Source organism: Dama dama, chromosome 7, assembly GCF_033118175.1.
Source record: "Dama dama isolate Ldn47 chromosome 7, ASM3311817v1, whole genome shotgun sequence".
In the NCBI taxonomy this organism is placed as follows: Eukaryota; Metazoa; Chordata; class Mammalia; order Artiodactyla; family Cervidae; genus Dama; species Dama dama.
Window position 1 is genome coordinate 27,245,346 of NC_083687.1, and position 69,838 is coordinate 27,315,183.

Sequence of the window (69,838 nt, forward strand, 5' to 3'; positions counted from 1 at the left end):
GGTCCCTTGCAAATCTATATGAATTTTAGAGTCAGTTTGTCAACCTCTGCAAACAGGTCAGCTGGGCTTCTGATAGAGATTGTCTTGAATCTGTAGATTAGTTTGGGGAGTAAGTTTATCTTAACAATGTTCAGGCTGCGTATCAATGAATGTGGAAGGTTTTCTATTTATTTAGATCTTTTAGCATTTATTTCAATAATATTTTGTAGTTTTTAGTATTTATGAATTGTATTCCTCTTGTTAAATTTAGTTTGCTCATCTTGATGATGCTGAGAATGGAATTGCTTTCTTAATTTTATTTTTGGATTGTTCATTATAAGTGTATAGAAATGTAATTGATATATACTGGTCCTGTATCTTGAAACCTTGCTGAACTCATTTATCAATTCTAGCAGTTTTTTAGAGGGTTCTTTTGGATTTTCCATATACGAGAAATGTATATGTATATGTCATCTGCAAATAGGGATAATTTTACTTCTTTCTTTTCAATTTAGATACCTTTTTATTTCTTTTTCTTGACTAATTTTTCTGGCTAGAACATCTAGTATAATGATGAATGGGAATGGTTTAGAGTCGCAAAGAGTTGGACATGACTGAGCGACTTTCACTTCACACTAATTGATTTTCAGATATTAAACCAACCTTTCATCCCTGGGTAAATGTCACTTGGTCATAGTATCTGTTCCAGGACTCCACATGGATACCAAAATCCATGAATGCTCATATCCCTTGTATAAGATTGTGTAGTATAGTTGGTGTTCTGTATCTGTGGTTTCCCCAAGTGTGAGTATGGAGGGTCAACTGTAATTCTTAAATATTGTGAATTTGGTTGGACAGTAGTTTTTTTTTTCTGAGAATTTTTTTAGGTCCTTGTTCATAAGAGATACTGACCTATGAGTTTCCTTTCTTATGGCTCTTTGTCTTGTTTTGTCTTGTTTATCAAAGTAATTCTGCTGTTTTAGGACTATTACTAGTGGCTTTAAGTAGTCAATTTTTAACAATAATTTTCACCAGTGAGTAGATCAGCAAGGCTGTTCACAGTGTCATGCCAGAGAGTATTTAAGTTTTAAGAAAAAATAAGATGCAATACAAAAGTTAAAAAGTAGCAAGAGACATAAAAAGTGACCAGCAAATTTGCAAAGAAACCAAATGGAGTATTTAGAAAAATCTTACTGCTTTTTAAAAATACAATAGATGAGTTAAATAACAGATTAAATATAACTGAAGTATTTGTGAACTGAAAGCAGAGACAAAGAATTGTGAAACATGAAGGGGAGGTTAAACTTTTGGAGGACAGATGGAGATGCTCAATATACATTCAACTGGTCTTCACTGTTTGAAGGGATAATAATGGCTAAGAAAGATTGTCCAGAAATGGTGTAAGACTTGAATACAAGGCCACAAAAAGCCTACACCTAGTTAATTGTAGTGAATCTTCAGAAGACCAAATTGAAAAGGAAGGTTTAAAAAAAAAAGAAAAGGAAGGTTTAAAAAATGGTCAGAGAAAAAAGACAGATCACCTACAAGAACAATAATTACACTAACATAAGACTTCTCAGCAACAGAAGCCAGAGGACAATGAAATAATATTATCAATGTAAGAAGAATATGAGAAGAATTAATAATTGTCTAATAAAATGCTCTTTCAGAAATGAGGACAAAATTTAAACTATCAGATGAGCAGTTTGTCGCAAGCAGACTTTAACTAAAGAAACTTTATGTATATACTTCAGAATGAAGAAAAATAATTCCAAAAAGCCTCAGGTACAAAAATGGTGAGCAAAGAAAATAGTAAACATCTAAGTCTTATCATATTGTCTTTATATAATAATTATAATAATAATTCTATTTTGTGGGATTAGATAAAAGGACATAACTGATCTCTTGTTTCAATAGCAGGCACGTTGTGAGTGGGGAAGTGATAGAGTTAAAGTGTTCTAAGATCAGGATGAAAATATATTCTGCTCTCCCCAGGAGAGTCCATATGAATGCCTGTTGTCTCAGAGTAATTATTAATATCACTACTCTCCTCACTGTGAAAAACATCTTGACCTGAATAATATATTTTTTTTGCTCACTCAGGGAATATAGGACTTAGTGACCAGTTAGAAGGAGAGTGAGGGGGCACCAGTGATTTCAGGGGGATAGACTTAAAATAATGATCTTCTCTTTACTCAGTATTGCATATTGTTATCCCACATTCCTTTTAATTGCATATCTCACCAGGTGCAGGACATGTGTGTTAGAAGATGCTGTCTTTCAACTTAATCTTTGCTTTTCATGATTTTATCATCCTCTCTTTCCCACCAAAAAAATATTTCAGAGTTGATTCTGACTCATGTAACTAGTCTTTCTCATACTATTTCTGTACATATCTTCATCAAATATGAGTTTAAAATCATGAACCATTGACTAATCTATTTCCTAATTCATTTGGATCCAGAATTTGGCAGTATCTTTATTTTTAGTGTTGTTATCTGGTTTTGTATTTTTTCATTTAGCTTGCTCACTTTCCCTCAATATAAAAGCATAAAAACTCTCCCTTAGTATAAGTTGCTTATTTAAATCAGCTAATATACCTCCAAATGGAAAAAAAAAACCTTCATGTGTAAATAATAAAATAGCATTTCTAAGTTTAGCTAAAAATTTATTATTGAATTATGCAGGGAATTGATTGAACTAACCCCAAAGGCCATCCTTTTTTTTTTTTTTGACAAGTCTGTATGAACAGTTATAAATAGTGCAGTGAACTCTGTCTGTAAGGCTACCAGCCAAAAATCTTTGTGCCATAAAGAGACTGTTGTTCTGTGTGAATAGGCAATTATTAAATGGAATTTCTGAAACTGGAAGCTGAGTAAAGCAGTTTGTCAGCAGACAGCCTAATAAAAAAGAAATCGATCTGATAAAAGTTCCATTCAAAAATGGTTTAGGTAATATATACACTATGTATATATCTATTTACACATGTAAAAATTATTTCTATATACAAGTGACATTGATAAGGTATTTAAAAATGTATTCACTAGAGCAACATTTATTATGTGTATTAAATGACCCCAATTTTGTTTAAAATGCATAGAAAAATTAAAAGAAAATAAAGTATTAACATCTATTCTTTTTGGAAAATAAGATTGAAAGTAATACCTTTGTTTTTTTGTTCTTTTTTATATTATTTAATTTCTTAGCAATGAATGTGTATTAGTATTCTCAGTGAGAAAAAAGGTTCGATACTTAATAGTATATATAGGAGGATATGGGAATATGTGTCATCTCCAGCATGTGAGGGTATTCACCCCATATACTCCAAACTCTTCCAGGAACTTGAGGGTGTTCGTGCGTGCTCAGTCGCTCAGTCTTGTCCGACTCTTTGCGACCCCTTGGACTGGAGCCCACCAGGCTCCTCTGTCCATGGGATTTTCCCAACAAGAATATGGAGTGAGTTGCCATTTCCGTTTCCAGGGCATCTCCCCAGCCCAGGGATCAAACCCTCATCTCTTGTGTCTCCTGCATTGGCAGGCAGATTCTTTACTACTGAGCCACCTGGGAAGCCCAGCCTGTAGTGACTGAGTTAAATGATTCCAGGATGGTCAGAGCTGCCAGAGAGTCTTCTTCTAATGCGTGATCAGTTCCAGAAAATGCTGGGAATGAAATGCCGTCTGAGGCTAAGAAAGAGCATAATTATGTTTAAAAGATTAAAAAAATAGTTGAGATAGCCAAAATGCCGAGAGAGTTAGTAGTCAACTTCTGACATTCAGAATAGGGTTTTACCACAAGAAATAGAGGTATCAGGAGAAGGAATTGGAGGCAGATAGAGCATTTTCACCTTGGTGAGGTCTCAGAAGGAGAATCAGGGAAACCTCACCCTGTTCAGTCCTGGGGGATTTGGGGAAGAGGAACTGACAATGTGGCAGGCAGAGCAGATAATTAGACACATATCCTAAGAGAGGAGGTCATGTCGGATCAACTGAGGGAAACATCAAGGGCAGAAGGGCTGGTTTCACCTTCCATGTGGGTCTTAGAGGAGACAGCTGTGCAAAGGTCTCATGTTAACCTAGTCTAGTAAGTTTAGGAGAGGGAAAGAGGAAGGTAGAAGGTATTGCATTTCTGAATTCCTGTGATTCTTCAAGTGGATATACTGAGTTAAGAACAATGGAGCCCAGTATAAAGATGGTGAGTTTGCCCCACATCAAACCCCGAGCCAGTGGGCGGGATAAATATGAGACAGATGCTCAGGGGGTCTGCAACTCAGCAAGGACTGGAGGAGGGCAAGGCAGCGGTGGTGGTGGGTGAGGAGGGATCACTGCTATGGCTCTCACCTAGCTGGGAATAAATCAATGTTGTTGTCACCAGTGGCAGGAGATGCTTACAGAACATGTGTGGCTTGGATGGGATCAGCTGTAACCCTATGGGCACCAAACCAGCCATTTTGTAGATGGCCCTAAGGAGGCTCTGAAGCACTGTTCACCTTCCTGGGGACCCTGTACTGTCTTCTGAGCTCACGCCCATCTCCTCCTATATATCAAATCCCATTTGGCAAGAGTAGCAGTACGAGCGAAAATAGTGATGGTGGGGTGCAAACAATGAGACTGACTAAACAGTTAGTCTCCCAAAATGAACATTAACTGAAAGGACTGTTTAAATGGTTTAATCAGACTAAGAGGTACATTGATTTAGCATTTTGCTAATTTTGCCTTCTCTTTAGCAAGTGGGCTCTTTTGGGGTGATGGATTGTTGTTGTTGTTTAGTCGCATGCATGGACTGCAGCACGCCAGGCTTCCCTGTCCTTCACCATCTCCCATGATGGATAATGGACAAAATAAACTACATTCTGTGTGTGCACCAAAGGTTGCAATCCTTTTATATCAGCAATAGTGTAGAAAGAAAGCTTTTTAAGAAATATATGGCTGTGAATTCTTGTCCTTAATAAGAAAAAGATATAAGAGTAGAGAAACAGGCAAAAGATTAGAAAAGTCAGTCATAGAAGATAATAAAATGATCTATACATATACGAAAAGATGCTCAGAATCTTTTAAGGAACTATGGAATAAAACAACAATGAGATTTTTCTTTCTTTTTTTTTTTCACGCAGTATATTGGCATAAAAGAAAAAGATGGATAATACCTTGACATGTTTTAACATAAGTGTTTGCTAAGGTTTTTGATACTTTGGTTGGCCAGATGGCTCCTGATCGAAAATCCATGTACATTCTCCTAATTAAGGTCATCAGTGAAATTGAACAGAAAGTCCTCTGGAAGAGGTCTTAGGAGGCCCAGAAGCTAGTGGCAGCTCTGAAACAGATTTCTTCAGTGACCTTAAGTGTAGACTTTCAGTGCCGTATCCTCCTTCTAAGATTTAAGGAGGACGAGACCTACTTTTTCCATGTATCACTGAAATGTGATCAAGATTAATGGCCTACCACAGAAACTGCTTCTAGCACCTTGGAAGACCAGGCACATTATTCAACATCTGAATCTATAAATCTGACAAAACCAGTCTAATTACTTAATTTGGGAAAAAGTGCTCACTTAGAACCTTACAATTTTACAACGTGGCATTTAAAGCTGATCAAACTCAATATTTTTCAAAATGTTCCTCAGATTGACAGTGCTAACTCAGACTGGTTATTAACTGGTTGACTCTCAGAGGGTATAGATTTAAAAGCCACACACAATATCAACCAAACACACACAGCTATTGTCTTTGTTCACATGTGAAGTACCCTTTACCCCACCCTGGGCTACACTATGGTTATAGCATTTGTGTAAACTGGCTTTGAAACAGTACAAAAATGCTTTGTTGCATTGTATAAAAAAATGTTTTCTTAAATGATGTAATGTTATTTTTCTGAAGTAAACTAAAATCCAGTTTCTCATAGTTCATGCCGCCTTCTTTAGTAGCATTTGGGGCAGAATCTTCTGTACATTTGTAATAAGTGAAAAATAATACAGATTGTAAGTGCTGTTTTATTTTTTTCCTTTAAAAAATTTAAACCATGTAAAACTTTGCTCCAAATTATGCTAAGTTAAACTAAATTACACTGTATTAATCAATATAAATGTATTCCTGTAAACATATTTAAGTTAAAATACACTATATTTAAATGAAAAACTCCAGCTCACCTAGAATTCACCCTGGGGGTGGGAGCTTTGCCCTACCCCTCCTCAACAATATGCTAAACATACAAATGTCTTCTCTGTAGTGAGTGTTGCTCTATGCCACGTGTTATACTTTTCTCAGCTTATTCTACCCTCAAGCTTCTATTCTCACTTTATGGATGAGAGAGCTGAGCCTGGGAGGGGTTCAGTAACTTACTCAAGGTTCCACAGGTGCTAGAGCCCACAAACTTAAAAACCAAAAAGTACTTGCCACTTTCTTCTTAAAACTAAGCAGCAACATTTTTATTGATTTTGAATATTGAGGGTTTTCCCCCTGATACTGTTGAATGCTTTCCATGGAGACTTTAGGTAACGAAAATGCAACTCTAACAGTATTATTTCTTGGCTTGAAACCCTTGAGTAGCTTCTCATTACCTAGAGCAATGATTCTCAAAGTGTGGTCCCTGGGAGCATCACCTGGGAGCAGACCAGCAGCATTACCTGGGAATTGCCAGAAATGCAAATTCTCAGACCCCACCTCAGACATACTGAGTCAGAAACTGAGGGCAAGCCTCAGAAACCTGGGCACAGACAAGCCCGCTGGGTATTTCTGATGCTGCACGCCCACGTCGGATCTCTGCATGACACTGGAGATGGCTGTATGGAATGGATTACCTACTATAGCCTTATCTTGCTGTTCACGAGTTCACTCCTCAAAGTGCATTTGTGTCTGCTAAACATACTTCAGCTACTTCCCATCCAAGGACAGTGTCCCTTGGTGGTTGAGCACAAGTGTTCTGGAGCCAGACTGCCTGGCCTTGAATGTCATACTGGTAGTGTGAACACCATCAAGTGACTAAATTGTCTGAATCTTAGTTTTCCCACATATAAAATGGGGATGAAGATATAGATTGTATCTATTATCTACAAAATAGGTAACAGTATCTACTTGATTTGTTGTTATGAGGATTAAATGAATCACTACATGTGGACACCTAGAATAATGTCTGGAACACAGTGTTACTCTACAAATACATTATTGTACAGATGGTCCCCAACTTAGGATGCGATTGATTTATGATGGCTCAGCTTATGATTGTTTTGACACTATGATGATGTGAAAGTGATATGCTTCCAGTAGAAACCATGTTTTCACAGTTTGAATTTTGATCTCTGGGGCTAGTGATGTGGGGTAAGACGCTCTCTGGTGATGCTGGGGAGCAAGCCCCAGCTCCCCATAAGCCACACAGTCACGAGGGTGAACAACTGGTACGCCCATGTCCATTGGTGCCCAGATAACCACTCTGTTTTTTCACTTTCACGAGATTGTTCAGTTAAATTATATGAGATAGTCAACACTATGATGAAATAGGCTTTGTGTTAGGTGATTTTACCCAATGTAGGCTCCTGGAAGTGTTCTGAGCACGTTGAAGGCAGCCTGGGCTAAGCTATGATGTTGGGAAGTTAAGTGTATTAAATGCATTTTTTACTTTTGCTATTTTGAAATTAATGATGGATTTAACTGGGACATAACCCCATAATAAGCTAAAGAAGACCTGAATTTGCTTGTTGTGCTAATTTCCCGTGGCTTTCATAACAAAGTACCACAAGCATGGTGCCTTATACACGATACGCGATACGCGTTGATCTTTCAAAGTTCTGGAGGCTGGAAATTCAACACAGTCTCACAGGGCTGAAGTTAAGGTTGTCGGTAGGTCAGCACTCCCTCTAGAGGCTTTAGGGGAGACTACATCCCTGTCTCTTTTCAACTCTTGGTAGCAGCCTGATTCCTCCACTTGCGGACCTGTCATGCTAATCTCTGCCTGAATTTTCACATTGCCTTTTTCTCTTCTGTCTGTGTAGTCTCTTTCTACTTCTCTCCTAAGGACACTTGTGACTGAGTTTAGAGCCCAGTCGGATAATTCAGGATAACCTCCCCAAGGCAAGATTCTTAATCACATCTGCAAAGGCCGCCTTTCCTTACAACATTTGCAGGTTCCAGGAATCAGGGCTTGACATCTTTGGGTGGCCATCATTCAGCTTACAACACACGTGCTATCCTGTCTACCCGTGGTACCCTTTCCTCTGTTTCTGCCTTCTCTTTGACTCAGAGTTTGCCTCCTTCAGGAAGCCTTCCCTCACTTCCACTGTGCCGGATTTAGTTTGGCTCCTCGGTGCTCCCATAACATCCCCAACACACCTTCTTACTATCATTTATTTTAAAAAAATAGACTTTATTATTATTTTTAATAGTTTTTTCGTCAAGTTTAAAAATTGTTAGTTTTATTCATTTGTTGGGCTGCACTGGGTCTTAGGTGCTGCATGCAGGATCTTTAGTTGTGGCATGTGGGATCTAGTTCCCTGACCAGGGGTCGAACCAGAGCCCTCTGCTTTGGGGGTGTGGGGTCTTAACCACTGGGACCATCTTCCGGTTTTATTGAGATATAATTGACACAGCACTGCATACGTTTAAGATGTACAGCATAATGATCTAGCTTACTTTATGAAATGATTACCATAGGCTTAGTGAACATCCATCATCTCATATAGACACAAAATTAAAGAAATAGAAAATAAATGTTTTTCTTTTGATGAGAACTTTTAGAATTTACTCTCTTAACCACTGTTATATACAACATGTGCATGTGTGTTAAGTCGCTTCAGTCATGTCTGACTCTTTGGGCCCCTTTGGCCTGCAGTCCGCCAGGCTCCTTTGTCCATGGGGATTCTCCAGGCAAGAATACTGGAGTGGTTGCCATGCCCTCTTTCAAGGGGATCTTCCCGAACCAGGGATCAAACCTGTATCTCCTGTGACTCCTGCATTGCAGGCGAATTCTTTATCGCTGAGCCACCGGGGAAGCCCCACATACAACCTACAACAGGGTAAGTTATATTTATGATGTTGTACATTATATTCCTAGTCCTTATTTTTCTTAAAACTGGAAATTTGTACCTTTGGACTACCTTCATTTTATAGAGCAGTTTTAGTTTTACACAAAAAATGTAGAAAGTACAAAGGGTTTCTATATACACCCTCTTCCTGACTCCTCTTTACAAGTTCCCTTATTATTAATATCTTGCACTAGTATGGTGCATTTGTTATAATCGATGAATCAGTATGGATTCATTATTAGTGAAAGTCCATAATTTACATTAGGGGTCACTCTTCCTGTTTCATTGTTCTATGGGTTTTGATACATAATGTTTTGTATCTACCTAAGAGGATAGTTTTATTGTCCTAGAAGTCGCTGGTGCTTCACTTGTCCATCCTGCTCCCATTCCCCTGAATTCTCGGCAGCCACTGATCTTCTTATTGTCTCTATACTTTTGCCTTTTCCAGAATGCCATGTAGTTGGAACAACACAGTACATGGCCTTTTCAGATTAATTTCTTTCACTTAGCCGCATGCACTTAAGTTTCCTCCAAGTTTTTTGTAGCTTGCAAGTTTATTTCTTTTCATTGCTGAACGATAGTCCATTGTTTGGATGTCCCACACTTTATCCATTCACCTATTGAAAGACAACTTGGTTGCTTTCAAGTTTTGATAATTTTGAATAAAGCTTCTATATAACATGCCTGTGCAGATTTTTCTGTGGATGTAAAGTTTCAACTCCTTTGTGTAAATACCAAGGAGTGCAATTGCTGAACTGTGTGGGAAGAGTACGTTTAGTGTTGTGAGAAACTGCCAAAATAATCTTCCCAAGTGGCCATACCATTTTGCATTCCCACCAGCTGTGAAGGAGAGTTCCTGTTGCTCCACTTCCTTGCCGGCATTTGGTGTTGTCAGAGTTTGTGGACTCTTACAATTTCAATATGTGATATATAATTGTTCTAATTTGCATTTCCCTGATGACATGTGATGCAGAGTGGATTTCATATGCTTATTTGCCATGCATATATCTTCTTTGATGAGGAGTCTGTTCAGAACTTTGGTCTATTTTTAAATTGGGTAGTTTGTTTTCTTATTGTTGAGTTTAATGTTTCTTTGTGTATTTTAGATACCTGTCTTTTATCAGATATGTGTTTTGCAACATATCAGAGAAGTCTCCCAGTCCATGGTTTGGTTTTTCATTCTCTTAACAGTCTTTTGCAGAGCAGTTACTTTAATTTAATGAAGTCCAACTTAATTTTTTTCCCCATGGATTGTGCTTCTGGTATCTAAAAAGCCATTGCTAAACCTAAAGTCCCTTAGTTCTATCCAGATTAAATACATCAATATTTATTTAGAAAAAATAAATATATTTAGACTTACCTTGTATCTTCTAGCAATTTTATCCTTTTGCATTTTATATTTAGATCTACCTTCCCTTTGAGTTATGTCAATGATTGTTCCTGCCTCCTGCTTTTTGTCACCCGTCTGTGAGTTTTCCTTGAGATTATGGACATCTTATGTATTCTAGTACTCTTACCACTAAGCAGGCCTCAAAAAATAATTGAGGGTGTTGACAAAAATAATCAACAAACAATCTGTAATAGGAATAGAAATGAGTTTTATTTGAACTAAACTGAGGACTATAGCCCAGAAGTCAGCCTCTCAGGTAACTCTGAGGCACTGCTCTGTGGAAGCAGGGTTTTCAGCACAGTTTTATGTCTTATTACAACAAAGAACAGCAAATAAGTCAGGGGTACTTTCCCTCAGGATTTCAGGAGACCAGATCAGCATATACACAGCAAGTCAGCGTGGCCCTGGCACCTGGGAAGGGAGTCTTATGATCAAAATAGGCCCAGCACTGTCCACAAAGGGAGACATTTAATCTTTATTGTCAGCGTGGACATTCTTTACTTCTGGTCCATGTGCGCTTTTCTTTAAAAATTAAATCAGATGTACAATGTATGAGGGCTTTCTTGGTGGCTCAGTGGTGAGGAATCCACCTGTAAGGCAGGAGATGCGAATTCAATTCCTGGGTCAATAAGATCCCCTGGAAGAGGAAATTGCAACCCACTCCAGGATTCTTGCCTGGAAAATCCCATGGACAGAGGAGCCTGCTGGGCTACAGTCCATGGGGTCATAAAAGAGTTGGACATGACTCAGTGACTAACAGCAGCAACAAAATGTACAGTTGATAGGTCACAACCAGGCAGTTCTAATTAGCATCAAATTCGAGTTAACTCACGTATCTGCCCAAATGACTTCCCCACAGCTTTTATCTGAACATTTTTTCATTGCTATCAAAGGGAGTATCTTTATCTTGCTCAACAACCCAAATATTCTTTTTTTTTAGTTGAAGTATAGTTGATTTATAGTATTGTGTTAACTATAGTATAGTTAGTCAGACATACAGCAAAGTATATATACTGTATATATTCTTTTCCTATATAGGTTATTACAAAATATTGAATATAGTTCCTTGTGCTATAAGTAGGTGCTCGTTGTTTATCTATTTTATATATAGTAATGTGTATATGTTACTCTCATATTCCTAATTTTTCCCCACCCCTGACTGCTACCTTTTTCATTTGGTAACCGTAAGTGTGTTTTCTATGTCTGTGAGTCTATTTCTATTTTGTCAATAAGTTCATTTGTATCATTTTTTTAGATTGCATATATAAATGATATCATATGATACTTGCCTTTCTCTGTCTGACTTACTTCGTTTAGTATGATAATCTCTAGGCCCACCCACGTTGCTGTGAGTGGCATTGTTTCCTTAGCAGCTCAACCCTTCTTAAAGCAGCATGGCTGCTTGGGCTTGGCCTGCAGAACAGACTCGGGACCCTTGGGCTGGCCCTTGCTGCATAAGCATGAAGCAGCTGCTTCCTCAGGTCTCCAAGGACTCGCACGGTGATGCAGGAAGTCTCTGAGGGTCAACAACGCTGTCTTGTTAAAAGACAAAGAATAGATGAGGCTTTTGTTTTCCTTGGAACTGGCCTGACTTACTTCCAGCAGCGTTCTACAAAAGAATGTCCTATGGGAAGGGGTCGAGGTGGGATTGGAGAGTCAAAAGTTCAAGGGTTATGTGGCCATTCTGCCACCAATTCATTGTGACTCACAGTTTCCTGGGTTATATATTATTTTTCTACTTATATGCCTATGGATTTATAAATAAAATCAAGCCCCTTAATCAGGGGAAGAATACAGAATATGTGTTTCTATTCTAAATGTGAGAAATATCTGTATTAACTCCAATTTCCTTTTTCATGGAGAGATATACACAGAAATAAAATGTGAGATTATATTGGTACAGTGATCAAACACATCACTTTTCTGTGACAGTGTCAAACAAATGTCATTTAACTTAAGGTTTCAAAAACTTTTTATACAAACACATTCACAAATTAGGAAAATTCTTTCTTGGTCTCTCTTGGAAGGTGTCCCTGGGATATTCCTCTCTTGGAGCCCGGGGTTCACCAAGCAAACATTACTTTGGTTCCCGATTCTCCTTTAAAGTCTTAGAGCCTCGCCCTTAAACTTAACTTGGTCATTGCAATTTAATTACAGTGCAGCGATTTTGTTTATTCCCCCTGTGCTCTTTGGGTTTCCCAGCAGTGAGGAATCTGCCTGCAGTGCAGGAGACAGAGGAGATGTGGGTTCGATCCCTGGGTAGGGAGAATCGCCTGGAGTAGGAAATGACAATCCATTCCAGTATTCTTGCCTGGATAATCCCATGGACAGAGGAGCCTGGTGGGGTACAGTCCATGGGGTCGCAAAATAGTCAGACATGACAGAGCAGCTAAACAACAACTGTGTGCTCTTTGTGATGAAAACATGCAGTTATCCTTTTGGGTATTTGGGGGGGAATATATTTTTAAAGGATTGGTGGTTTGCTTGTGTTTGTTGGACTATTTGACCATCTAGTAAAAGTCAGATTTTACTTCTGGGCCTTCCAGCAGGGAGGGAATGTCAGTAGGGAATGTCCAATGGTCAGTTTTGCGTGGAACCGTGATTGGGAACCACAGAAATATGAAACAGATCACCTCTGACCTCCAGTTCCCCACTTTTCAAATATAAAGATGAAAACAGCTCTCTGTCCTTCTAGGGCTCAGAATTAAAAAACCAGTTCTCCTTTTGATAAATTATAAGTCTCAGTTTCTTAATCCAGCATCTGTCTTCATAGTAGTGAAACTCTGAGGCTGTTCAAACCTTGTTGGCAGAGAAATGAATATCAGCTCTAGTAATAGTCACTAGGGGTGCTTACAAGAGGGAAATTCATTACAGTTTTCCTCCCCCATCTTTTTTTAAGCACACTCGGAAGTTCAGACGAAAATTGTGAATTGTTAATTAACCTTCTTGCAGTTTAAGTAAGTCCAAGCGGAGACACCTTGCTAGGTAAGGCTGGCAGCTGCAATCATGTGCTTCATTGACCCAAGTAGTGCATTTGCTGGATCTTTTAAGGTATATTTTGTTGTTCAGTTCAGTTGCTCAGTCGTGTCTGCCTCTTTGGGACCCCATGGACTGCAGCATGCCAGGCTTCCCTCTCTTTCACTATCTCACGAAGTTTGCTCAGACTCATGTCCATTGAGTCAACGATGCCATCCGACCATCTAATCCTCTGTCGCCCCCTTCTCTTCCTGCCCTCAATCTTTCCCAGCATTAGCATCTTTTCTAATGAGTTGGTTCTTCACATTAGGTGGCCAAACTGTTAGAGCTTCAGCTTCAGCATCAGTCCTTCTAATGAATATTTAGAGTTGATTTCCTTCAGGATTGACTGGTTGGATCTCCTTGCAGTCCAAGGGACTCTCTCAAGTTTTCTCCAGCATCACAGTTCAAAAGCATCAATTCTTTGGCGCTCTGCCTTCTTTATGGTCCAACTCTCACATCCATACATGACTACTGGAAAAACCACAGCTTTGAATACAGGGACCTTACATATGGGCACTGAAAAGGATGAGTCTTAAAAAAATGCTAATAATTTGGAGTAGGATGGGATCTTATTAATCTTTGGTTATAGAAAGAAGTACAGTTATGAGCATAGAGGTAAATAGATGTTCAAGAAACAGTTCAAAATTTTTTTTACATCATCCACTATGTAACACATACAGAAAATGAAGATTTTTTTCAGTGGAAGATATTATGACATAGGACAAAATACCAGTAAACATAGAATTTTCACTTTCATAGATTTCTTAATTATAAAGCTTTACATACACACACACATAAACACACAGAGTCCTTCCTGTTCATAGCCTGTCATTCACTCAGGAAGGCCGGTTCTGATCCAAAGTGAATGGCAGCCTTAGATTCTGAGGTGGTATGGGTAGGTCATTGCCATGAACTTTCCATTCTCAAGGCTGTCTAGTACAAGTTTGAGTACCTTGATTAGACCTCTCTGTCTATGCAGATCTCCCTAACCAGTTAGTGTTCAATGACGCAGGGACATATTTGATCTTGAGTTAAGGGCTCGATGCCACTGGAAGCTTGACCCTACAGTCCAGGTTACCATACATGAAACTAATAGTCAGAGGCTGAACACAGAGAGCCCAGTGTCAGCAACCACTGATGCTTCACTCCTCAGACCACTGGCCAAACCTGCAAGGCTTGAGGGCCAAGGTCAACCCTGGCTGATAGAAGAGTGACTCAAAGAAGGAGGCACAGAGTCTGAGATAAGGTGGGGTTAACAGAAGTGGTGCCCATTGCTTGGCTTTTTGGGGTGTCACAGATCTGAGCTGGGAAAACTTCACTGCTCTCCCTAAATAGGGGAATCCCTGCAAAGGAGACAGAGTGGCAGGAAGGGAGGGGATTAAGACAGAATATGACTGTTGAATGGTTCCATTCACTCTCAGTTTTTGAGAAGGATGTAGACAATTACCTAAAAGGACGTGTTTAGGTGACTGTGATTTCAACTTTTATGTGTAGCCATGCCTTCTATTACCAAGAATAATAAAGAGTCAAGTGACTTCTAGGGAAATGAGGAGAAGTCAGTGATTTAATGATTGATGGCAATTTGGAATGAAAAGCAAGATTATTACTGTGAGAAAAGCTCCTCGAAATGTTGCAGAAACCAGTACTCGAGAAACCAAGCACCACAGTCAGAGAGCTGGAGAACCCAGGTTTATTACGCCAGCGGGACCAGAGGAGTTAACACTCCAAGTTCTGAGCCCTAAACAAAGAGATTACAGAGTTTTTATAGACAGACTATAGTGGGCAACACTAGCTGTTAATAGGCTGGTTTAAACTAAGGGGCTTCGTGCCCGCGGGAACAGCAGTCAAGGTGGGGAGGGGGATGCCTGACCTTTACATGGACAGGCATGATTAAGCAGGGTTGCAGGGGCTGGGCAATTGCAAAGATCAGGACAAGGACAAGTGTGATAAGCTCCAGTTCCTAGTATTGTAAGTCCCCACTTTCTGAGACTATGTGACCTACGTGATCCAGACTTTGCAAGGAGCAAGCTGAGTTACAGAGGCAGAAGGAGCAGGAGGTTATGTAAAATTTTAACTTTTCCTCTTCAAGTATACTGGTTGATGAGTGAGGAGAGGTGCTGGCTTTCTGTAGGCTTCAACCAAACATCCTAGATTGTTTAGTCAAATGATTTTTATCTAAGAAGAATGACATTAAAACCTAGTGCTATGCTTGCTTTTTAAGGCAAGCTGGCAAATAGAGCGTAGATGTTCAAACATTTTGACTATGAGTCACAATAAGAAGTACATTTTATTTCATGGTCAGTATATTTGCCCTCTGAATCTCAGTCACACACACACACACACACACACACACACACACACACACACACACACACACACACACAAAGGAAATAAGTGTTAAATGCAATACTCTTTGGGAATAACATGCTGAGATATTTTCTCTTCTTCTCTGCCCTATTGCATTAAAATTACAATTATTTGCAATCCACTGAATTACTTTACTGCTGCTGCTGCTAAGTCATGTCAGTTGTGTCCAACTCTGTGTGACTCCATAGATGGTAGCCCACCAGGCTCCCGTCCCTGGGATTCTCCAGGCAAGAATACTGGAGTGGGTTGCCATTTAGAATTACTTTACTAATGGGTCATAATTTGCCATTTGGAATCTGGTAATGTAACAGAGGATGGACAGAACTAATACCATGGTGAACTACCTCCCTCCTTATTTGTCTATATGTTTTATTACCAGGGACTTCCTATTGCTTCCTCCTCCCAGGCTCTGGAAACCACCAATCTGCTTTCTGCTTACCCACTCTGGATATTTCATATAAACGGAATCAAACAATATGTGGCACTTTGTGTCTGACTTCTTTCCTGAGGCATAATGTTTTTAAGATTCACCTATGTGGTCACATCTATCAGTTCCTCATCCCCTTTTATGGCTGAATAGTACTCCATTGCATGGACAGACCACATTTGTGTGTCCATTCATTCACTGATGGACATTGGGTTACTTCTGTTTTTTGTCTGTTGTGTATAATGCTGCACAGAACATGCATGTGGAAAATAACTTTCTTCCATGAACCCCTCAAAAGATGGAGATTGGAGAAACTTCACCTGACTTTACTCCCAATGCTTCTTCTACTTAACCTCTTCAGTTTCCGTCTTATCCCAGATTAAAGCCTGTTTCATCACCGAATGGGAACAGGCAGTGCTCACGTGACCTTTCGATGCAGCGTAGTGTGTTGGTGTATGCCTGCTCAGTGTACTCTGCCCGGTAAGTTCAGTACTGACCCTGGAGATGACCAGGAAGTGCTGGAGAAATGATTCCCACATGTGGTCAGTTACATGAATCTCTTAACCTGGTCCATGATGATAAATGATTTCTTCAAAGCCTGGAAGATGTCAGTTCTTTGTGGTGACATGCTAGGTTCCCCGCCCTTCAATTCTTCTCTTCTACACTGGATTACTTCTACCCATCATAGTTCTCTGCCTCAGAGCCCACTCTATAAAACTGGGAGTCTTTTATTCTTTTAGTAAGTCCTGCAAGGCACTAGGGCCTTTTGATGGCCTCTGTCATGAGATCTAAGGTCAACATTTCCTCGATGCCTCTATCATTGTTGCCGACCCCAGTTCTTGGACAGTTTAATCAATAGACATTGATAAGAGGCCAGACGAGGAATTCAGGCAAGGCTTTGCTGGGAACTGCAGACCTAGAATAACTAACATGTGACTTTGCTCGCTCCCGCAAGGGGGCGAGCTGGTTCCTTAAATTGGGTGAAGAGCAGGGGCGGATCCAAGTCCGGCTGGAGGGGTGGCTTAGGCGGTCTGCTCACCGCTGGGTGGTGCTGTGTGCAGGGGTCACACGCAGGACCTTGCTTTTGCTCAGTTCAGTTCAGTTCAGTCGTTCAGTCGTGTCCGACTCTTTGCGACCCCATGGACTTCTACACACCAGGCCTCCCTGTCCGTCACTAACTCCTGGAGTTTACTCAAACTCCTGTCCATTGAATCGGTGATGCCATCTAACCATCTCATCCTCTGTCATCCCCTTCTCCTCCTGCCTTCAATCTTTCCCAGCATCAGGGTCTTTTCTAACGAAGTCAGTTCTTCGCATCAGGTGGCCAAAGGATTGGAGTTTCAGCTTCAGCATCAGTCCTTCCAATGAATATTCAGGACTGATTTCCTTTAGGATGGACTGGTTGGATCTCCTTGTAGTCCAAGGGACTCTCAAGAGTCTTCTCCAACACCACAGTTCAAAAGCATCAATTCTTCCGCGCTCAGCTTTCTTTATAGTCCAACTCTCACATCCACACATGACTACTGGAAAAACCATAGCTTTGACTAGATGGACCTTTGTCTGCAAAGTAACATCTCTGCTTTTTAATATGCTGTCTAGGTTGGTCATAACTTTTTTTCCAAGGAGCAAGCGTTTTAATTTCATGGTTGCAGGCACCATCTGCAGTGACTTTGGAGCCCCCCCCAAAATAAACTCTGTCACTGTTTCCATTGGTTCCCCATCTATTTGCCATGAAGTGATGGGACCAGATGCCATGATCTTAGTTTTCTGAATGTTGAGCTTTAAGCCAACTTTTTCACTGTCCTCTTTCATTTTCATCAAGAGGCTTTTTAATTCTTCTTTGCTTTCTGCCATATGGGTGGTGTCATCTGCATATCTGAGGTTATGGATATTTCTCCTGACAATCTTGATTCCAGCTTGTGCTTCACCCAGCCCAGTATTTCTCATGATGTACTCTGCATATAAGTTAAATAAACAGGGTGACAATATACAGCCTTGACATACTCCTTTCCCAATTTGGAACCAGCCTGTTGTTCCATTTCCAGTTCTAACTGTTGCTTCCTGACCTGCATACAGATTTCTCAGGAGGGAAGGTCAGGTGGTCTGTGATTCCCATCTCTTTAAGAATTTTCCACAGTTTGTGGTGATTCACACAGTCAAAGTCTTTGGCATAGTCAATAAAGCAGACATATATGTTTTTCTGAAACTCTCTTGCTTTTTTGATGATCCAACGGATGTTGGCAATTTGATCTCTGGTTCCTCTGCCTTTTCTAAAACCAGCTTGAACATCTGGAAATTCATGGTTCCGTACTGTTGAAGCCTGGGTTGGAAAATTTTGAGCATTACCTTGCTAGCGTGTGAGATGAGTGCAATTGTGCGGTAGTTTGAGCATTCTTTGGGATCGCCTTTCTTTGGGATTGGAATGAAGACTGACCTTTTCTAGTCCTGTGGCCATTGCTAAGTTTTCCAAATTTGCTGGCATATTGAGTGCAGCACTTTCACAGCATCATCTTTTAGGATTTGAAATAGCTCAACTGGAATTCTATCACCTCTACTAGCTTTGTTCATAGTGATGCTTCCTAAGGCCCACTTGACTTTGCATTCCAGGATGTTGGGCTCTAGGTGAGTGATCACACCATCGTGATTATCTGGGTTGGGAAGATCTTTTTTGTACAGTTTTTCTGTGTATTCTTGCCACCTCTTCTTAGTATCTTCTGCTTCTGTTAGGTCCATATTATTTCTGTCCTTTATTGTGCCCATCTTTGCATGAAATGTTCCCTTGGTATCTCTAATTTTCTTGAAGAGATCGCTAGTCTTTCCCATTCTGTTGTTTTCCTCTATTTCTTTGCATTGATCACTGAGGAAGGCTTTCTTATCTCTCCTTGCTATTCTTTGGAACCCTACATTCAGATGAGTGTATCTTTCCTTTTCTCCTTTGCCTTTAGCTTCTCTTCTTCTCACAACTATTTGTAAGGCCTTCTCAGACAACCATTTTGCCTTTTTGTATTTCTTTTTCTTGGGGATGGTCTTGATCCCTGCCTCCTGTACAACGTCATGAACCTCTGTCCATAGTTCTTCAGGCACTCTGTCTATCAGATCTTTGCTCTCTGCTTTTGCTTTTGCTCTCTGCACCTCAGAAATGGCAGCTGAGTTTTGGTCTTTTCATATTTTGTTCATAATTTACCCCAACTATGCATATAGTTATCATTAGTCCCTTAACAGTTTCTTTGTATTCTGTTGCCGGAGATGTTTATCCAGGTGCAAGGACTGCAGCAAAAGGTCCCAGATCCCAGGTTCCCCTGTCTCATCACCACACTCCTTATTGTCACAATACTTATTTCTCTGAGCTATAGTTAAATTATTTCCATAACCACTATGCCCATTCATGAAAAATGGGGATCCTGACTTCTACCACTCAATGATTATGTAAGATAAGCAATGTTCCTCTCAGCACATGGGAGGCTCACATTAAATGAGAGTGGTTGTCTTACTACAATCCTCCTCTCCTCACCTCTTGCTGAATCACTCTGAAGTTGGTCCCTGTAATTTTCCTTTCCTCCCAACTGCTCCCTGCCTGCATGCTTGATTTCTGCTTCAATCCTTTCCCTACTCCTGGGCCTACCCCCAGTCATACATTCCATTCCAGGACTCATGTATCCTTTCCATGTGCAGGCCTCTCTTGCAGGGCAAGTCCATGACCTCTGACCTCTCAATCTAGGGTGATTCGCTTGGTCAACACGACTATAGAAGAAATGAAGGGATCCTTAGGTACATACAGGCAGCTTTCTTATTTGAAATGCAGTAACAGTTGTGTTAAGGATAGAAATGGGCCCTATAAGCAATGTAAGATGCTGCTCTTTGTCACTCTTCTGAATCACTGTAACCAAAGCTGGCACACAACCAGATCAAGCTTTCGTTGTTTCTCCATTATGTGAGAAGGAGCTGAAGGTGGGAGGTGGAGGTTGGGTGGGGTGGGGGCATGACTTTTTGAATGCAGCGATTAAGTCTCCCAGGCCAAAGATTTGGGGCGATAATATGCATCATTTTATAGTCCTTTTAGTTCATAAGAAACACTGCATTTCATCCTCACAGAAGCCAAGGGTATCACAGCCCACATGTGCAACCTGTGAGGATGCATGGAGAGAATGTGTAAGCAAGAGTGGTGTCTTGCACATATGAGTGAAGTGAGAGTCGTTCAGTCGTGTCTGACTTTTTGAGACCCCATGGACTATATAGTCCATGAAGTTCTCCAGGCCAGAATACGGGAGTGGGTAGCCTTTCCCTTCTCTAGGGGATCTTCTTAACCCAGGGATCAAACCCAGTTCTCTCGCATTGGAGGCGGATTTTTTACCAGCTGAGTCACAAGGGAAGCCCCTTGCACATATAAGGGCATCCCTAAATGTCCCTTTCATTTCCTCCCTGGCTCCGCCTCTTCCTCTTTCTTACTTTCTGGTGTCAGTTAGGTGATGTTTCTGGAGAGACCTAAAGACAAAGGATGCAGGCTGCCACCAGCATTTGGTCTCCTGGATGCCACTCACATCCTAACAACCCTAGCTTCTGATTCACCCAGGAGAGGTGGCCAAGCAGGGGCACAGAGGCTAGTATTGATCATGTCATATAGAGGAGAGGAAGGTATTAGTGTCTTTCTTAAGACCTACCCTAATGTGGCTTCAGCCTAAGTTTTAAAATTTACTTCTCACCATTTCCACCACATGCTTTCACTCTACTTGACAATTTTCCGACTTAGGAACACATAACCACTCTCCGCCGCCCTGCCTTTCTTGATTTCCTCTACACAGAGCTCTTTCCTCACTTCTCCTTTGAAAGACCACAGTCTTTAAAAGGCATCATTCCCAAGAAGTCTGGTGCCCCTTAAGCAACCCTTCTTACTACTGTTCCTCACTCCATAGCCCAATGGTGCTCAATCCACCAGACGATGCAATCTATTTCCCTTGAACTCTCAAATTCTATCTTCGCATCTCTCATGCAACATATATTTTGCATTTCTACCGTGCCTTCACACAGGAAGGAATCAAGGCAGAATTTTGTGCTTCAGTTATTTCCATATCTCTGTGAAGTCTCTAAGGTGTAAACTCCTTGAGGTCAGCAGTTATATCCTCATCTTTGCATGTCCCTCCACTACTGCGCTGATTTTTCCCAGAAGGGGCTAAAATTTTATTGAACTGATTTCAACTTATCTCCCCCTGTTTTAGTGGAAGCTGAAGGAGGGAATGGGATCCTCAGAGTTGTCAGATAAAACACAGGATGGTCTGTTAAATCTGAATTCCAGATAAACTGAGAGTAATTTTCAGTATATTTTAAATATTGCACAAGATATACTTAAGCTAAAATTCTATGTGTTATGTAAAGTTCCAGCTTAACTGGATAGCCCGTATTTTTATTTGCTACACCTGGCAACTCTGGGAAACATGCTGCAATAGGGTAACAATGGGGGAACATACCGTATTCATTTGAAGTATGTTAGAGGCAGAGACTCAAAGTCGATGCAGTTAATGCAGTTTTTTTGATGCGCTCCTTAGAAAACTGCTGCCACTTTTGTGTCCCACCTCTTCTGTCTGCTGCCAGCATTCACCTCTTCCACAGTAGCATTTTCTCTCACCTGAGAGACACACAGGTCGCTGTGGCCCTAACGAAACTCCCGTGATGTCAGCAGGTGGGTCCAAAGCCTGTTACACCTTGCTGTTCCCTCACACCTTCTTGAACCAGATCATTAGTTCAAACAGAAGAGAAGGATCAAGGAGGTCAAGGAGATGATTTTTCTAGACAAAAGTGCTAGGTTAACCCAAGTGACATATCAAGCCACAAATGTCCTCTTTCTGCTATATTTGAGTAAACATTTGTGTCCTTTATATAACTTTGCCATCTGTGTGCACAGTCAAACAAATGAAGCAGCAGCCTCTCAAAGGTCACCTTCTTAGCTCTTACTCTCCTTCACCCGCTGCCGCAAAGCAGCTCATTTGATGTCTCCTCATCTGTCGATGGCTCATCCTGGACTCTGCTCTCCAGGCCCTCCACACATTCCTTTTCTAGTTATCATTTCTTCTCCCTGATCTTGGATGTAATTCTATCAATTCCTCCTCCATAACATCTCTTGGCTCTCTCCCTTCCTTTTGATTCCCATGCCTCTGTCACAATTGAAGCTTATTTTTTAAAATTAATTAACTTTTTCATTGAAGTAGAGTTGATTTGCAATGTTATACTAGTTTTAGGTATACAGCAAAGTGTTCAAAATGGTGAAGACTTTCAAGCCAAGGGCAGCAGAGCATTGAAACAAGTGTGGGGCCTTTCTGAGTACAGGGCCCTGTGTGGCCACTGGTCCTGCACCCTTGAGGCTGGCCTTGACTGTGAGTGTGGCATTTGGATAGACGCACAGCTCACACTGGCATCCTGCTTATTTAGAGCGGAGGAATGCAACCCACTATCAGAGTAGTGGGCCCCAGATAGAACGGAGCAGGAAATTCTCTTACAATCATTTCATGTTCTTTCAAGAGAGGATAGAATCAATCTTCTACACTGTTCTGAAACAACAAGGCTCACACACGTGTGCATGCACACATGTGCACACACACACACACTCACACACATGACATTTGAGTCAAATCCACATCAGCCTTACCTAGAGTCCTCTCTGTATTCACAGGGATGCCCAGAGGCCCCAGAATATTAAGTTAGAAACCAACTGGAAACAACCTTTATTCAGCCACTGTTTCCCAGGGCACACTGCAGGCTGGGTGCTGTCCCCAGAGGCTTACTGAACACAGAAGCCCCTGCAGCCACAGGACTCACTGAGAGAGGCAGAGAGTAAACATAACGTGTAAATCATAACATAAAATCAGATCATGATATGTGCGATGAGGAAAAACAGAGGAGAGGTGTGGAGTGTGATCGTGTGACCTCTGTTTAGACAGGGGTCAGCGAAGACATCCCGAGAGGGCTCCATTTGTAAGAAGAGGACTGGACTGAGGAGTGATTTGCCCTAGGAGTCAGGAAAAGAGTGTGCCAGGCAGGGGGAATGGCAAGTACAAAGGCCCTGGGGCAGGGTGTGCCTCACTGCTTGAGGGATGGAAGGAGCCCAGTGTGATTGAGCTCGGAGAGCTAGGCGATGAGATCTGAGAGGTAGTGAGGGAGGTCCTGTGCCCCTTGCAGGCTGAAGTGTGGGTTTGGGGGTTTAAGAGACATCAATCTCAATTTTGGAAGATGAGAAGTCACCCAACAGATAAGGAGGATGAAAAATTCCAAGTAGCGAAACAGCTCAAGCACTGGTGACGAGGAGGGGCTGGCTGGTGTCTTGGGAGAGTAGCTGAGAGTTGATATTGGTGGACCTGAGGGTGAGCAGAGGTGAGTCTGGGAGGGAGGTGGGGGCCAGGCCAGCCCCCCACAGAGCAGCCAGAGAGTGGGCCTGGTGTGATGGCAGGCCCCGAGGGGAGGGGTCCGCTGAGATCTGCGCTGTCCCCAGCAGAGAAGAGCTCATCCAGGCCTTGGGGATTTCTTTTGCAGCCATTCTGTCCTCTTTGCTGAGCTCAGAAGCTCTGCTACTTCTCCCTGAGACGGGAGGAATTTCACAACTGGGCATGGTTGTGTGGTTGGAGCTGGGAGGTTGAAGGGTAAAGCTTGTGGAGGAATGAGCAGTTTGGGGCAGGAGGGGTGGGCTTGCTGGGAGCCAGCCTGGAACCTGAGGGACTGTCTTCTCCCGCGGGCCTGCTGCAGCCTCCTCTCACGCCGCCCTCACATCAGCTCCCAGGAAGCAGTGCTGGCTGGTCTTTGCTCTGGTCTCAGGGAGAGTGTCAGCCGCTTGGGCTTCACGGTCACTGCCATCAGGGTACTGGGAGGCTTCTGCTCATTCCCAAAGGCCAGGTGAGGGGCCGAAGGTTGGGCGGAACGGGCAAAGAGCCACTCACTTCTGAGAGTGGAGATTGGAAACTGTGCTTTTGCTTTCTTTGCCTACAAAGAAAGACAAGATTTTAGAGGCGTGCTTAATCTGACCCAGGAAAGCCTCTGCAGTGACTGGAGAGGTGTGATGGAATAGAGCTTGCCTCCTACTGTGGGAATTATGTGTTCCTTCATTTCTGTGACCAAAAGTTTTGGAGTACCTCTTATATGACAGGTGTTGTTCAAGCTGCCCCAGTTATAAAAGTAAACATATATCCTGTTGTTTCATATTTTAATATTATTTAGGGATAAGAACAGAATCAAAGAAGAATGGGAAAGGTCTTTCCCCTCTGCTAGTATATCTTAATAATGAGTCATCACAGAACATTCTAGAACACTGAGAGGGGCTGGTGGCCTGGTTAGATTATTTGAAATGCTTAGCACATGTCAATAATTTCTGATTGGCAAATCAACTGGGGGACTCAGACTACGAGAGAGTAGGTAAGTAATGTTGTTTAGTCTTTAAGTTGTGTCCGATTCTCCTCTGTCCATGGGATTTTCCAGGCAAGAATACTGGAATGGGTTGGCATTCCCTTCTCCAGTGGATCTTCCCGATTCAGGGATCAAAGCCGATTGCAAGCAGATTCTTTACTGAGACACCAGGGAAGCCCCCAGAAGAATAATAGGTATTCCAAAAGGTAGGTAAACTTTGAAAATACAGAGATATGCTTCATCCACTAATCACCAAGTTTTAACTCTTCCTGATTAATTTCCTAAGGCTGCTCTAACCGTACAACTAACAAGGTGGTTTAAAACGACAGAAATTTTTTCTCTCATAATTCTAGAGGTTAGAAATCTGAAACCAAGGTGTCAGCAGGGTTATGATCCCTCTGAATGCTCTAGGGAAATATCCATCCTTGTCTCTTCTAGTTTATGGTGGTTTCTGGTTGTTTTTAACTTTTGCCATTTTAATTATAATGTATCTTGGTATGGATCCTTTGGATTATTATTTAAACTCAGCTTCCTGGATCTGTATGTCTATTTCTTTCCCCAGGTTAAGGATGGTTTTAGCCATTATTTATTCAAATAAAATTTCTGCCCCATTCTTTCTTCTCCTCTAGGACTTTTAGTGAAGTTGCTCAGTACTGTGCCTACCAGGCTCCTCTGTCCATGGAATTTTCCAGGCAAGAGTATTGGAGTGGGTTGCCATTTCCTACTCCAGGGGATCTCCCTGACCCTGGGGATTGAACCCAGGTCTCCTGCATTGCAGGCAGACACTTTACCCTCTGAGCCACCAGGGAAACCAAGCAAGTTAGTTTGCTTGAGGTTGTCCTGTAAGTCCCTTAAGCTTTAATTTTATTCCCCTTCCCCACTTCCCCACCTTTTTTTCTTTTTCTTTTTTTTTTTCTGCTCTGATTAAACAAGTTATTTGCTCTGGTCCTTCTCCAAGTTCACTGATCCTTCTTCTGCCTCATTTATTCTTGTGTTTTAACCTCTCTCATGTATTTTTCAGTTTAGTTATTGTATTTCAACTCTGTGTGTTCTGTTTTAATTTTCTTATGTTTTCCCTCTCTGTTGAAGTTTTCACTGTATTCATTTAGTTTTTTGATCCTATCTTCTACCCACATGAAGTACACACTTCCCTCATCCTAAGCTCCCTGTAGGGTGATTCAGGTGAATACCTGGAATCAGAATGCTTGTCCCTTTTGCCTTCTCACAGGCCAGGACAGCAGTGACTGCCCCAAGTAACTCAGCAGAGATAAGGATGGTGCAGAGAACTCTAGAAAATGTAGAGAATGCAGTCTGGCTTAGGGGGAAGCAGCAGGCAGAAGTCCAAACCACAGCCTTGCAGATGAGGTTTTAGCCAATCAGAAAAAGGATTTTAAGCTGACACCCTTGTTGCTAGTAGAAATATTGCATGAAGAGGCCTGTGAGATCCAGCAATTCCCAGAAGTGTTGCAGCCTCCACTGTACAGCCCCAGAATAGAGCAGAGGCCACTTCCCCCTTATGACAGCGGGGAGGGGATGGGCCAGAAGCCTCTGTTGATCCTGAGAGACCTTGAAGTGGAGACTGAGGGGACTGAGGCACCTTCAGAATCCCTCTCTGACTTTCTCTGTTGCCCCCTTCAACCCTATTATTGGTCTCAGTTTGATGTTCCCCCTTTATGCTTCTATCCCACCCTGGAAACCCTTCTAGGCTACAGCTACCCTGGTCCTGAGTGCACCACTGTAGCTGTGGAAGCCCAGTGACAGGTTCTAAATCTCAGGTGCTCTGGGATTATGCACATAATTCAGAATATTGAAATAACTCATTGTCTTCATGTGCCACTAAAGGAAATTCTTGATGTTGCTTTTTCCCTATTTCTTTTTACCTGGTAAACTCCAGATATATATATATATATATATATATATATATATATATATATATATATATATATAAAGATTCTGTTCACACTGTTTTTAGAGAAGGCAATGGCACCCCACTCCAGTACTCTTGCCTGGAAAATCCCATGGATGGAGGAGCCTGGTAGGCTGCAGTCCATGGGGTCGCTAAGAGTCGGACATGACTGAGCGACTTCACTTTCACTTTTTACTTTCATGCTTTGAAGAAGGAATTGGCAATCTACTCCAGTGTTCTTGCCTGGAGAATCCCAGGGACAAGGGGGCCTTGTGGGCTGCTGTCTATGGGGTTGCAGAGTTGGACACGACTGAAGCTACTTAGCAGCAGCAGCAGCACACTATTTTGAAAGGAGACCCTAAAATTCAGGAAGAGAGAGAAAGAAAAGAGACACTTACTGTCTTATTAATTTTTCCAGGTACAGTTCTAATTGCTCTACAATCTTTTAATACTGCCCCTAATCATGGGTAAGATGCATATGATAAATGAAAAAAATTATTTAAAAAAACACAATTGTATGTCTGCCACTGGAGATTTGATGTTTAGGCCTGGCACAATTCAATTTGTATCTACAAGCATCCACTCCCTCATTAACACTATTCAAGCTCAAGGAAATGCTTCTCCACAACTTCTGCTGTCTTCTTTGTCTGAATGGTGTTAATGTTTGTGGATTGTGTCTCTGCTGACATCAGATGGTTCAGGGAGGATCTGAATAGCTGAAGAGATTTTAAGAGAAAAGTCAACTTAATTTTCCAACTATTTTCATTCAAAGAAAAGAATGCAATGCATTCTTGTATAATAAAAAATCACTTGCCATCAGGACCGGTTGACAAATTTTGTTTGTTTTCTTGTTCCACATATCCACCTGATATTGCCAACAGTTACTCATGGTAGATGAGGAACATTTTACAATATTAAACAAATCATATCACATGCTAGCAGTGTAATGCTCAAAATCCTTCAAGCTAGGCTTCAGCAGTATGTGAACTGAGAACTTCCAGATGTACAAGTAGGATTTAGAAGAAGCGAAGAACAAGAACTCAAATTGCCAACATCTGTTGGATCATGGAAAAAGCAAGGGAATTCCAGAAAAACATCTACTTCTTCACTAATTATGTTAAAGCCTTTGTGTGGATCACAACAAACTGGAAAATTCTTAAAGAGATGGTAATAACAGACTACCTTACCTGCTTCCTAAGAAACTTCTATGCAGGTCAAGAAGCAACAGTTAGAACCAGACATGGAACAACACACTGGTTCAAAATTGGGAAAGGCATATCTCAAGGCTGTATATTGTCACCTTGCTTATTTAATTTATATGTAGAGTATATCATGTGAAATGCTGGGTTTTACTGCTCTAAGCACAGAGGGATGAATCACAAGCTGGAATCAAGGTTACTGGGAGAAATAGCAACAACCTCAGCAAGATGATACCACTCTAATGGCAGAAACTAAGAGGAACTAAAGAACTTCTTGATAAGGGTGAAAGAAGAGAGTGAAAAAGCTGGCTTAAAACTCAACATTCAAAAACTAAGATCATGGCATCTGCTCCCATAACTTCATGGCAAATAGGTGAGGAAAAAGTAGAAACAATGACAGATTTTATTTTCCTGGGCTCCGAAATCACTGTGGATAGTGACTGCAGCCATGAAATTAAAAGATGTTTGCTCCTTGGAAGAAAAGCTATGATAAACCTAGACAGATATTAAAAAGCAGAGACATCACTTTGCTGACAAAGGTCCAGACAGTTAAAGAGATGGTTTTTCTAGTAGTCATGTACAGATGTGAGGGTTGGACCATAAAGAAAGCAGAGCACCATAGAATTGATGCTTTCAAATTGTGTTCCTAGAAAAGACTTGTGAGAGTCCCATGGACTGCAAGGAGATCCAATCAGTCCATCCTAAAGGAAATCAGTCCTTAATATTCATTGGAAGGACAGATGCTGAAGCTGAAGCTCCAATACTTTGACTACCTGTTGAGAAGAGCTGACTCTTTGGAAAAGGCCCTGATGCTGGGTAAGATTATAGGCAGGAGGTGAAGAAGGCAACACAGGATGAGATGGCTGGATGGCATCACTGACTCAATGGACATAAGTTTGAGCAAATTTGGGAGACAGTGAAGGAAAAGGAAGCCTGGCAAGCTGCAGTCCATGTGCTCAAAAAGAGATGGACACATCTTAGCAACTGAACAACAACATCATTCTTAAGTTTGTATATATGAAGGCATAGATATAAAATGAAGTAGGATTCACATTTTACATAGAGAAACCTGAGGCAAAAAGGTTCAATATTTTGCTGATTGTCATAAAGCATATCAGTGGTATAACTGCAGCCCAAAACCATTTCCTTCAAGAGCTATGTTCTTCCCACGGCATCTTGAGACCTCTCAGAGTGTCTAAGCTAATAAAGTGAGCATCTTTGTGACAATAATTTTATCTCCTTGAAATATGATCCCCACTTATTTTCCCCTACCCCAAAACCCAAAAACAATAGGTTTTAAGTAAATATCACAGACAGGTATACTTCTGAATCACTTTTTTTCTTTTCATTCTTTAAACTCCTGAGGTATTCAATCTTCAGATCTTTTAAAACTGAGAGAAAATCTTCACCTGAAATGTTTATTCAGTGTAATTTGATGAAGACAGTGCCAGGCATTAGACTGAGAACCTTTGAAAATAACGTCTGCCCAGGGACAGATGAGATATTTCAGCTCCAGTTCTGATTGGTTCCTTTCCTAGGGACTCTCCAATCCTGCCATACATGGGAGCTCCCATAGACTTTTATTCTGTGAAGTGGGCTCACCAGATCCACCAGGTTCTTGCTGTGTTGACTACCATTACTTCTTCTTTTGTTCTCTACTATGTCTGGGATGGTGGCTCTGCGGATCCCCAGAGGCCTTTGGACAGCAGCTGTGATGGTGACACTGGCGGTGCTGAGCACCCCAGGGGCTGAGGGCAGAGACGCTCCACGTAAGTGCAGGGCAGCTGCTCCCTGGAGCCACCACTCTGGGGAGCAGGCTCTGAGGGACCCTTGGGGTGGGGTATGATCTCAGGATACTGTCTTTCATCACACATTTCCTCCCATTGGGAATGAGGGCTATGTTACATTCTCATTTCCACCCTCTAAGGACAAGATAAGGACAATCTCCCTCTTACAGGTTTGAGCCTGGGTATAACAGACAGGAGGAGACAAAGTGTGTATCTACTGTAAGTGCTAGGACAAAGTGAGCATGGGTATCTCTCTCCCCCCTTTTTTTAGAAGATACAAATTTCTCCAAAGAAAACACAGCAAAATTTGTCATTTCAGGGTCCCTCAAGATCTTGTCTGGACTAAATACTGTGGGATCCTGGGTTGGCGGGAAATGTAGGGCAGTAGTAGTCTCTGTAGGTTCAGAATTTGAGGAAAAGACTCTACAGTCCTGACTCTGAGTGGAGGGTTTATGAAAGCAACTCCTGGTATTGGAGGAGCTCCCTGGGTGACCACAGACAGAAACAGCCTCAAGTTTCACTGATTTATGGTCAAGTAGTGACTTGAGTTGGAGAAGGAAATGGCAATCCACTCCAGTGTTCTTGCCTGGAGAATCCCAGGGACAGGGGAGCCTGGTTAGGCTGCCTTCTATGGGGTCGCCCAGAGTCAGACACTACTGAAGCGACTTAGCAGCAGCAGCAGTGACTTGAGTGGGATTCAGAGACTTAAGTGGGGATGGACCAGATTTAGGAGCAAAGAGAACGTAAGAACGGAATGATATAAATATTGAGAAATCATTCACTTCAGACACAGGATTAATATCTTAATATAAATTCTCTCTCAATCTTCCTAAAAGCCCTACATGTAGGTATAATGACTTTTTCTACAATTATACTTATGATATTGATACTCTGTTAAGGATCCTGCCCAAGCTGGTAACTATCTCAGTTTAATTGGAATCCAATTTATCTCATTTGAAAGTCTATGCTTTTTCCATGAATAAAATGCTCCTTTCTATGACTGGGAAGTTGTTGGTTCCTTCGAACCACACAGGTGTCGGTGGGGGTGGCAGAAACTAGGAGTAAACCCACGTGGTGTAAGGAAGACACTTTGCCGGGGACAAAGAGAATATGTATGCCTGTCAGGCTGATTCCCTGGTGGTTCAGACGGTAAAGTGTCTGCCCGCAACGCGGGAGTCCCGCGTTCGATCCCTGGGTCAGAAAGATCCCCTGGAGAAGGAAATGGCAACCCACTCCAGTACTCCTGCCTGGAAAATTCCATGGATGGAAGAGTCTGGTGGGCTGCAGTCCATGGAGTCGCAAAGAATCCGACACCACTGAGCGATTTGATTTCCCTTTCTTTCAGGCTGAGGACAAACTTCTTTTCTCCACCTCTTTTGTCATTCCCTGAACTCTCGGGTTTACGTCGACACTACTTTGCCTCTGAGGTTCTCAGTAGTTCAAGGGAAAGTGAGATTTCGTGTGAGAACATCCCGATCCCTCTAAGTACAGAGGGAGGGATAACCAACCCGACAGACACAGCCCCGTTTACTGAGTTCTCAGCCTCCTCAGTTTACTGAGGTCCCACGGGCCTCCTCACATCCCGGCGCCCTCAGAGGGGGCGGGAGGCCCGGGGAAGAGCCGCTGGAGGACGCGGTTCACAGCCGGAGGCGCAGGGCCGGGCCGCAGGGAACAGGGGTTGAGAGGCGGCGGGTTTCAGGTTTATGGACGCAGCCTGCGGCGGCGGCACCTCCCCATCTGGCAGAGCAGCCGCCGCGTGGGGCTGTGGGGCTGAGGCCTGACCGAGCGGCTCTCCCCGCAGAGGATTTCCTGTACCAGTTTAAGGGCCTGTGTTACTTCACCAACGGGACAGAGCGGGTGCGGCTCGTGACCAGATACATCTACAACCGGGAGGAGCACGTGCGGTTCGACAGCGACGTGGGCGAGTACCGGGCGGTGACCCCGCTGGGGCGGCCGGACGCCGAGTACTGGAACAGCCAGGAGGACATCCTGGAGCGGACGCGGGCCGAGGTGGACAGGGTGTGCAGACACAACTACCAGGTGTATGCCCCCTTCACGTGGCAGCGCCAAGGTGAGTGCCGGCCGCCCTCCGCGGGGCCCGCCCTCCACCCGAGGCTCAGCGCGGGGAGGGGCCGGGTCTCGGGGCGGGGTCCCCAGGCCCGGAGGGGACAGCGAGGCCGGGGCGCCAGCACGGCGGGGCGGGGCGGGGACCGCGGGCGCCGCGGGGAATGGACACTCGGAGCCCGGGACCTCTCTCCGCAGAGGCGGCGCGGCAGGCCCAGTGTGGTCACCTCTGAAGGCCGCGCGCTGGGCAGTTCTCCCCACTAACGCAGCTCGTTCCCACCTCGCTCGCGCCTTTGGTGTGTTGCTTCCCGAGGTCTGACCGCTCCGCCTGGTTAGGGCTGCTCCACTGCTTAGTTCACGGCACCCTGCGCACGTAGTGATAAATTACAGTCATGAAATAATACCTTTTTCACTTTTTGGTTTCACGTCATTATTCGACTTAAACTTGCTTTCTTAAATGATGTCACTGTATCACTTGTTCTGGACCTCTTTCGAGTAAGGGACGGTGTTAGTTATTACCGAGTGCCTGTTGACACATTGGCAGGTAGTGTGAGTTGCATAAACCTTTGTTAAATTAATGCATAAATGCACTTGGTTTTCCATCCATTGAGGTTCAAGAGAAAACAAGTAAATCGAGTCTTAAAAACTGATTTTATTAATTATTCTTTACTATTTTACTTAACCCATTAAAGTTAACTCTTACTGACTTGTATCTTAACAACTTAGAATTTGTGAAGGCAAAGTCTGAGGAAAAAAGTGTTTATTAAAAATAGAAACAATGCTTGAATGGTGGTGTAAGGCTGAGTTACAATTTCTTAGAAAAGCTCAACAAATGGCATAATAAAAAGAGTTGGAGTTTTGGGGTAAATAAGTCTATGCCATTTAACTGAATAAAAATTTCTTCAGGTTTATTTAGGCCTAAACCCTATCCTCTCCCTCCATACCCGCAACATCACCATCCACCTCAGGGGTACACCTTCTGAAAGTTAATTATACACATTTAATGGGCACCTATTTCTAGACAATTATATTATCAAATACTGTCTGTATTATGCCACTTAATTTCATAACCACCTTGGGTGTTAACAGTTAGCATCAACACTTTATATATGCTAATGTTGGTACATATAAACAGTTTAAGTAATTACACAGTTATTCACTGTCCTGAAGTGTCCCCCAATACACAACAGTCGTTATGTTCTTTACAAATGTTTATAGGGTCTAATGGAAGCAAAGCCAGTTATGACCAGAGACAGCAGTGTGTGTCTGTTCCTGCCTAGTTTCAAATTGGTAGGACAAAATGATATATTGAGGTGATTGAAAACTCTCTGATTAATCCCTAGTCTGACCTCAGTGTTATCTATACATATTCACATAACTTTTAGCTTACTTTACACTCTTTTACCTTCTTTATCCTAATGATACCAAGTATTAATATATACTTATATTTTTTGCTATTTCAGTTCTTTTTCCATAAACATTACTCTAACATTTCTCTCTTGAACTTGTGACCTTCATTTTTCACTCCCAATCTATTTGAGATGTCAGATTTTGTAAGTCCACATACCTGACCAAGATTTCAATCAGACTCCAGCAAGGAGGACCTAAACAAGAGTTAAAGTCCCAAATGAAAACATGATTCTTTCCAGATGATGGCTCATGAGTACCATGTAACTGGGGTGACAAGATTACCTCCTGACCTCAGCAAGTCCTAGTTATACTTATGTTCACATTTATGTTCTCATTAACCTAGCTCAACTTCTGCAAGAATCACAGAATGTTTTCTATAGAGAACATACATGATAATCATGTCGGATTTCTGAACAAGGAAGTTATTCTTAAAAGCGAGGGGATGGAATAGGGTAGGCAGCTAGTAGTTAAACTCACTTGAATGTTAAAAGGAAATCGGGGGGAAAAGAAAATGAGAGTATATAATGTGTTATCAAATAAATAAATAAAACATGTATGAAATATTTACTATAGTTTCACACTAAGAGAATGAGGGAGACGCAGTGAAACAACTGGAGAGGTAGAGGATAAGATGTGTAGACTAGATAAGGAAGTGTGTTATATTTCACCATGAGTAATATCTGAGCAACATTTGAGAGGATAAAGGAATTGAGGTATGGGCAAACATGATGTTTTATCAGTGTTGCTTGTTTTCAGGTTCCCTTTCTTTTCTTTCAAAAATACAAAATGTTACAAAGTTATATAATGTTACAAGCCAGGCTTCAACAGTAGGTGAACTGTGAACTTCCAGATGTTCAAGTCAGATTTAAAAAAGGCAGAAGAACCAGAGATCAAATTGCCAACATCTGTTAGATCATCGAAAAAGCAAGAGAGTTCCAGAAAAACATCTACTTCTGCTTTACTGACTATGCCAAAGCCTTTGACTGTGTGCATCACAACAAACTCTGGAAAATTCTTCAAGAGATGGGAATACCAGACCATCTGACCTGCCTCCTAAGATATGTGTATGCAGGTAAATGAGCAACAGTTAGGATTGGACATGGAACAGACTGGTTTCCAATCGGGAAATGAGTATGTCAGCGCTGTATATGGTCACCCTGCTTATTTAACTTATATGCAGAGTACATCATGGGAAATGCAGGACTGGATGAAGCACAAGCTGGAATCAAGATTGCTGGGAGAAATATCAACAACCTCAGATATGCAGATGACATCATCCTTATGGCAAAAAGCAGAGAAGAACTAAAGGGCTTCTTGATGCAAGTGAAAAAGGAGAGTGAAAAAGGCTTAAAACTCAACATTCAGAAAACTAAGATCATGGTATCTGGTCCCATCACTTCATGGCAAATAGATGGGAAAACAATGGAAACAGTGAGAGACTTTATTTTGGGGGGGCTCCAAAATCACTGCAGATGGTGACTGCACCCATGAAATTAAAAGATGCTTGCTCCTTGGAAGAAAAACTAGGACCAACCTAGACAGCATGTTCAAAAGCAGAGACATTACTTTGCTGACAAAGGTCCGTCTAGTCAAAGCTATGGTTCTTTCCAGTAGTCATATGTGGATGTTAGAGTTGGACTATAAAGAAACCTGAGCACTGAAGAACTGATGCTTTTGAACTGTGGTGTTGGAGAAGATTCTTGAGAGTCCCTTGGACTGCAAGGAGATCCAACCAGTCCATCCTAAAGGAAATCAGTCCTGAATATTCATTGGAATGACTGAAGCTGAAGCTGAAACTCCAATACTTTGGCCACCTGATGCGAAGAACTGACTCGTTTGAAAAGACCCTGATGCTGGGAAACACTGAAGATGGGGGGAGAAGGGGTTGGCAGAGGATGAGATGGTTGGGTGGCATCACCGACTCAATGGACATGAGTTTGAGCAAGCTGTGGGAGTTGGTGATGGACAGGGAAGACTGGTGTGCTTCAGTCCATGGGGTCGCAAATAGTCAGCCATAAGGGAGCAACTGAACTGACTGACTGACTAAGTTTGTAACATTGTGTGTGTGTTTGGTTTCTGTTACTAGATTGCAATGTCTGTAAAAGCAGGCCTATGGTCTGTTGTTATCTTTGGATTACCAGAGAATCCAAATTGTCATATATATAATTGTTGAATGAATGAATAAGTGAATCAACAGATTAATCAAATAAGTATATGTGGCATAAATGAAGTAGAGACAGAGTGTATGTTTTTAATTATGTAGATTTCTGTGGGGTGTTCACCACAGAATCACATTGGAGGTAAGATAAGACTAAAGCTGAGAGAAATGCTTTGTTGACCAGCAACATGTGAGAAGTGCTCTTGCTCTCAAATTCTGTGTTACGGGGCTGAGGATTATAGATGTAGCCCATTTGAGAAGAATTGCTTTGTAGGAAGGATGTGATGGTTACTCTTGTCCTATTTTACTGTACACAGAAATGTTTATTGATCCCTAGTTAAGGAAGATCCACTGGATGAGGGCATGGCAACCCACTCCAGTATTCTTGCCAGGAGAATCCCATGGACAGAGGAGCCTGGTGGGCTACAGTCCATAGGGTTGAAAGAGTTGGACTTGACTAAAGCAACTTTGCATGCACGCATGCAGAAATGTCTGTGCTTTCTTAATTCTCAGTCCGTGTTGCTATTCCATGACTCGTGTTGATCATTTCATGACCAGCATATGAGAGTCAAAACAGTTGGATTTTCTCTACAGTGAGGAGCACTGGGACTAACCTCGCATAAGTCATGAGAAACTAGTCCTGATGGGCACCTTCAATAGGTGTGGGGGAAAACAAGTCTGGGTTTTTTTATTTTTATTTAAAAAATTTTTAATAAATAGTAACCTGTATAATATAGCAATTTATAATTTAGAAGTGCTTCATTTTTATCAGTGTCAACAAAGTAACTCCCATAGAATGATGACATTTATCTCTTGAGACTCCAAAGAGTAAACTGATGAATGTTTCTATTCAAGCTAATACTGTGGACAAGTTTGAATCCAAATCCAAGACTTGGAATCCAGGGATCTTCCCACTCTGGAACCAAGGAAAGACTTTTCTCTATGGGAGACATGCTGTGTGGTCTCATGTCTCACTGTGTATTTTCCTGTCTGTTCCTCCCTCAGTGGAACCTACAGTGACCATCTCCCCATCCAGGACTGAGGCTCTAAACCACCACAACCTGCTGGTCTGCTCAGTGACAGATTTCTATCCAGGCCAGATCAAGGTTCGGTGGTTCCGGAATGACCGGGAGGAGACAGCTGGCGTTGTGTCCACACCTCTTATTAGGAATGGGGACTGGACCTTCCAGATCCTTGTGATGCTGGAAATGACCCCCCAGCGAGGAGATGTCTACACCTGCCGTGTGGAGCACCCCAGCCTCCAGAGCCCCATCATGGTGGAGTGGCGTAAGGGCACTTGGTTTCCTTTCATTGTGGGCCCTACAGGACAGGGTAGACAGAGCTTCCCAGGTTCATCCCATCTCACCTCTTGTCCCCAGCATCCCTACTGAAATCACAGGACACAGGAGTGCTCATACCTCATAGCAGGGGCATTGGAAGAGTCTAATTACATTGTCTTTCCAGATACAGGAGCTCACTGAACACACCATGGCCCCAGAGCCCAGCCCAGGGAGCTCTGCAGGATTGACAGGTCCAAGGTTATGAATGTGTCCTTGAGGGGCAGGGACCTGCTTTCCCTCCTCATTCACCTGCCCACTCTGTCCAAGGATCTTTTGCTGGGTCCCTCACCTGGGGGTGGTTAGAATGAAGAACTGAGTTCCCCTGGTACTTCCACCTCCTGTACCTCAGACTGGACTTCAGGATTCTCAAGGGACACTGTGGGATGTGGAGACAAACGCTGACACCCAGGCTCTGCTCCCCAGGGGCACAGTCTGAATCTGCCCAGAGCAAGATGCTGAGTGGTGTTGGGGGCTTCGTGCTGGGGCTGATCTTCTTCGGGCTGGGCTTCATTATCCGTCACAGGAGCCAGAAGGGTAAGGAACTCTGGGGAAATGGGGAAGACTTTGGCTGAGACCCTCTTCTCAGGGATGCTTCTGTCTCTAGATGTAGCTCTTTTTCCTGACCCTGACATAAAGGAGGTTAAGGTGTTGGCGGGAAGAAACAAACAACCTAGGGAAACACTGAAGTCTTATTTTACTGATTGAAAGGTAGCCCTGCCACAAAATGGGCAGGTGGAATTCATTCTAGGGCTTCCTTAAAGTTCATTGTCTCACAGAATCCTTTCCAGAAGCTTCCTCTTTTAAGAGGGTCAGAGCACTGACTTGCCTTTCTTCCAGTGACAGTTTCATTCATTTGGGGAATTTTAACTTTGGGCAGTTAAGACTTTGTATGATGGACAGGAAGGAAACAAATTTAAAGAAGGTGAGTTATCATTACATTTACTGAAAAGATTGAAATCTTCATATCCCCCAGCAGGATAACAACTGCTCCCCAGCCTCCCACACATCTGTGTCAGCCTGGAGTGCTGCATCCTCTTTGGGAGGTTCACCTTTACTCAGATGTAGGGGGGTGATGATGACATGCCCTGGAGCTCAACTTTCTGTCTGATGCTGCAGGGACCTTAGAGGAGGTGAGGGGCACCTCCCTCAGGGTGCTGGGTGTGATCACTCTCTCTTCTACAGGACTCGTGCGCTGACTCCTGAGGATACTTTGATGGAGATTGGATTTCGCTCTTCTGTAATAGCTGCCTCTTCTTGCCCAGAATTCCCAGCTGCCCGTCAGCCTGTTCCTCTGAGATCAGATCCTACAGTGACTCTGATGCAGTCACCAGGTCACTTCCTGTGACCACCCGCCCCAACAGGGATCTGGCTGTAACGATGCTGCTATCTGCGCCTTCCTGTGTGCTGCCAACTGCATCTGCTCAGACCCTGAGAATTTTTTCTATTCCCATTTTCATTCCCATGTTCAGCCTGTCCTCCTCTGAGATCAGAGTCTGCTTATATTAACTCTGACACAGTCACCAGGTCACCCCTTGTGACCCCTGCCCTAAGGATTTGACTGTGATGCTGCTTCCTGCTCGGACCCTGGGGCCTCTGCCTGTGCACTGCCAACAGCATCTACTCAGACCCCAAGGGATGTTTCTGTTTCCATTCTCCCTCTGCAGATCATTCAAGGGAAGCACATTGAAACCATTACCTGGTTATAGAGTATATTGTAATTAAACATGAATATAAATTATCTGTACCTTGAGCCTTCTTGTTTATTAAGAATTTTTATTGAGGCATAATTGATATACAACATTAATTTCAGGTGTACAGCATGGTGATATAATATTTGTTTATATTGCAAAATGATCACTATAAGAAGTCTAGCTAACAGACATCCTGTGTCACAACTGAGTGTCACATAAGATACAATAGGCAGAGCAGTACTCCAGCCCTGAAAGCTGCAGCTATATCTTCATTCGTTCAGTCACATTAGCATATTTCCATGTGTTGAAGTTTATTGTGCCCTGTTAAAGAAATTTGTGGACTATTTTAGTTTCCAAATAACAGAATTGCAAATAGTACAATCTTTGCAATATTTTGAATGAAATGAGGAATACCTGTGACAATCTTTGGTGTCACGGAGAGGTTTGTGGGTTACCATGGGTCAAAATAATTAAAGCATAGTCAAACTTAAAAGATTTAGCAACTTTCCAATATGCAGTAGAGTATCATTAACTATAGTGACCATGCTGCACATCACATCCTCAGGACTTACCTATATTATTAATATAACTGGAAGTGAATTCTTTACTGTTTGAGACTCTAGATGTTGGCAGCGGGTTTGTGGCTTTTATTATGTTGAGGCCTCCCAGGTGGCGCTATTTGTAAAGAACTCACCTGCCAATGCAGGAGACACAGGAGATGTGGGTTTGATCCCTGAGTTGGGAAGATGCCCTGGAGGATGGCATGGCAACCTGCTCCAGTATTCCTGCCTGGAAAATCCCATGGACAGAGGAGCCTGGCCAGCTACAGTCCATAGGGTCACAAAGAGTCGGACATGACTGAAGTGACTTAGTATAGCACATAAACCCTCTACACCCACTTCTGTTGAAACTTTTTATCATAAACAAGAGTTGAATTTTGTAAAAGCTTTTTCTGCATCTTTTGAGATAATCATGGTTTTTATTCTGTGATTTGTTAATGTGATGTATCACATAGAAGTTGAATCTTGCAGCCACAAAATCCAGGGCCCCAGATGGGTGTAAGAGCTCCCTCCTGAGAGCCATTGGCACTGGGGAGCGTGGCAGGGGAGAGTCAAATGATAATGCCACCCTGAAAGGTCTCTGGAAAGGGTTAAAGTCATCCTTAGATCTGTGTTTAGTTAGAAAACTACCCCTCAGGCTACAGCTATGGTGGTAAGCTAATAAGCCTCTTTCACAGAAATACTGTTGCCTCTTGCTGTGCCCTAGGTTGGTAACTATTTAAGAACTTCTCTACATTTGTTATAGTGCTTTAACAGATAGCCTAAGTGCTTAAGTGTTATAGCCTAAGCACCAATAGTCACCAGAGCCAGACAATGTAGAATTATCTCCTGGTACCAGCTGGAAGAATTAGGGCACCAGACAAATGTATAAGCTGTTTTCTGATAGATACCAGTGAGCTGGGGCAAGGCAAGGGGAAGTGTGCAAAGATTTTGTCTGCTGGCTTCTGATTCATGAAAGCACTTCTATGACCCCCTAGAACTGTGTCAAACCAGAAACCTGCCCTCATACCAAAGCTCTTGGATGAAAAAATAGGCCTCTTTCTTAGAAAGACTGGGAGTTGTGTTTCCATCTGTTCGCTGTGCAGTGCTCCGATGGACTGCAAACTTCCATGGCCTCCAGAGCCAGGTGATCCAAAGGCATGCTCTGGGTGGCAAGCATAAAAACTGGGACACCCAGCCTATGTAAAAGCTCACCTGCATGACATAGTGGTGCTCTGGAGGGTGGCACAGGGAAACTGTAAAGCCAGCACCTTCTGGGAACAGTGATGCAAAGGAGTTAAAGACTGAACCTCTGAAAAGAAAAAAAAAAATTCCTAGAATAAAAAAATAGATGCCTGCCCACTTTAGCATAGAAGAAAGAGAGAGCAAAATGGTGCCTGCCAGCCTCTGTCCCGGGAGTGTATCCCAGCAGACCGTTGTCCCTTAGGCTGACACTTTAAGGTCATCAAATGAGCCTCATTCCCATAAAGTCTGAACACTTTTCAAATGACTGCTTCTGCACTGGGACCTGGGTCAAGTGAGTCTGTGTGTGATTCCTTTGAGAGCCATTTTTGAGTTCACTCAAACCATGAGACCCATTGACTCTCAAAGCTAGATGTTGGGGGAGCTCATCTCTTAGGTGCAGGTCTTAATGGTCGGGGTGCCCGTTGTCGTGATCACACCCCTTGCTCCTCAGGAGAGGCTCTTGGTTTTGAGTTCCTTCCCATTTGTGGGTTGCTGCACCCAGGGTGGGGTTTATGGCAAGAGGCTTATGACTCTCCCTCTCTTGCCTTGATGTGGTTTCCCTCTCATTTGCCTGATGTGCAGGCATTGTTGAACCGATTTTTAGATTTTTTTTTCTTCCCGAGGAAATTATTTCATTTGTAGCTGTAGACTGAGTGTGTCCATTGGAGGAGGTGAGTTCATGACCTTCCTTCAGCTACCTCCTGATCCAGACTCAGCAAGTTTTGAATATGTCATCATTCTCTGTCCTTAAATGAAAAGTTTCTGTTGAGAAATCTGATATCCTTATTATGTTTTCTGTGTAAATTACCAGCTTAGTTTCTCTTGCTGCTTTAAGTTTATCTTATCTTTGATTTTTTGCAGTTTTTTTTAATAATGTGTCTTTGAGAAGATCTATTTAAGGTGCATTTGTTTCTTAACCTTTGAGCTTCATGAACTTATATCCAACTATCTCCTCAGATTTGGTAAGTTCTCAGCCATTGTTTCTTTAAATAAGCTTTTTGTTCCTTTTCCCCTCCTTCTTCTTTTGGGATGCCAGTAATTCATAGAAGGTTACATTTGATGGTATTCTATAGATCACCTAGGCTTTCTTCACTTTTTATTCTTTTTTCTTTGTTTTACTGTGACTTGGATAATTTCAAAGTTCTTAGCTTCTAATTCTTTCTTCTGCTTGACACACTCTATTTTTGACACTACATTTTTCATTTAATCTATTGTATTTTTCATATTCCTAATTTCTGTTTTTTATGATTTCTATCTCTCTATTAAACTTCTAGTTGTGCTGATGTATTGTTTTCCAGATTTTACTGAATTGTTTTACTATGTTTTAATGTGACTTATTGAGTTTCTTTAAAAGAGCTATATTAAACTCTTTATTGGGTAAATTATAGATTTCCATGCCTTGGTGTCAGTTACTGGAAGATTATTTTGATTATTTGGTGGTATTATGTTTCTTTGATTTTTCATGTTTATTGAAGTCTTGCATTTCTGTCTCTGCCTTTGAAGTAGCAATCATGTCCTCTCAGTTCAGTTCATAACTCAGTTGTGTCTGACTCTTTGTGACCCCATGGACTGCAGCATGCCAGGTTTCCCTGTCCATTGCCAACTCCTGGAGCTTGCTCATACTCATGTCCATCAAGTCGGTGATGCCATCCAACCATCTCATCCTCTGTCGTCCCCTTCTCCTCCTGCCTTCAATCTTTTCCAGCATCAGGATCTTCTCAAATGAGTCAGTTCTTCACATCAGGTGGCCAAAGTATTGGAGCTTCAGCCTCAGCTTCAGCATCAGTCCTTCCAATGAATATTCAGGACTGATTTCCTTTAAGATTTACTGGTTTGATCTCCTTGCAGTCCAAGGGACTCTCAAGAGTCTTCTCCAATACCACATTTCAAAAACATTATTTCTTCGGTGCTCAGCTTTCTTTATAGTCCAACTCTCACATCCATACTAGTCTTTACTAGCTGACTTAGGAAAGAAATATTGCGTTGGCCTAAAACATTAGTTCAGTTTTTCTATAATATCTTCTTTTTTTTTTTTTTGGTCGGTTCTTCTGGGGCTTCTGAGACCCTCTCAGACCTTTTATGGATGTGCCTGCACCACACTTCTTGTTCTTTCCTGTGACAGAATTCTTGAACTTGTATGCCCTCTCTTAATTCTGCAATGCAACATGCTGGATGCTGACAGCTTCCCTTTTGCTTTCCCAAGAATGGAGCTGAAGTTCAAGTTCCTGTTCTCTCCCTGGCCTCCAGGGACTGGCTTTGGACTGGCTTTCTGTGCTACTTTTTAGTTGTCTGCCAGAGCTCACTCTTGCTGCTGTCAGGAGTGCACACAGGGAGCTGACACAGTGTGGAGTGTGTATGGGGGAGGTGTATGCACTGTTAGGAGTGCCTGTGGGCAGGTTGACGGGATCCAATGGTGAGGCATCCCCAGTGGATTGTTAGTAGACTTCTTGAGGAGTCTGTGCCTTTTTCATATCTTCCTAGAGTTCTATCTGCCACCTTACCAGCCTCTTCCCACCCCAGTTATGTAGCTCATAACATGGTACTCTGGATAGGGTAAGAAAGAAATGAATCTCTTTGGCAGTTTCCTGCACAGTTGAAGAAGACAGATATTCCCTCACAAGTTCTCACTTTCCCCTCCAGGATAATTCATGAGTTGAGAAGGTCCTTCCTGGCACCAAGCTGCACTGCCTTGGGGAGGAGTGAGGCTCTTCCTCTTCCTCTTTCCAATGTGTCCAGATTATATTTCTTTGCTCCAGTGGTGTCCTTGAAGTTCTCTACTAAAAAGTTGGACTTCCACAGAGTGTCTAAGGTTGTTCTCCAGGGGCTTCCAGATCATAGCTAAGAAGCTCTGAGCCAGTTTATGGGCCATTGCAGGGTCCCTAGCCATGACCACGGTCTGTATGCTTGTTATGTGATGCTTGGGTGGGTGAGACTCCTGGATTCTTTAGCATATGATGTTGGATCCCATAGCTCCCACAAAGACATCTTTGTCCAGGGATGGATGTCAGATTGTTGTTGAGAGGGAGATACTAGTGCAAGACTCTTTTTTGATCATGTTGCTGATGTCATTCCCCAAGTACATTCTTATTTCCTGATTAACAACCTCACTTTACTAATTCACATTCTTAACCAGCTTTCAATAAAATGGTATGTGGTAGGTACATTTTGTATCCTTTCATGTCTAACAGTACTTATAGTCTTTCTTTGTACCTGATTGTGATTTTGCAAAGGTATATATTTATTAACAGAAAATAATTTTCCTTCAGAACTTCCAGGCATTTCTCATTTCTTAATGATAGAAGTATCTGACAATTTAACATAGGTCTGTTTTGTTAGTTTTGTTTTGTTTCCTCTACTGAGATGATCTTCTTTTAACACTTGAGATTTTCAGAATTTTGTTGTTCAGTCTCTAATTGGTGTCTGACTCTTCACGACTTCATGCCAGGCTTCCCTGTCTCTCACTATCTTCTGGAGGTTGCCCAAGTTCATGCCCTTTGAATCGGTGATGCCGTCCAACCATCTCATCCTCTGTCATCCCCTTCTTCTTGCCTCAATCTTTCCCAGCATCAGGGTCATTTCCAATGAGTTAGCTGTTCACATCAGGTGGCCAGAGTATTGGAGTTTCAGCTTCAGCATCAGTCCTTCCAATGAGTATTCAGGGTTGACCTCCTATTTGATTGACTGGTTTGATCTCCCTGCAGTCCAAGGGACTCTCAAGAGTTTCCTCCGACACCACAGTTCAAAAGCATCATTTCTTTGGTGCTGTGTCTTCTTTGTTGTCTAGCTCTCACATCCGTATGTTACACTGGAAAGACCATAGCCTTGACTATATGGACCTTTGTCGGCAAAATGATCTCTTTGCTTTTTAACACACTGTTTAGGTTTGTCATAGCTTTCCTTATAAGAGGCAATCATCTTCTAATTTCATGGCTGCAGTCACCATCCACAGTGATTTTAGAGCCCAAGAAGAGGAAATCTGCTTCCACCTTTCCCCCTTTTACTTGCCATGAAGTTATTGGACCGGATGCCATGATCTTAGTTTTTTTAATATTGAGTTTTAGGCCAGCTTTTTCACTTTCCTTCATCCTCATCAAGAGGCTCTTTAGTTGCTCTTCACTTTCTACCATTAGAGTGGTGTCATCCACATATCAGAGGTTGTTGATATTTCTCGGGACAATCTTGATTCCAGCCTGTAACTTACCCAACACAACTTTTTGCATGATGTGCTCTGCATATAAATTAAATAAACAGGGTGATAATAAACAACCTTGTCATACACTTTTCTCAATCCTGAACCCATCAGTTGTTCGATACAAGGTTCTAAATGTTGCTTCTTGACCTGCATACAGGTTTCTCAGGAGACAGGTAAGATGGTCTGGTATTCCCATCTCTTTAAGAGTTTTCCACAGTTTATATGTTCCACACAGTCAAAGGCTTTAGCATAGTCAATGAAACAGAGGTAGATGCTTTTCTGAAATTTCCTTGTTTTCTCTAAGATCCAATGAACTTTGGCAATTTGATTTCTGGTTCCTCTGCCTTTTCTAAACTGAGCTTGAACATCTTGAAGTTATCAGTTCACATACTGCTGAAGTCTAGCTTGCTGAATTTTGAGTATAACCTTACTAGTTTTGGAAATGAGTGCAATTGTCTGGTGGCTTGAATATTTTTTAGTATTGCCCTTCTTGGGAATTGGGATGAGGATTGACATTTTCCAGCCCTGTGGCCACTGCTGGGTTTTCCAAATTTGCTTACATATTGAGTGCAGCACTTTAACAGCATCATCTTTTAGGATTTTAAATAGCTCAACTGGAATTCCATCATCTCCACTAGCTTTATTGGCAGCAGTGCTTCCTAAGGCCCAGTTGACTTCACACTCCAGAATGTCTGGCCCTAGTTGAGTGACCACACCATTGTCGTTATCCAGATCATTAAGGTCTTTTTTGTACAGTTCTTCTGTGTATTCTTACAGTCTATTCTTAATCTCTTCAGCTTCTATTAGGTCTTTACCATTTCTGTCCTTCATTGTGCCTATCTTTAGATGAAATATTTCTTTGATTTCTAGTTTTTTTGAAGACATCTCTGTTGTTTTCCTCTATTTCTTTGCAGTGTTCATTGAAGAAGACTTTCTTGTCTCTCCTTGCTATTCTCTGAAACTCTGCATTTGGTTGGGTGTAACTTTCCCTTTCTCCCTTGCTTTTTGGTTCTCTTCTTCCCTCTATTTATTTATAGGAGCTATTTATAAAGCCTCCCCAGATAAGCATTTTCCCTTCTTGCATTTCTTTTTCTTTGGAATGGTTTTGTTCACTGTACAATATTATGAAACTCTGTCCATAGTTCTTCAGGCATTCTGTTTACTAGATCTAACCCCTTGAATCTATTCATCACCTCCACTGTATATTCATAGGGGATTTGATTTAAGTTGTACCTGACTGGCCTAGTGGTTTTCCCCACTTTCTTTAGTTTAATCCTGAATTTTGCCATGAGGAACTGAGCTGATGATCTGAGGTACAGTCAATTCCAGGTCTTGTTTCTGCCGACTGTACACAGCTTCTCCATCTTCAACTACAAATAATATAATCAATATGATTTTGATATTGACCGTTTGGTGATGTCCATGCGTAGAGTCTTCTCTTGTATTGTTGAAAAAGGGTGTTTGCTATGAACAGTGCATTCTCTTGGCAGAACTCTGTTAGCCTTTGCCCTGCTTCATTTGTACTCCGAGGCCAAACTTGGCTGTTACTCCAGGTGTCTCTTGACTTCTTACTTTTGCATTCTAATCCCCTGTGGTGAATAGGACATATTTTTTTGGTGTTAGTTCTAGGAGGTCTTCTATTCTTCACTGAACTGATCAACTTCAGCTTCTTCAGCATCTGTGGTTGGAGTATAGACTTGTATTATTGTGATGTTGAATTGTTTACCTTAGAAACGAAACAAGATCATTCTGTTGTTTTTGAGGTTGCACCCAAGTACTGCATTTTGGACTCTTGTTGATTATGAAGGCTACTCCATTTCTTCTCTGGGATTCTTGGCCACAGTAGTAGATATAATGGTCATCTGAGTTAAATTCTCCCATTCCTATCCATTTCAGTTCACTGATTCCTAAGATGTTGATGTTTACTCTTGCCATCTCCTGTTTGACCACCTCTAGATTACCTAACCAGGTTCCTATGCAATACTGTTCTTTACAGCATCATATTTTACTTTCATCGCCAGACACATTCACAACTGAGTGTGGTTTCTGCTTTGGCCCAGTCACTTCTTTCTTTCTGAGCTATTAGTAGTTGTCCTCTGCTCTTCCCCAGTAGCATATTGGACACCTTCTGACCTGGGGAGGGGGTGGGGTTCATCTTTCGGTGTCATATCTTTTTGCCTCTTTATACAGTTCATGGGGTTCTCACAGCAAGTATACTGGAGTAGTATGTCATTACCTCCTCCAGTGGATCAGGTTTTATCAGAACTATCTGCTATGACCCATTCATCTTGGGTGGCCATACATGACATGGCTCATGGCTTCATTGAATTATGCTATCCCATTTGCCACAAGGTAGTGATCCATGAAGAAGGTCAGAATTTTAAAATGACTTTAAAAATTTAAAATGTATGTAGTGGTGAGTCTTTTTTCATTGATTTTGCTAAATACATGAAAGTCCTCATTCTATGTAAAAAAAAAATAGGTCATTCATAACTGGAAAATTTTCCTTTACTTGTTTTCATAATTTCCCTCCTTCATGTTTCTGTTTCTCTCTCTAGCTCTGTTACTTGATATTTTGAGGTCAAGTCTCTGTGTTTTATCTTTTCTACTACATATTGCATTTCTTTGTCTTCTTTTTCAGGGAGATTTTGTTGATTTAATATTCAATCTTTCTATTACATATTCCATTTTTTTTGGCCTTTCATTATTATTTTTAAAAATACAATTTCTTTTCATTAGGATTCTGATGAGAAAATTTAAATAACTTTCTTGCTTTTACATAAACTTTTTTTTTTACTAAGTCTGTGATAATTTTATTTTATTTTCATAAACTCTTTTCTACTGCAAAATTTTCTCAAACATGTGCTCTGCCCTCCTTAACCTTGTCCTTCACTTACTATAAACCATATTATTTCATCTCACTTATTCAAGTCTTCTCTAAACTCTACCAAATTATACTTGGTTTCTGTGTAATACTTTATCACATTGCATTTCTATTTTCCTTAGCATTTATAATTTGTGAAATTATTCCCTATGTGTGTATTTCCTCCTACTGGAGTGTAAATTCTTCAAAGACGATGAATGTGTCTCTTCTCATACGACATTAATACACTTGGGGGACTTCCCTGGAGATCCAGTGGTAGAGAGCCCCACTGCCAGCACAGGAGACACTGATTTGACCCTTGGACCAGGAGAATCCCGCTTGCTATGGGGCAGCTGAGCCTTCATGTCACAACTGCTGAGCCGGCGTGCTGCAGCTGCTGAAGCCCACAAGTCCTAGAGTCCACACTCCACAACAAGAGAAGCCACAATGTTGAGGAGCTGGCACATCGCAACTAGAGAGTAGCTCCTGCTCTCTGAAACTAGAGAAAGTCTGTGTGCTGCAACGGAGACCCAGTGCAGCCAAAAATAAATTAATAAATAAATCTATTTAAAAATACACTTGGAATGTAGTATGGTATGTGTCACACCATTGCTGCTTAATGACCATTTATGCATTATAGATTGAATTAATAATCATATCAATAAAGTCTGGGGCTTAGTTCAGCCAATAATAAAGCAAGCACTAACTTTGCTTTCCTTTGCTGTTATTCCTTGTGGCATGCACACTCTTTAGGGTTACATATCTGAGAGATTCTGTGCTCTGAAGCAGGATTTGGACTCTCTGGGTTTCCTAGCTGCAATAAAAATGAGGAAAACCTTAAAAACCAGCATAACTTCAAATAGAATGTTTCTCTGCTTACTTTTTCTTTAGGCATTCCTGAACACTTAAAAAGACCATTGTATTACAGAAAATTTCAACTATATACAGTAGTAGGGAAAACAGTACCATGTATCAATAGTCCAGTTTTAACAATGACCAAATCATGGACAATTCTGTAAGTTCACCCACTTAATATTACATGCCTACTGGATTATTTTTAAGATAATCTTAGATATTATGTCATTTCATTCCTAAACATTTTGCTATGAAAATCTAAAATATAATAACCCTAGAAATGTAAAAACAATGCCATTACCATACCGAAAGTTAGGTAAATAATTGCTTAATACAGTCACTGTTCATTTTTTCTGATTGTCTCACAGGAACTTTTTAAATAGTTGTTTAGTTTGAATATGAATCCAAAAAAGCCTAGCATTTGGTTTATATGGTTCTTCAGTTTTGTTTTAAATGTGTAAGTTTCTCTGTTCATTATTTTTCCTTGCAAATTATTTGCTGAAGAAATGTGATTTTTCAATTATGTAACTTTTAAATAGCACTATATTAGATCTCAACAAAGCCTTTATTTTTTGGAATTAAATTTTTAAAGTTTGTATTATTTATTATTTATTTCTGATTCAGAATATGAGACATGTTTTAAAATAATGTAAGCTTATTAGTTTCAGTTCAGTTCAGTTCAGTTCAGTTCAGTCACTCAATCGTGTCCGACTCTTTGTGACCCCATGGATTGCAGCACGTCAGGCTTCCCTGTCCACCACCAATGCCCGGAGTTTACTCAAACTCATGTTCATTGAATTGGTGATGCCATCCAACCATCTCATCCTCTGTCGTCCCCTTCTCTTCCTGCCTTCAATCTTTCCCAACATCAGGGTCTTTTCAAATGAATCAGCTCTTCGCATCAGGTGGCCAAAGTATTGGAGTTTCAGCTTCAGCATCAGTCCTTCCAATGAATATGCAGGACTGATTTCCTTTAGGATGCACTGGTTGGATCTCCTTGCAGTCCAAGGGGCTCTCAAGAGTCTTCTCCAACACCACAGTTCAAAAGCATCAATTCTTATTAGTTTATACTAAGTTAATTATACTTTCATTTGCCATTCATAGCAAAATAAATTCCAATTAATTCTAATTTTGTTTTATATATCAATTATTTCTAGTCCCATAAACTTTTTGTTATATAACACATGATTTTATTTGTTTTTACTTTTAAAATTTCATTTATTTTTTGATTGCTGTTTACCATGTTATGTTACTTTCTGGTGTACAAAATAGTGATTTGATATTTTTAAATGGTTATACTTCATTTAAAGTATCCAGCACATTCACTCCAGGGTATACATCTGAAGGAAAGGAAAAAACTAATTCAAAAAGTATATACTCCCCAATGTTCATAGTAGCATTATTTATGATAGCCAATATATGGAACCAAACTAAGTGTTCATCAACGGATTAATGGTTAAAGAAGATGTGGTGTGTGTGCATATATATATATATATATATATATTTAGTGGAATATTACTCAGCATAAAGAAGAATGAAGTTTTCCCTTTGCAACAGCACAGGTAGACCTAGAATGTATTATTATGCTATGCTGAGTTCTTACCTTATGGATCACTGATACTTAAAATTTCTTACTTAAAATCCTATTGCCAAAATTCTTCTTCGTACATTTGTTCATATGCAGGTGATCTATATTTTTTACACTGAGATTTTAATTGTCTAGGATAATAATTGCTGATATTTTCTTTCACTTAAAAATATACATAGTATATTGACACATATATGTGGCATCTGAAAAAATTGATTTAGACAATCTTACTTACAAAGCAGAAACAGAGACAGAGATGTCTAGAGAACAGACATGTGGATATGGAGTCTGAGGGGAGGGGAGGGTGGGATGAGTTGGAAGAGTAACATTGACATGTATTCACTACCATGTGTAAAATAAATCACTAATGGGAACATGCCATATAGCACAGGGAGCTACGCTTGGTGCCCTGTGATGACCTAGAAGGGCGGGATGGGGTGGCATGGGCGGGAAGACCAAGAGGGAGGGATATATGCGCACATATAGCTGATTCACTTTGTTGTACAGCAGACACTAACACGACATTGCAAAGCAATTATACCCCAATTTTATAATTTCTAAGCTAAAAATAAAAGTAAATAATCTAAAAAAACCCCCAACACTCTATTTTAGAGCAGTTTTAGGTTCACAGCAAAGTTAAGCAGAAGGTAAAGAGATTTGTCACATACTGCTGCTCCATCAAGCATATCCTAAGCTACTATCAACACCACTAACCCCCTATATTTTTTTTACACTAGATGAATTTACATTGACACATCATTATCACCCAAAGTTCATAGCTTACTTTAGGGCTCTCTCTTGATACGTATTCTATAGGTTTGGACAAATGTATGATATGTATCTCCTACTATAGTATCAGAGTAGTTTCAGTTCCCTAAAAATCCTCTGTGCTCTGTTACCTACGTTTTCTTGATCACCTCTGGTTCAGATTTCCTGCATTTACGAATTCTTACTCTGTATTTTAAATTATTTTCTTATTTCCACTTCACAGCTAGCTTTTTCTCCTTGAATCTTCCCTACTCCTTTTCCAGGTAAACATGCATAAATATCCATTTACATGTAGCATAGCTTATCTAAAATTTATAGGTCATGGGAGAGGGGAACATATTTTTTGTTAGAGAATAACAAATCCAAAATCAAATGTTACAACTTTCCTAAAGAGTTCTGTTAGCAACCCCTTCAGCAATGATAGGTCATTGACAACTGGACCCTATTTATTCTCTCAGTCTAACTCAATCTCAGCTTCTTTCATTCTGTAAAAAATAATTGTCCAACTAATATATGAAAAAATTCATCCATATTCCATATATGGAGTCTCTTTAATCATTAAAAGGAATCTCTTAAATCATTAAAAGGCCCAGAAAAAGTGCTTTCTATATGATTTGATCTATTCTTTTCAATAAACTAGTTGTGAATAAAACTAGCAATGTTTTTCTTATGTATTTGTATACTATGTGTAAGACACTGCCTATGTAAGAAGATTATTTGAACTCTGTCACTAGGCCTACAAGGAACGTATCAACACCCCATATAATGGATGAAAAAACTACAGCTTGGAAATGTTAGATACTTTAGCCAGGGTTATAAAATATAAATACTAGGTATAAAGTGCTGAGTCCTGAACGTGGATTTAGATTTCTTTGCACCAAACTAAGCTGTATGATATTGTGTTAATATTGTGTCTTTTTTTTCAATTATATTTTGAGCTCCCTGATGCAGGCATGGGCAGGGACAGTATCATACATTTCATAGCTGTTCCATAATACCATCCAAGATGCAATGTGTGGACTCAATAATTGCAGAGTGGAAAGTCTGAGGCAATGTGCCTAAAACATTCTCAAAGGCACAATGACTCAGTCAAGTCACACACACTCTCAAGAGTGACGTCTTGGACACACTCAGGAAAGCCAGAGGATCCATCTGTTGATCCACTTCCTCCATACGGATTTCCACTAGAGACAGTGAATCTAGAGGAGAACATCGCACTCATAGATGTTGCTACATTACCTCAATGATGTTGTCCCTCCTGGGATTTCTCTCTCATAGATTCATGCTTTCCTTAGCCAGGAGGGTCACGGGCAGAGGGCTGGGGATATTCGGGTGTTTTGCTATTTCCAGGGCAAACAGGGATGTGCAGGGATCCAGCGTGCCTGGCTTAGGCTTATCTGCCTAGAGACATCCTGCAGCCATATTCACTCTCCGTTCCTCACAGGCCATGTCAGGAAAGTCTGTGTGCTTATATAGCAGGAATTCATCTAGTAGGTGAGACAAACTATGCCTGTGTTCTAGGGACCCTAATTATGTCTGTGATTTCTACTCCATCCCTATCCCCATTAAGGTTACTAACCCTAAGTAAGTACCAGTTTTTGGTCCTTCTCAAATATCTGTATTATTATCTTACTCTAATCCTCTCCTAACTGACTTTTACTTCTTTCTATATCTAGAGAATTCTTATCTCCTTAAGGGTGAGGACAGGAAACAATGCTTTTACTATTATAATGCATTCTTCACAAATTAAAGTATTGGAAACAAATTTTGACATTTGGTACCAAAAATCTGACATTTGGTACCAAAAATTTGGGTTTTGGTACTTTTGAGTTCAAAATTCTTTTCTCTTATTTTTCTGTCATAGCTTTAAAAAGTTGTATTAAAATGGGTATAGAATTGGGAATTCCCTGGCATTCCAGTGGTTAAGACCCAGCTTTCTTTGCTGTGGTCCTGAGTTCGATCCCAGGTTGGGGAACTAAGATCTCACAAGCTGGACAGTGCAGCCAAAAAAACCAAAAAAACCCAAAAAGATGAGTACAGACTTCTCTCTTGGTTTTTGTATTTCTGCTGTAACAAATCTAAACCAAGGGGAAAAGGTATATATTACTTTCACTGATGCCTGAATTAAGAGGTGGATGGCAGTGCCAAGAGCCAAGAGTGGAAACAGTAGGAAGAGAGAAATATTAACCATAGTGAACATACTGAAATATTATGCGTTTATACAAGTTCTCTTATGTTCCTTGGCATGAAACATGAAATTAAGGGGCCTAAAGCAGAAGAGAACATGATATTGGTCAGCCCTGAAATGAAAGATAGGAAAAATTTCTATTACAGGGGTTTATTGCTTCCATGGTGATATGGGGTCGGGGTCACTAAGGAGTAGGTAACTGGGTGGAATACCCCAGTGATCTCATGGTAGGCAACTACTGAGAACAGAAAAAAATATCAGAAAGTCAGGGGGAGAACTCTGAGGTATATGTGAGCTCTGAGATGATACAGCATCTGAAGTCCCAGAGAAGAGATGCGAGGCAGAGTGTAGGGGGAGAGAGAGTATATGATGAACTTGGCCAGAAAATAGTTCTAGGTCATCTAGCACGTCCACTCTTCTGCTCTCATGGATGGGCAGCGCGCCTGCAACAGGAAAGACATGAGATTGATGAGTCCTAGGGAGCTTCTGTGCCATGGTCACGCTGGTCCCCAATTCTCCCACGACTTCTCAACCACGTTTGTGTCTACTTCCCACTTCACTTTCTCCTGAAGTGTGTCTGTGGCACTGACAAATATGAAGCCTTACCTTCCTTTCTAGGGTGCAACTCACAAGGGACCCTGGTGTCTGGAGGGGCCACCTGAGCGCAGGCCTTGGATGATGAAGATGGTGCCCACCACGATGCCCACGAGGCCCACAGTCAACCCCAGGGCACAGACCACAGTCTCTGTCAGCTCTGACATCGGGGCTGGAATCTCAGGCTCTGCAAAAGGGAAGTTATGAAAATCAGAATACAGAGTGTTGGTTTGTGTGCCTGTGTACGAGATTGGGCAGGAGGTGTGGTGTTCATTCTACAAAAACTCAGGGCACCAAGCTTAGGGAAGAGAATGAAGTATGATTTTAGAAACCTTGAAGTGTGGAAAATAAGTTTTGGACTGTGACATCGAGGGACGAAAACTCAGAACCAAAACTCACACCAAAACTCTACTTGGTAGAAAAAGAGAGAGTACCGAAAGGGGTAGAACTTGTACGTACCCCAGTGTTTGAGCAGTGGCTCATCCAGGCCCCAATGCTCCACTTTGCAGTCATAAATGTCATCATCAGAAGGGAGGAAGGTGAGATAACCAATTCTGAGGAAGGAATGATCATCCTTGGGGAGGAAACTGGTCTCAGAAACACCCTCTGTGACTGCATGCCCATTCTTCAACCATGTAATGTTGATCACAGGGGGGAAAATGTTGTCCACGTGACAGATGAGGGTGTTGGGCTGACCCAGCATCACGGGAGACTTGGAAAACACAGTCACCTCAGGAACCTCTACGGTGAGGAAACAGCACAGATGTGACACAGAAATAGCTTGGCCTGATTCTGCACTGCCTCCTGGGGGAGCCCTCCCACCAACGGTTCCCAGTCTGACAGGGGAGGAGCTCTTGCTTGCCTTCTGCTGGGAGATGCTCTGTGCTGCCCGCGCTTTATCCCCGTGCTGTCTGTGGGCATGCTTGTTAAGGAGGGAGGTCTGTGGGACTCCTCCTTGAGGGATTCAAGGAATATCTTATGGGAGTAAGGGTCCTTATATTACACGGAAATGTGTGATCTTTGAGATGGGAGAGGATGAGTGTTCAATAATTACTATGAAATCTGGGGACTCTTGGAAAAGTTTCATAGAGTGGTGAAGGATATCTCTCCTTAGAGAAGAAGGGAGTGAAGCCTGATATGAAAGAATAGATTCAGAAAAGAGAAGTAGAATGGTGGACACTTACCGTTGATAACTGGGGTAAAGTTGGAGCGTTTAGTCAGGACATCCAAGTTGTGTTTCACTGTAGCTATGTTACTCAGTGCACCCTGTGGGTCAAAACCTGCAAACTGGCTAAACATAGGCAGCCGCCAGACTGTCTCCTTCTTCCCCAGGTCCACATAAAGCAGCTCATCTCCATCAAATTCCTGGGTGAACTGGCCAGAGGGCCCCTGAGATTGGTAGAGCGTTGTGCCATAGGAGCCAACGTGGTCAGCTGATAAGTGAGGGTGAGGAGCAGGAAGGTGGAAAACAGAGGGAAAGAAAAGACCACATTAAACAAAGTAACAGAAGAAGCTAACTTTCAAACACTGTGGGCTTCACCTTTGGCACAACGTCTGTAAGCAGAGTGCCAGCACCTGCTTCCTTCTCCCTCAGTGTTGGTAGCTGTCCTGTTAAAACAGGACACTGTAACACGTATAATTCTTGGGCTTCCCTTGTGGCTTGGCTGGTAAAGAATCCGCCTGCAGTGCAGGAGACCTGGGTTCGATCCCTGGGTTGGGAAGATCCCCTGGAGAAGGGAAAGTCTACCCACTCCAGTAGGCTGGCCTGGAGAATTCCATGGACTACAGTCCATGGGGTTGCAAAGAGTCAGACAGGACTGAGTGACTTTCACTTTCACTTTCAGGGGCTCACAAGGGCAGGATTTCACAGGCTTTGTTTACTGCTATTTCCTGCCTGCCCAGCTCAGTGCCTGGCACATTGTCAGTCTGTAATAAATATTATAATGGAAAGAGAGAAGAAAGAAGAGAATGAATGAATTTTCCGGGTATTAGCTTTCTTCCCTCTTCTTTAAAAGTTTCTTCTCTCACTTAATTTTTCATCAGATAATAACACATTCATTGTGATTCTTTTCCCCTCAGGGCTGACTCAGAGCAGAATATTTTCTGCACAGGGATTCCTTCTTTCTTTTTTTTTTTTTAACCAAGGAAAGCCACACATGATCTGAAATATTTTAAAATAGATTCCTCTTTTATAAGATATAAGAAACAGTATGACAAGCACAGTGGCAATACAACAAAGCATATAAAGAATAAACAATGCTTCTCAGGTGTCCATTTTGTTAACTGTAGTGATTCTTAAAGAAGAATGCCTGATTCCTTCTGAAATAAAAAACGGAAGCTTTATTTTGGATTTCTGACATTTCCTTACCCTATTTTTTTTCTTTAAAGTGAAAGTCACTCAGTCGTGTCCGACTCTTTGCGATCCCATGGACTTTAGCCTGCCAGGCTCCTCTGTCCATGGAATTATCCAGGCAAGAATACTGTAATGGGTAGCCATTTCCTTCTCCAGGGAATCTTCCCAACCCAGGGATCAAACCCAGGTCTCCTGCATTGCAGGTGACTTCTTTATCATCTGAGCCATCAGGGAAGATGATTTTTTTTCTTTAAGGAGGTAATTAAACTTCTCCTTTTTCTGATTCAACACATACTTGTTGAGGACTCAGAGTGAATTATAGCCCTTTTCTTCAAATAGACAATGTACTTTTCTGAGGATGCTAAAGCAGAGTGGCAACCAACTCAGTTTGACTCTGTCCAAGTCTGGACAATTTGGTCCGGACACACATGAGTCTTTTAATATTTTCTCTTTCCCAATTTCCTCATTTCATGAATATCAACAGGGTTTCAGACATTGGGAGAGACAAAGAATAAAACATCAATCAGGCATGGTCTCTGTCAACAAGGAGTCTGTTGAGTAATGGGAGAGTTAGGTGAGAAAAGGACCAAGTGCTGTATACTGATCAGCTCTGTGATGGGTATATCCTGCGCCCTCATCTGACCTCATCTGTCAATCAAACCAAATGAGATTTTCCTTTCATGTTCCTTGGTCTTTTAAGGGGTCTATTTTTTGCCCCTGGAATGAAATGATCTTTTAAGATTTCCTGGACACCTCTAGCTTATTTCTGAAGTTTCTACTTAGTTATCAACTATTTTAACCAAGTCCTCTCATTACACACTTTTTTTTAGTTGCATTATAATCTCCAATCTCTCCATCCCAATGTCCTGCTTTCAAATTAGTCTATTGCTCATTCTTACACCCTTTCTGGATCAGTTATAATTAAAGGCCTTCTAACAAAACTTCTTTATCCTTGTAATGAATATTCTTGACTCCTTTTCAAACATGAATATATGCAATTATTCCTTTTCATATGGTACCTGTCCTGGGTTGCCCGCACTGAACCACATTACACCGCTGTGCCAACTGGAACCAATCACTTTTATAGCTTCAGCCTCAGCTGGGTCCATTGCCCTGCTCAGCAATACACCTTCTGCTTTTCTACACCATTTTCTTAGCATGACTAATCTTAGCACCCGAATGAGGCAGATAGCATGTCTTTTCATTTTTGAATCCCCCCAAACTTAGCTTGCTATGTGCTCAAAAATGTGTACAAAATATCAACTACTATTCTTGAGGATCAAAGAAACTTTGGGGAAGACTTAAAGACACAGAGATAACAGAACTATATGATGGTCAGAATCAGCAGTGACCAGGGAAGCATTATGACTTGTGAGCCTTAAGCACTGTTGCTCAGGTGGGCCCACCTCCACAAAAATACTAAAGGTCATATTTTATGACCATACTGGTATAAAGACAAAAATAATACAGGCTAAATTAAATTTAAACATTTTCTTCTACCATAAATTTTGTTTTTCTTCTAATTAAAACAATAAAGTATTTTCATGGGGCCTTATAAGCATTCAGGCCCTTGGCACTGTGCCCACTGTGCCTAATGGGTAAGTTGAGCTTGACCAGGACACTCTGGTGTGATGTTGAAGAAAGAAAATGTGGAAGTGCTCTGGAGAAGCAGATGAAAGTTGCTATCACACAAAATTAGAATGGGAGCAGCCATGGCTAATAAAGTTGCTGAAGATTAGAGTAACCTCCTTTTCTCTTCCCCTTTGAACTATCTGACCATTCTACTTTGGTTTTACAAACTCACTCTTATTGTCCCTAAACAACAGAGATGTGGGCAAGGGATGGATCTTGGAAGCAAAGGAAGATGAAGGAATGTATGAACAGAGGGTAGAAAGAGGGGGACAGCAAAGGCAGAGGGGCCTAAGGGACCAAATAAATAACCTGTGCTTGTCCATTCTTCTTGAAGGACTTCTATAGAGGGGGTGAGGAACAGGTAATTTGGGCTGACAATTTGAAAACAATATAATTTAATTCAGCAAGTTGTTTTTTTATCATAAAGTTTTCAATTTTAAAATAAATTTAAGGAACATTTTTACTTTGTTAAAGAAAAAAAAATTAAAGTTACACTTATAATGATAATACTAAAAAATAAAGAGTAATCTTTGACATTTGTGTATCTTAATTACTTAGAAAGCATTCCTACGCAACTTTGTTTGTCAGGTGACATATATGAAGTAACTGAGATCAAGTGATGATCGTGTGGCAAAATGCTTTATATAAAGATACTAGACGGGGCTGGCTCATCTACCCCCTGTGCCAGATGCCAGCATGGAAATGTATGTAGATCTGAGACTAAGAAAAGGTCAACCTTCTTCATATCCATGCAGTATTCATAATTCATGGAACTATTCACCCCAAGATAAACTTTAGAAGAAATATATAAAAAGCTTCCAAAGTTGTTCAGATAAATTTGGGAGTGATAGTTCATGGAATTTTTTGTAACAAGACATCTACTTGTGGAAACATTGCTAATCTTTGAGGCAATAAAAAATGAGCTGATTGCCCTAGAGCTCTCCAGAACATATTCACTGGCTCCAATATCAGAAGCTGAGTGATGACCTTGGTGAACTCTGCAACAGTATCGGTAATAAAGAGAGTGTGTCTGGACTCTGGTTTCCTGAAGGAGGAACGACTAATTTTTAGATTTGCCTAATATTGAGAAGACTCTTGAGAGTCCCTTGGACTGCAAGGAGATCAAACCATTCCATCCTAAAGGAAATCAGTCCTGAAAATTCATTGTAAGGACTGATGCTGAAGTTGAAGCTCCAATACTTTGGCCACCTGATGTGAAGAAGTGACTCATTTGAAAAGACCCTGATGTTGGGAAAGATTGAAGGAAGGAGGAGAAGGAGTCAACAGAGGATGAGATGGTTGGATGGCATCATCAATTCGATGGACATGAGTTTGAGCAGAGTCTGGGAGTTGGTGATGGACAGGAAACCTGGCATACTGCAGTCCATGGGGTTGCAAAGAGTGGGACACGACTGAGCGACTGAACTCACTGACTGAATATGGAGAAAGGTATGAGGAGTCTCTACTATTTCTAGGCCAATCTTTCTTGATTTTTCCCTCTGATTCCCTGTTCCCCAATTCTAATCTCTACATCCCTCAACTGTGCACTCACCCACAATGTCTTCACCTCCACTGGGGCTCATCATGGTGGTCAGGGCGAGGGCTCCCAGAATCAGAGCTCTGTTCAGGACCATCGTCTTCTCAAGGTGGTCTCAGCAGTGGCTGTTCTGAGTTGCAGAGCAATGATGAGGGCTGAGCTGAGAAGGAACTTTGAAGACACCCAAACCATACTCTGCCAGGTCGGGTTGTGGCCAATCAGAAAAATCCCCTTTGATGACACCTCAGTTGCTAGATGAAGACTTTGTACTAAGAGGCCTGGAAGGGACTGGGAAATACCCTGGTTTTGATGCAGCCTCCACTCAGAGTGGACCAGAGAGATATGTCTATGAAAAGAGGGACGATATTAAATCAGAGTCTTTTCACATGTGTGTAAGCCCGCTCCTGACAAGAGGGGTGGGAATTTCAAAGAAACTTCATGGACAGATGAGGCCATCACTGATATGCTATCGCAACAGGATTTTCTGGATTACAACTCCCAAGAACTCTCCCTTGAGTTGGTCCCATCCCTGGGAGGCCCTGCCACTTCCCCTTTCCCCTGCCTCCTGTGCTTAATCTCTCAGTCATGTTTGACTCTTTGTGACCCTGTGGACTGTAGCCCGCCAGGCTCCTCTGCCCATTGGATTCTCCAGACAAGAATACTGGAGTTGATTGTCATATTCTCCTCCAGGGAATCTTCCCAACCCAGGGATCGAACCCAGGTCTCCTATATTGCAGGCAGATTCTTTACCAGCTGAGCCACCAGGGAAGCCCAGGAATGCTAGAGTGGGTAGCCTATGCCTTCAACAGGGGATCTTCCAGACCCAGGAATCGAACCAGAGTCCCCTGCATTGCAGGTGGATTCTTAACCAGCTGAGCTACTAGGGAAGCCCAATGCCTCCATATGTAGATTAACTGTCTTTCTCTTTGCTTCCATAGTGCACATGGAATTCCCTAAATATTGAGCTGACCCAGGGGAATTCTGTTAGTGGCAGCCAAGAAATACCTTTGCCCATCCTCCACCTAGCAGCACTGGTTGGTCCTGGAAGTGCTTTCTGCCACCATGGCTGACACAGGCTTAGTCTGAGTGGAAGGCCCAGTGGTATAACATAAATGAAACAGACCAGAATAGCACTGAAGGGGCTCCTAAAACAAAACTGTCTTCAGAACCACAGCTTGAAAATTAGGCCAGGAACAAGTGCCAAGATCAAGAAGAGTGTTGTTGTTGTTCAATCTCCAAGTTGTGTCTGACTGTTTGCAGTACCATAGACTGTGGCACACCAGGCTTCCTGTCCCTCACCATCTCCTGAAGTTTGCCCAAGTTCATGTCTATTGAACCCACTCACCCAACTCATCCACCCCCAACCCACTCCAGCTGCCATCAGTCTCCTGATAAAAAATCAGAGTTCACCTGAATTCCAGCCAAACTCTAGGTGTTGTGACATGCAAGGGATGTCTTAATATAGTCTCAGTGTAGTCCAAACTGACACATCCATACCTATTGGAGACAGATTCCTCAACTCTTAGAGTGATCCAGACCTGTGGACATTATTTACCCAAGACTCTATCTTGTGCTTATTTCTTCCACAAATCAACACTAGAGAATCAATATTACTCATTATGAGGGAGAACTTGAAGTAGTAGACAGCTTTGAGACAGTGAGGCTTTGAATGAGATAAGCTTATTATGCCATGAAGATCAAGTTGCTGTTGTTGTTCAGTCAGTAAGTCATGTCTGACTCTTTGCAACCCCCTGGGCTGCAGCCAGGCTCCTCTGTCTTCCACTATCTCCCAGAGTTTGCTCAAATTCATGTCCATTGAGTCAGTAATGCTATCTCACCATCTCATCCTCTGCCCCCGCTTCTCCTTTGCCTGCAATCTTTCCCAGCAGGCGGGTCTTTTTCAATGAGTTGACTCTCTGCATCAGGTGGTCAAAGTATTGGAGCTTCAGCTTCAGCATCAGTCCTTCCAATGAGTATTCAGGGTTGATTTCCTTTAGAATTGGGTGACCACCAGCTAAAATAAAATATTTGAACAGGATCCAGAGTTTCCTAACATAATAGCCAAAATGTCCAGGATATGATGAAATATTGCTCTTGTCATACCAAGAATCAGGAAGCGAATCTTGAATGAGAAATAACAATCAACTGATACCAAGACAGGTCAGATGTTGGAAGTGTCTGAGAAGAAATTTAAAACATCTATCACAAAGTGCTTTGATTAGAAATTATAAATTATCTCAAAACAAATGAAAATAATAGAAAATTTAAGTAAAGAAGTAGAAGTTATAAAAAAGAACCAAGTAGAAATCACAGAACTAAAAAATAAATAAAATAATTGTCAAAAAGATTCAACAGTAGACTGGAGACAACAGAGAGCAGAATCAGTGAACTTGAGGACAGATTAATAGAATTTACTCAGTTTGAGCCATAGAGAGAAAACAGACTAAAAAATATAAACAGAGACTCTGAGACTTATGGAATAATAACAGAATATCTAACATTTTAATTATTGGAACCCAAGAGAAGGAAAAGGGAGTATTGTTGAAAAGTAGTCAAAGAAATAATGGCTTAAAAAATCCTCAAATTTGGATAAAGACATAAGAATCCTACAGATTCAAGAATCAGAACAAAATCCAAATAGGTTATACCTAAAGAAATTCACACCAGGAGACATGGATTATTAAACTCCTGAAATTAAAGGGGAAAAAAGTCTTAAAATCTGTCAGAGAAAAATGATACATTATGATAAGGGAACATCAAATTATATGACAGATGACCACAGGTTTGTCACCTGAAGTCACAATGTCCAGACAGATGTGACACAATGTTTTGCAAGTATTGAAAGTAAAGAACTGTCATTCGTGAATTATTCTGTATCTGGCAAGACTATCCTTCAGGAATTAAGGGGAAATAAAGACATTTCGGGACAAGAGAAAACTAAGAAAATGTTGGTAGTAAATCTACCCTTAAACAATGGCTAAGGGAAATTTTCCAAACAGAAAGAAAATGATAACAGAAGAAAGTTTGGAATTTCAGAACGGAGGCAACAAGTGAATGGGTAGCAATGAATTACGCCAACATCCAGCAAGTTTGGGAGAGGAACCTACCCTTTAGATGAGAACCACAATCTCAGTTTGTGACTTTAGTATGGTGAGACCTTAAGCAGAGAGACTGGCATACACTTCTGACCAAGAACACTGGATAATAAATGGGTGTTCTTTAAACTGCTGAGTTTGAATTAATTTATGACAGTGGCTGAAAATAAATACAGCTTTGCTTGGTCATTTCAGTTTTACATATTGCATCTTAAGCACTCCAAAATAATTATTTTATTGAAATATAGTTAATTTATAATATTGTATCTTTTCTGCTGTACTGTACAGTGATTTGGAGAAGGAAATGACAACCCACTCCAGTACTCTTGCCTGTAAAATCCCATGGCTGCAGTCCATGGGGTCACGAAGAGTTGGACACAACTGAGCGACCTCACTTTGATTTTTCACTTTCATGCATTGGAGAAGGAAATGGCACCCCACTCCAGTGTTCTTGCCTGGAGAATCCCAGGGACGGGGGAGCCTGGTGGGCTGCCGTCTATGGGGTCGCACAGAGTCGGACACGACTGAAGCGACTTGGCAGCAGCAGCAGAGTGATTCAGTTATACATATATATACACACACACACACACATATATATACATATGCTATTTTTCATATTCTTTTCCATTATGGTTTAAATACTTATTAAAAACATAACTAGAAAACTTAATGATTGATATATGTTTCACATAGTAATTCCTGATTTTTCATGTAACTTGTGGTCATATTTATGATGACTTTTTTTCTCAGAAACTATTTTTCATTAATTTTTATTGGATTGTAGTTACTTTACAGTGTTGTCAGTTTCTTGCTGTATAGCAAAGTGAACCAGTCATATATATACATATATCCACTCTTTCAGATTTCAACTTTTTAATGTAGAAATAAGAAGCTTTAAACATATAGTTGAATATTATTTTCTCTATAGTTTTTCTCATTATTTAAAAGCATCCTACCACTTTAAATAAAATAAATATTAACTTATACATATTTTCCTATATTTTGAGTTCCTTATTAGTTTTCATTTGAACTTTTAATCCATCTTAATATCATCCATGTGTTTGTTCGCCTATAGTCTCTTTTTACTTTCAAGTGACAAACCAATTGACAGTGCCATTTTTAGCACATTTTCCTCACTCCACTGAATTAAAAAAATTTACTTTTTATTATGTATATACTATTTTCTGAATTTATCCAACATAAAAGTAGGATAACTTGTTTTGCCTTGAAAGTAGCCCCCAGTGTAGAATTCTTTTAAATACGCAAAAGTAAATTTCCCTGCATATAATTAAAACACAGTTCAAACCTTTATTTTAGTCTCTCGAGGAATATAAAATTTGAATTATATTTCTAACACCAAGAAGTATGATGTAAAATTCTTTTCAAATATCATCTTCCCCTAAAATCTCACACTAGAATTTCCTCACTCACTGCATTTCCTCACCACTGTGTTGCTTTCATTTCCATTCCACCTCTACGTGTCATGATGATCAAGCATATCTCAAAAGTCTCTCAAAAGACTTGTCTCCTGACCTCTCATACCCCACTGACTTCCAGTCCCCATGAGCTACTGCCCTTTATCTGACAGATCAGGATTGATTACAGGGGTGTAAAGTGGGTCCTTCTGTGCCATGAAAAAGTGGAGAACACAACCTATAATATGAAAGCTTCTGTTTCCCAACTTAAAATTTCCTCACACAGGACTAAACGCTTCCTAAAAATACAGTAAATAAAATTTTCAATCTCATTAATCTTAATATAATTCAGTGCAGTCAACTTTATTGCACAATTGTCTTTTTTTTTTTTTTTTTTTTTGTAGCTGTACAGTGAAGTCGCTCAGTCGTGTCCGACTCTTTGCGACCCCATGGACTGTAGCCCACCAGGCTCCTCGGTTCATGGGATTTTCCGGGCATGAATACTGGAGTGGGTTGCTGTTTCCTTCTCCAGGGGATCTTCCCGACCCAGGAATCGAATCTGGGTCTCCCGCATAGTAGGCAGACGCTTTACTGTCTGAGCTACCAGGGAAGCAGCTGTACAAACATACTTTAACTATTTAACTTTATAATCACTTGTACACATCTACAGAAAAACTTGGGCTTCCCAGATGGCACAGTGATCAGAAATCTGCCTGTCAATGCACAAGACAAAAGAGATGCGGGTTTGATCCCTGGGTCAGGAAGGTCCCCTGGAGTAGGAAACTGCAATCCACTCCAATATTCTTGCCTGGAAAATTCCATGGACAGAGGAGCCTGGTGGGCTACAGTCCATGGGGTCACAAAGAGTTGGACTTGACTGAACAACTGAGCACAGAGAAACTCATTCCACTTTTCTTATTAATAACTATTTTTGTACATTTATTATTACTGAGAAAATAAAAAACATTTCAGTAAAAATCTATCTTATTGATATTTAGATTTAAGTAACTCCAAATCTATATCTTGTTTGGGAAATTGACAACAGTTCTCCTGTTACAGAACATGGTATCTTTATTTATTTATTAAACTACTTTCTGGCCAACTCCTCTTTCCTTTAGACTGTACAAACGACTGGTAGAGTTTATTGCTCTGATATTTTGTACATTTATTGCTCTTCTAAATAAGTTGTTTTCTAGACCAGACTTAATGACTTAGTCTGCCAGAGACAAGTGACGCTGCCTTATTAGCTGGAGAGGAAAGTATTTAATGGTTTGATCTACATTGTTGAATTACAACTTCTGTAATTTTTTTTAAAAGCAACATTCCATATTTGGTTACTCTGTGGTGAAGTAACCACTTTATGCTGCCAAGGACACCTTCCGCTGCTCCAAGAGCTAGGCATGTGATTAAAAAGAATACTCTGTGGTCACTTAGCTATTGTTCCTCTTGTCCTGAGTGTCTGGGCTGCTAGTTTGATAAATTTATTACTAACTAAAGCCTTTCTTCTCAACTTAATACAGTAACTTTTGATTCACAACTATTTCAAGCTGACCTACAGTGTAATAATTTCCCACAAGTGAGAAGAATATAGATATATGCAGTTTTGAAGTAACATCAGTATAAGAGCATAGGACAGACTGCCCAGATTCAAATATAATTTTCAACAAGGTTATCTTTCTATAAGGTGCTTTCAAAATAATAAAAAATTGATTTGATCCATGTAGACTTAGGAGGTAATACGTCAAGGAAAGGCAAACACTGCGGTCTGATTTAGCACATGAGAAGATGAGAGGTCGATGAGGAAAATGCCCTGCCCTGAAGGATAGGATATGAAATGGGCAGGGAGGATTGGCATGGTCTGAATTCTAGACACATACCCTAGCTGCTAATTTGGCATCATCAGCTTGAATGTTTTTGTGACATCCTGTCTTACATCTCTGACAATTCTAAGATCCAAATTGAGAGTCATTTCATTGAAACCTGTCCACAGAACCATTAAATGGTCATATTCTCCTTTATTTTTCTTCATGCTTTTCTCAGTTTGTTTTAAAATCCAACTTATTTTGAATAACTGATACATGTTCATAGCAAAAATTTGGTACAAAGAATCATTATAGTAGAAAATTTATCATCTATCTCCCCAACCCAAACACAGAGTTATCAAGTGCACCTCTGAGAAGGCAGTCATTGTTAGCCCTTTCTGGTTATGCTTCCAGAAATATTCTAAGTATATGCAAGTAAAAAATCATATATTCCATCTATTATCTGAATATCTGTCTATTCTTAACATTAAATCATAATCAGTTCAATTCAGTTCAGTCACTCAGTTGTGTCTGACTCTTTGCTGCAGACCCCATGGACTGCAGCAGGCCAGGCCTCCCTGGCGTTATTTGTTATAGATATTTTGACTTTTCTAATTAATCATTTATCTTTAATGTGTTTTCATATCTGGACCTAAATATCTGCTTCATTTTGAAAATAGCCACTTAGTTGTCTGATAGTGAGAGACAGTCATGTTGTTTTCTATCTTTGTTCTTTTAAACAATGATGCAATGAATAACTTCATAAATTCATTAACTTATACATCTTCAAGATATATGGAAGATAAATTGTTTGAGGTAGAATTGCTAGGTCAGAGACTTCATATTTGAAATTTTGGTCATTAGTGCCAAATTTTCCTCCATTTGCAACTCATCATCAATGTATGAGAGTTTATTATTAACACTTCTTAAGATTTGCTTATTTTACAAGTAAAAATTAATTACCTCAATTTTTCCTCCTATATTAATTAGAGTGGGTCCAACTGCTGTAACAAATTCATGAATGTATGTATGATGGCTTCAAATACAGAAGTTTGTATCTCACTAGGTAACAACAAGCAGTTGATGTTGATGATTAGGAACTCTCCTCTAGGTGGTGATTCAGGGACCCAATATCCCATATTTCAACATGTCTCCTTCCATCTTTAAATGAAAATTAACACCTCAATTTTTCCTCAAGAAGAGACGTCAGGAAAGGTGGACAATTTTGGTCTGGAAGACTAAAAGAAGAAGGTTAGTGAGATTTGCTAGTGTCCACTGCTACAATCAACCTTGTGACTGTAAGTAATCTTTAGCATGTCTTTCCTTCACAAGCTGTTCTTGATTCCCCCCATCCTATGAATTTAGTCTAGATTATTTTTCTGACTTGATTATAGAGACTACCATCCCATAAATGTCTGTATTCTTATTTACTCTCCACTTGTTGGGTTATGATTGTTTTAACATCTGTTGTCAGTTATTACCATACATAAAAGTGCTGAAAGACTGTCCAGTAAAATTCATGGGTTGCGAATATATTCGCCCCTGCCCTTATTGTGTGTGAGCCACCTGCTTTTTATCACAATTAAGATTAGTTTCTTCATTCAGTACATTAACTCCTTTGTTTACCTCTTGGTCCATTGATATGAGATGGCAATTATAGTCAAATTTTATTAAAATCTTACTGTGCAATTTTGCAGAAGCATTTCTCTTCCAGGAATCAGGACATTTAAATTGGGATAACCCAAGTTTATAGGAACAGTTAGCATAAATTCCACAACTAAGTTTCATAGTAAGAGGAGTCCCTCCATCTTGGTTTACATCCTTAGTTTAAGGCTGATATCACATCTTAGAGGACAGTATCCTCCAGTCAACACTGTTCAATCATTCTATTGGGTAGATACATCTTTATAATGGGCCATGTTGCCCAATGCTTTTACTCCTTTGTTATTAAATGGGTTCTGTGATCTGAGGCAATATTGTGGCTGGGTATGGTGCCAATAAATATGATATATCATGAATCCTTGGATGATAATAATATTGGAGGCACTGTGGGCAAAAATGGTGAACCCATATGCAAAATATATACTAAATCTAGGAAGGAAAAATCACTGTTCTACCAAGGTGGAAGGTTTTGATATAGTCAATCTGCTGCCAATTAATTTTATCTTTCCAAGGAATGATGCCATATTAAAAGTTCAGTGTCATTCTCTATTTTTAGTACATTGGGACTCAGCTGTACCATTAACTAGATCACCCTTGTTGAGTACAAGTCTATTACTGAGTGCATGTATATCTTTCTTCCCTACTGTTATGGCCATGCTATTCATGGGCTTATTGCACAATTACTGCTGTGGCCAAGGAGAGAAGCAAGAGGATTTCCATAGGGTGAGTTGTCCTAGTCACTTTCAAGAATGATATTTGATGTAGATGCTTTCTGGTGAGACTTTATATGAAACACATTAAGTCTTACCAGAAAAAATAACACGAGTGACACTTTGCTATCTTTCATAGAGATATATACCTCTTTCACATTCCTCTGTACCAGATCTACTAGGCTTGTTCCTTTTAGAAGTTTGATCACTCAGATGAACTATTCACCACTGCCCAAGAGTGAGTATCTATACCTCATTCCACATCTCCCGATATTCTAAGGTGGTAATCAAGTCCTGGAGAGCCATCATCAAGTGAGGCTGTGATGTAGCAGCAGTCTACTTTCAAATAATGTCACCGTGCAATCCAACCCTTTTGGGAACTGAGTCAGAATTCTTTCTTCCCTCACTAGTTGTTTAAACAAAATTGTCATGAGGTAGGTTCAGGGAGAAATGATAGCTCAGTAGAAGTAGGTAACATCTGGGAGTTTAGACTGTTCATTCATTAATGTACCTTGGATCTATTCAAATCTGGTTCCATCTATATCACTCTAATTACACAATGGATTGTGGTTGTGTATGTCCAAACCTATGACTCTATGAATCCTATAACATCCAGCATCAAGTCAAATAGTGATTTAATATTCTAAGCGCTTATAGGGAAGAAGATGCACATTTGGTCTTATCTTTAGGGGATGTGAGTTCATGCAAACCTGCTGTAACAGAAGTTTTCCAGTGGTCAAATTTTGGAACATGTGTTATGACAGAAATGGTCAAAATTTTGAGCTAGGACTTTCACTTTAGGCCACGATAGAGTAATTAGTAACAGACATCACCTACTGATGTAAACAACTAAAAAACAGGAAAAATATATAAGGAGATTGTTTTCAAATATTGGATAACAAATCCTATCAGATTGTGGTTCCTGCAAGGGGAACATAAGCAAGAGGAACAGTATGATTCATTTGGATTTCTGCCTAAAGTACCTTTTCAAAACATGGCACACAGGAAGAAGTTTCAAGCAGAACAGGATGAATTTGATGAGTTGAAGAGAAAGTGATTTGAGTTTGGGAAGGCTAAGAAGGATAAACTTTGAAAGGCAGATATCAAAGAAAAACTGAAAAAGCTGAAGAAAGAGCTCCAGAAATCTACATAGTGTCCCTTTGAGTCTATAGCTTAATGTCAAATGGAAATTCATTAACCACAAAGGGACTCTGCTCTTTCTCATTAAAATTTCTATTCCACTCAGTGTGTGTCCTCTAGGAACTCTTCAGATTACAGCTACTGGATTACTCTTTTCTAGACCTTGTAGTTTCACCCTATGAATGATTACCAAGTCCAATATCAAGGATCTTACCACCTATGCTGTCTTCTAGGAATTTAATGGTTTCAGGACTTTAATCTGTTTTGAATTAACTTTTGAGTATGATGTAAGATAGTGGTTCAGTGTAATTTTTTTTTTTTGGCATGCAGTTGTTCAGTTTTTGCAACACTTTATTGTAGAGACTGTGATTTTTTCCAGTGTATGTTTGACTTCCTTTGTTGTAAATTAATTGACCCATAGAAGCATGGGTTTAATTTTGGCTTCTTTGTTCTGTTTCATTAATCTGTGTGTCTATTTTTAACCCAGGATCATACTATTCTGATTACTATAAAATTAGTCAAGAAAACTATATTACAAACAGTTTTTTTTAAAAAAATCTATTTATTTATTTGGCCACATCGGGTCTCTGTTGTGTCATGCAGGATCTTTTGTTGCAGCTTATGGACACTCTAGTTCTGACCCATGGGATCAGCAGTGTGGCATGAAGGTTTAGTTGCTCTGAAGCACGTGGGATCTTAGGTCCCTGACCAGGGATTGAACCCAAGTCCTCTGAATTGAAAGTCAGATTCTTAACCACTGAACCACCAGGGAAGTCCCCACAAATATATTAATAGTTTTAAAATATAGTTTGAAGTTAGGAATATATGATGCCTGTAGCTTTGTTCTTCTTTCTCAAGATTGCTTTGACTGTTTGGGGATCTTTTGTGGTTCTATACACATTTTAGAATTATTTTTTCTATGTGTATGAAAAATGCCATTAAAATTTTGATAGGGATTGCACTGAATCAGGTAGGTTGCTTTGGGTAGTATGGACATTTTAACAATATTAATTCTTTCAATCCATGGACATAGGATATCTTTCCACTTATTTGTGTCTTCTTCAATTTCTTTTATTAATGTTTTATTATTTTCAGTGTATGGATTGACCATCTCCTCTGTTAAATTAATTCCTGGGTTATTTTATTCTTTTGGATGGAAGTATAAATGAGATTGTTTTCTTAATTTCTCTTTCTAATTTGTTATTAGTATATAGAAATGCATAGATTTCTGTATATAGATTTTGCAACCTGCAACTTTACTGAATTCATTTATTAATTCTAATAGCTTTTTGGCAGAGTCCTTAGGATTTTCTATATATAATGTCATGTGACATGCAAATTAGCAATGGTTTTATTTCTCCCTTTCTAATTTGAACACTTTTATTTATTTTTATTGACTAATTGTTCTGGCTAAGACTTTTAATACTATGCTAAACAAAGGCGGTGAGAGTACAAATCTTTGCCTTATTCCCGATCTTAGAGGAAAAGCTCTAAACTTTTTGCCATTGAGTATGAAATTAAATGTGGGCTTTT

The 69,838-nt window shown here is 40.8% G+C and overlaps 2 protein-coding genes and 1 non-coding gene across 4 annotated transcripts; 1 reads left to right on the forward strand and 2 right to left on the reverse strand.

Annotated features, from left to right (window-relative positions):
- Window positions 1-25,307: 25,307 nt before the first annotated feature.
- TRNAC-GCA (transfer RNA cysteine (anticodon GCA)) lies at window positions 25,308-25,381 on the reverse strand. Its single transcript has one exon. It is a non-coding gene; the product is annotated as a tRNA-Cys (tRNA).
- Window positions 25,382-29,257: 3,876 nt separating this feature from the next.
- LOC133059594 (boLa class II histocompatibility antigen, DQB*0101 beta chain) lies at window positions 29,258-38,174 on the forward strand. Of its 2 annotated transcripts, XM_061146929.1 has the most exons (5): window positions 29,258-29,446; window positions 31,266-31,535; window positions 36,102-36,383; window positions 36,860-36,970; window positions 37,619-38,174. In XM_061146929.1, exons 1-5 carry the CDS (start codon window positions 29,338-29,340, stop codon window positions 37,630-37,632), a joined length of 786 nt encoding a protein of 261 aa, XP_061002912.1. In that variant the 5' UTR covers window positions 29,258-29,337; the 3' UTR covers window positions 37,633-38,174. The 2 variants fall into 2 exon arrangements, with proteins under 2 accessions (XP_061002912.1, XP_061002913.1); XM_061146930.1 differs by lacking the exons at window positions 36,860-36,970; window positions 37,619-38,174 and adding an exon at window positions 36,561-36,846.
- Window positions 38,175-52,219: 14,045 nt separating this feature from the next.
- On the reverse strand, window positions 52,220-58,656 carry LOC133059595 (SLA class II histocompatibility antigen, DQ haplotype D alpha chain-like). The gene is made up of 5 exons (XM_061146932.1): window positions 58,497-58,656; window positions 54,144-54,392; window positions 53,419-53,700; window positions 52,972-53,146; window positions 52,220-52,808 (listed from the first exon to the last, which is right to left on the reverse strand). The coding sequence occupies exons 1-4, from the start codon at window positions 58,576-58,578 to the stop codon at window positions 52,992-52,994; spliced, it is 768 nt and encodes a 255-aa protein (XP_061002915.1). The 5' UTR covers window positions 58,579-58,656; the 3' UTR covers window positions 52,220-52,808; window positions 52,972-52,991.
- Window positions 58,657-69,838: the final 11,182 nt, after the last annotated feature.

What these genes read in the sequence shown, in the direction of transcription:
- LOC133059594 (XM_061146929.1), top strand. Translation starts at nt 29,338, where the DNA reads ATGTCTGGGATGGTGGCTCTGCGGATCCCCAGAGGCCTTTGGACAGCA. An exon ending in TGAGGGCAGAGACGCTCCAC is followed by an intron (nt 29,447 to 31,265) that starts GTAAGTGCAGGG and finishes CTCTCCCCGCAG; the next exon opens with AGGATTTCCTGTACCAGTTT. An exon ending in CTTCACGTGGCAGCGCCAAG is followed by an intron (nt 31,536 to 36,101) that starts GTGAGTGCCGGC and finishes TTCCTCCCTCAG; the next exon opens with TGGAACCTACAGTGACCATC.
- LOC133059595 (XM_061146932.1), bottom strand. Translation starts at nt 58,578, where the DNA reads ATGGTCCTGAACAGAGCTCTGATTCTGGGAGCCCTCGCCCTGACCACC. An exon ending in TGGAGGTGAAGACATTGTGG is followed by an intron (nt 54,393 to 58,496) that starts GTGAGTGCACAG and finishes CTCACTTATCAG; the next exon opens with CTGACCACGTTGGCTCCTAT. An exon ending in GCCACTGCTCAAACACTGGG is followed by an intron (nt 53,147 to 53,418) that starts GTACGTACAAGT and finishes TCCCTTTTGCAG; the next exon opens with AGCCTGAGATTCCAGCCCCG.